Below are 72089 nucleotides of genomic sequence, written 5' to 3'. Positions count from 1 at the left end.
GATTTCAGTGAAAGGAGTTAGGAGTTTTCTGGGACATGCAGGTTTTTATCGCCGATTTATAAAGGATTTCTCAAAGATTTCCTCTCCTTTGTGCAGGTTGTTAGAGAAGGATGTGTCATTCAAGTTTGACGATGCTTGTTTGAAACATTCGAGGAGCTGAAAAAGAAGTTAGTGAGTGCACCAATCATAGTGGCTCCTGACTGGAACGAGCCATTTGAGCTGATGTGTGACGCCAGTGATGGTGCAATTGGGGACATATTGGGCCAGATGAGGAGCAAAATATTTCACTCTATTTACTACGCAAGAAAGACTCTCACTCCTTCTCAAATAAATTATACCGTGACAGAAAAAGAGTTGCTTGTTGTAATGTGGGCGTTCGATAAATTTTGGGCCTATTTGGATGGCACCAAAGTCATCGTCTACACAGACCATGCAGCCATTAGGTATTTGTTTGAAAATAAATATGCTAAACCAAGGCTAATCCATTGGGTTTTACTCTTGCAGGAATTTGACTCAGAGATCCGAGATCGTAAAGGAACAGAGAATCAAGTGGCTGATCACTTGTCCATGATAGAAACTCGAAATCATGTAGCTGAGGGAGATGTCATCAAGGAAACATTTTCGGATGAGCAATTGTTGGTCATTACTACTGAGGAGGTACCATGGTATGCAGATTTTGTGAACTATTTGGCAAGTAGAGAGATGTCACCTGATATTGAACCTTATGCTAAAAAGAAGTTCTTGCGAGATGTGAGGTCATATGTGTGGGATGAGTCATTCCTGTTCAAATCGTGCATTGATCGGCTAATGAGAAGATATGTGCCTGAATTTGAAATAAATGTTATCTTACATGAATGTCATGCATCGCCTTATGGTGGTCATCATGCGGGTGACAAAACATCAGCTAAGATATTACAATCGGGTTTCTATTGGCCTAGGGTGTTTAAAGACGCCCATGAGTTCGTGAGGAGATGTGATAGGTGCCAGAGAACAGGAACAATTACGAAAAGGCATGAGATGCCATTGCACGGTATTATGGAGGTTGAAATTTTTTATGTTTGGGGAATTGATTTTATGGGTCTATTTCCCTCGTCCAGTGGGTGTAAGTACATTTTGGTGGCCGTTGACTATGTGTCGAAGTGGGTGAAGGCCATAGCTCTTCCTACCAATGATGCCAAGGTTGTGGTTAAGTTTGTGAAAAAGCATATCTTTACAAGATTCGGCACTCCGAGAGTGATGATAAGTGATGGGGGCACCCATTTCTGTAACAAGCTCTTGGACAATGTCTTAGCGCAATATGGGGTCAAACATAAAGTTGCAACTACTTACCACCCTCGGACTAGTGGGCAAGTGGAAGTTTCAAATAGAGAGATAAAGCAGACCCTAGAGAAGACGATTGGTGCAAGTAGGAAAGATTGGGCTACAAAGCTTGATGATGCTCTATGGTCATACCGGATCGCCTACAAAAATCCAATCGGAACCTCCCCTTACAAGCTGGTTTATGGGAAAGCATGTCATTTACCAGTGGAACTTGAGCACAATGCCTATTGGGTAATAAAGAAGCTGAACTTTGATGTATACTTAGCGGGTAGAAAGCGGTTGATGCACCTGAACGAGATTGATGCATTTTTCTTACATGCATATGAGAATGCCAAGTTATATAATTTATATAAAAAAAGACCAAGCGCTGGCATGATAAGCATATTCAGTATCGGGCCAATTGGTTCTCTTGTTCAATTTGAGGTTGAGACTTTTTCCGGGGAAGCTCAAATCGAGATGGCCGGGCCCGTTTGAGGTAGTAAGAGTCACTCCACATGGTGCTAATGAGTTGCACGTCTTAGGTGGCGAGAGAACGTTCTTAGTGAACGGACAAAGAGTAAAGCACTATTATGGAGGTGACTTTGATTGTCAGAAGTCGAAGGTGTTACTTGCCAATGATTAGATGAGATTCTGTGTCATGCCGCGACGTTAAATTAGGCGCTTGTTGGGAGGCAACCCATCTTTACTTCTTTCTTTTATTTTTATTTTTATCTTATTATTGTTGTAGTTTTTGTTTTTATTTTGTAGGATTATGAGCATATGAAGCAAAGCCATTGAAAGAGTGCAAAAGCGAGTTAGATGATGAGAACTAAGTGTGGGGTACCACATAGAGGACCATGCCTGGGGAAGTCTGAGTACCCGTGAGCCGTGATTGCTTCGGCCTTTGGCCTTTCAGGGAGTTTCTTGTCCACCCTCATTATTTGTTGCTTTATTTGCGCATTGGGGACATTGCACTCTTTTAAGTATGGGGTGGGAGAATTCCTCTAGATACTTAGTAGTAGTATGTTAGAAAATGTTAACTTCTTATTTTGATTTTAGCTTCTTATTTTTGTTTTCGTAGTTGTGTAGTATTTTAGTAGCTATGAAAAAAAAAAGTAGAAAAATTAGACTTTTTCTGACGATGGATCTCATTCAACAAGTTTCTTGAGGGATTTAAGTTGAACGAAAAGACAAAAAGATTTTCTTTGTATGTAGTGTAGTAATTCCCCCTTGATTTTTCTTTGTGTCGCGGTTCTTTTTCAAGGGTTTTATTTGAACCGGGTGTAGTTAGTTTTATTTTTTTAGGAGTAGGAGCCACTGTGAGGTGAATTAAATTGGAGCAATATCTCTTGACTTTGTTATGCCTTGAGAATAGTGAGTACTTTGGTTGTGACGATTAGGCTCAATTTTTGAGTCTTGTATAAGTACCTTAAATCGTATGATCTTAACTTTGCTTAACTGCTTTGACTAGAGTGTCTTGATGAGTCCAATACTGAGTGAGTTATGTGCCATGTGTGTGTGAGGTTTGTATGTATTCTGTGCATTGCATTTGATGTCTAGAACTTGCCCCGTGTGTTTACAAAGCGAAATAGTAATTTTGTTTAGTCTTGGAAGTGATATAAGCGTTTGTTTGTTAAGCCATATATATATATATATATATATATATATATATATATATATATATATATATATATATATATATTTTTATTTTATTTTTAATTTTTGAGCTATATATATATTTTACCCGCCTAAATATTATGTATCATAGTTAACCCCTTTGAGCCTGTAATCCTGTTTCTTTGGCAACCACATTACAAGCCTTACCCATTTGTTTGAATTAACCATCTATTTGAACCTTTTCACCTCTCATGAGCACTTGAATTATTATGAACTTTGTAAAAGTTAAAGAGTGGGGTGGATGGTGGCTTTTGAGTGGAACTAATGAAATAAGGAGAAAGATACACTATTTTGAAAAATAAAAGCCACTTGAATTGAAAAAGAAAGAAAGGATAAAATAGTTGTATTGCTGTGAAAAATACTCCTTAAAAGTGGTGACTCTTGATGTAATTGTGCTTAAAAAAGTATGGAGTTAATATACATTGATGTGAAGGTGGAGTTATGGTTTGACATAAGTATGGGGTTCAAATGTAAAGTGTATGTATTAAAGTGTTTAGGGAGGTGTAGTCACTCTTATATCCAAATGTATCCTACCCGACCCGCAGCCTACATTACAACCAATTAAAGTCCTACTTGATCTTATACAGAATGAGCTCGATTAGTAGAGTAGTACACTACGGGCAAGCCTATGGTGCATCTTTTGTAGCATATGAATGTTATTTCTGAGAGTGAGTGAATTCTTTCTATCTTGAGATCCTAATTGTTCTTAAACTTTTATTGTGTGTGGAACTACTTTCTGTTGTTGTATGAGGGCACTTGATTCATGAAGGAAAGGTAATGTCATTGACCTCTATGTTAGAGTAAGTGAGTGAGTTGTGAATAATGCATGGTACTTGTGAGTCAAATCTTGAGGTAAAGATGTTACACTTTTGTGCTTAGTCTATTTTAAAGATTCTTGGTGTGATGAGTTAGGAGAATTGTTTAAAAAGGTCATGTCTATATAAAGTGTAGTTTGATTGCTCGAGGACAAGCAACATTTAAGTGTGGGGTAGTGATGTTTGGCTATAATTTCATATTTTTAGTGCTTTACTTACCTTATATTTTGGTGATTTAATGCTAAATTATACTATATTTGTGCTTAATTGAGTTTATTTTATGTGTAGGTGCTTTGGAGATAAAAGTTGAAGCAAATATGTTAAACATTGCAGTACAGAAGGCAAGAACACAAATACCTGTAAAGAAAAATAAAGGAAGAAGCAATTAATGAAGATGAAATCTTCCAAGTTATGAGAAAGCAATAAGATTATCACTAATGTAAGGATGAAAGATGACAAAGTAGCATGAAATGCTTGGAAAGGAAGAGTTAGGCAATTGGCACTATCAAGAATGAAGATTGATTAAATCAAAGAACACGGCAAGGAATATATAAGTGACGTGAACATCATTGGAAACAAAGTGAGGCGTCAGATTTCAGCCGCCATATGTCAGGTGACGCGACATTTTTATCCTCGCGTTTGAGCTTGCGAGGCGAGGAACTTAGCTCGCGACAGAGCTGGCGTCGCACAGTGTATAACGAGGTGAAGCTCGCGTTTTGCCTCGCGCCGCAAGACCTGTACCGAGGGTGTTTCGGGTTTTTAAAACCTATTTTGTCTCCTACTTGATTTTGGACTTGGTTATTTCGTTTGTATCTTTTTCCTACACATATAAATAGTCATTAAATATCATTTTAAGAGGAGTTTTGTGACCGGAGGTAAGAAAATCACGTGGAACCACTTTTGGAGAAGAAAATCATAGAGTTCTTCATCCCTTTATCTTTTCTTTGTAATTTGTTTATGTAAAATACTTGAAAAATTATTAATACAAACATGAGTGGCTAAGTACTCTACGTTCTAGGGTTGTAGTTGACATGATTATTAACGTTTATTAATTACATCTTCATTAATTCGGATTATCATCTTATGGTTGTTTCTTTAATTCTAGTTTTCACTTGTGAATTGTTGTAGCTACCAATTCACCCTACTATATGTGTTATTTTTGGGAAAGCCGTGTATCAATTAGAGTAGAATTAGATAGAGCTTGTTTCTGAACCCGTGGCTCGGGGGAAGAATTCGCGATTAGGATAGGAATATACCTAACATTCTTGCGTAATTAAATACCGTATTATATTCGTTCATGATAGACACAATACCATAGGAATATATGATTGATATATAGTGGGCAGGCGAGTAGTATCGTGGGAACATACTATTCATATAAACGATCCGGTAAATTAACAACCATAGATAATATGGATTAACGAGTGTAATTATTGAACTTAATAGGATTGATAAACCAACCACAACCCTGAAATTTTCATCTCCTCAGAAGTAAATCTCGCCATACGCATTTGCATTCTTGATAAATTAGTTGTTACTTGTTTAATTTCGGCAATAGTAAATTAATAGAAAAATGTGACTCTTAAATAGCTTGGACAATTAATTGATTTTAGTTTGCTTAGTTAACGATCAATCTAAGTCTTTGTGGGTTCGACATCCGACTTTCGATTCACTTTATTACTTGACAGCCAAGTATACTTGCGTGTACTTGGGGAACCAACATTGCACGGATAACTCACGTGCTATAGTATAATATAAGGATCCGCACGGATAACTCACGTGTTGCACGGACAACGCATGTGCTATAGTATAGTATCTCACAATCAGGCCCTCGGCCTCGCTCTGTCATAAATTTCTCCAGTCTCTCGGGCTCATGAAATCAGCCCAAACAACAATGATATGATGCATCAATAATGAACAATAGAGACTGAGATAAAATAATCAAGTAAACTGTGACTGAGTACAAATAACAATTAAGTAGATAGTTCAACATGTACACGATATCTGTGGGTCCCAACAGTATCAACATATAGCCTAAACATGGTTTCTAACATGACTTATAGTCAAATTTTCACAACACATAGAGAGCACATAGCTATCAACAAGTTATTCAACTTTCCAGTTTCCAGGGGACGGACCAAATCACAATCCCCTCGGTGCACGCCCACACGCCCGTCACCTAGCATGTGCATCACCTCCAAAATAATCACATGACACAAAAATCCGGGGTTTCATACCCTCGGGACCAGATTTAAAATTGTTACTTACCTCAAATCGTGAAATTCTTTACTCTGCAATATCTTTTCCTTGTGAATTGCCCTCCAAACGCCTCGAATCTAGCCACGAATAATTCTATTCAGACGATAAAATTAATTGGAATTAATTCCATAAAAAAATATTAATTTTCCATAAACATCCGAAATTTAGCCATAAACATCCGAAATTTAGCTCAAAAATCGCCTGTGGGCCCATGTCTCGGAACTTGACAAAAGTTACAAAATTCGGAAGCCCATTCAACCACGAGTCTAACCATACCAATTTTACCAAAATTCGACCTCAAGTCGACCCTCAAATCTTCAATTTAAACCAAGAGGGTTTTCTAGATTTTTCAACTTAATTCACCCATTATATGATGGATTCAAAGACATAATCATGGAAATTAATTAAAACTGGATAAGAATCACATACCCCAAATACCCACGCAAGAATCTCTCCAACAATCGCTTTCTACCGAGCTCCCAATTCGATTTTGTGTTATGAACTCAAAACCCCATTTTGGAACTTTTAATTCTGCCCAGAAATGCTTTCATCGCGTTCGCGACCATGGCTTCGCGTTCGCGAAGCACAAAAATGTGTTGCCAAGGTTCCTTCTTCACGTTCATGACCACTTCATCGCGTTCGCGATGCTTCCTACCTCTTCCATTCGCATTCGCGAGACACGAGCTGCGTTCGCGAAGGCTTAACGCCAGGCAGGCCCCAGCTCCCTTTCCTTTTCGCGTTCGCGTCAGCCCACTCGTGTTCGAGTAGGCTTCCCCAGTCTCTTCTTCGCGTTCGTGTCTCCTTGCTCGCGTTCGCGATGGGTAAATCCCAGCAGCCCAAAATGCCTTCTTCGCGAACGCCAAAGGCCCTTCGCGTTTGTGAAGAAAAATACCAGATATCAGTTCCACCAGTTGCAAAACAAGGAAAAATGATCTGAAACCATCCCGGAACTCACCCGAGCCCTTCAGGACCTCAACCAAATATACCAACAAGTCCTAAAACATCATACGAACTTAGTCGAACCCTCAAATCACCTCAAACAATGCTAAAATCATGAATTACACCCCAATTCAAGCCTAATGAACTTTGAAATTTCCAATTTCTACAAACGACTCCGGAACCTATCAAATCACGTCCGATTGACCTCAAATTTTGCACATAAGTCATAAATGATATAATGAAGGTATTCAAATTTTTAGAATCGGATTTTGACGTCGATATCAAAAAGTCAACCCCCACCCCGGTCAAACTTTCCAAGAATTTGACTTTCGCCATTTTAAGCCTAATTCCACTACGGACCTCCAAATAATTTCCGGACATGCTCCTAAGTCCAAAATTACCATATGGATATATTGGAATCATCAGAATTCAAATTTGAGGTCGTTTACACATAAGTCCACATCCGGTCAATTTTTCTAACTTAAATTTTCAATTATGAGACTAAGTGTCTCATTTCACTCTGAATTCCTTCCGGACCCGTACCAAATAACCCGGTAAGTCATAAAATAACTATAAAGCATACATTGAGAAGTAAATAGGGGGAACGAGGTTATAGTACTTAAAACGACCGGCCGGGTCGTTACATTCTCCCCTTCTTAAACAAACATTCGTTCTCGAACGGGTTTAGAATCATACATGGAGTCTCAAATAGGTGTGGATATTTGCTCTGCATCTCCTGCTCAACCTCCCAAGTAGCTTACCCGATTGGATGGCCTCTCCATTGTACCTTCATTGATGTTATGTTCTTTGACCTCAGCTTTCGAACTTGCTGGTCTAAAATAGTCACCGACTCCACATCATAAGTCAGATTACCGTCCAGTTGTACTGTACTGAAATCCAGAATATGAGACGGATCCCCAAAATACTTTCGGAGCATGGATACATGGAACACTGGATGAACACCTGATATACTTGGTGGAAAATCAAGTTCATAAGCCACCTCTCTAATTTTCTTATATCTCAAAAGGCCCAATATACGGAGGGCTCAACTTGCCCTTCTTCCCGAACACACCCTTCATGGGTGAAATCTTGAGCATAACCTTCTCCCTAACCATGTAAACAACATTATTACCCAATAGCCTAGCCTCACTCGGCTCAAACCAACCCACCGGAGACCGGCACCGTCTCCCATACAAAGCCTCATATGGAGCCATCTGAATACTCGACTGGTAGCTATTATTGTTATCAAACTCTGCGAGTGGCAGAAATTGATCCCAAGAAACCCCAAAATCAATGACACAAGCGCGTAACATATCCTCCAATATCTAAATAGTGCGCTCGGATCGTCCGACCGTCTGAGGGTGAAATGTTGTATTCAACTGAACCTGTGTACCCAATTCTTGCTGCACTGCTCTCCAAAAATGTGATGTAAACTACATACCCTGATCTAATATGATGGACACTGGTACACCGTGTAGGCGAACAATCTCACGAATATAAATCACAGCCAGCCGCTCCGAAGAATAATTAGTACCAACTAGAATAAAATGCGCAGATTTGGTCAACCTATCTATTATCACCTAAACAACATCAAACTTTCTCAAAGTCCGTGGGAGCCCAACTACGAAGTCCATGGTAATATGCTCCCACTTCCACTCCAGAATTTCAAGTCTCTGTAGTTATCCGCCGGTCTCTGATGCTCGTACTTTACCTGTTGACAATTTAGACACCGAGCTACAAACCCAACTATATCTTTCTTCATTCACCTCCACCAATAGTGCTGCCTCAAATCCTAATACATCTTCGCGGTGCCTGGATGAATAGAGTACCGTGAACTGTGAGCTTCCTAGAGAATCATCTCACGCAAACCATCTACATTAGGCACACATAGCATGTCGTACATCCATAATACACCGTCATTTCCAATAGTGACTTCCTTGACATCACCGTGCTGAACCGTGTCCTTAAGGACAAGCAGATGTGGATCATCATACTGGCGCTCTCTGATGCGATCATATAAAGAAGACCGAGAAACCACACAAGCCAAAACTCGATTCTGCTCAGAAACATCCAATCTAACAAACTGGTTGGCCAAGGCCTGAACATCCCATGCTAAAGGCCTCTCTGCTATCGGTAAGTATGATAAGTTACCCAAACTCTCCGCCTTACGATTCAAGGCATCGACCACTACTTTGGCCTTTCCGGGACTATGGAGAATGGTGATATCATAATCCTTAAACAACTCTAACCACCTTCGCTGCCGCAAATTAAGATCCTTCTATTTAAACAAATGTTGTAGACTCCGATGATCAGTATATACCTCATACTGGAAACCGTACAAGTAATGCCGCCAAATTTTTAAGGCATGACAAATAGTTGCTAACTCAAGATCGTGGACTGGATAATTCTTCACATGTACCTTTAACTGTCTGGACGCATAGGCAATCACCCTACCATCTTGCATCAGCACTGCGCCGAGACCAATATGCGACGCATCACAATACACAGTATAAGACTCTGAACCTGTAGGTAACACTAATACTGGAGCTGTAGTCAAAGCTGTCTTGAGCTTCTAAAAGCTCTCTTCACATTCATCCGACCACCTGAACGGAGCACCTTTTTGGGTCAATTTAGTCATAGGCGATGCAATAGACGAGAAACCCTCCACGAAGCGATGATAATAACCGGCCAAGCCGAGAAAACTCCGAATCTCAGTAACTGAAGATGGTTTGGGCCAATTCTGAACTACCTCTATTTTCTTCGGATCCACCTTAATTCCTTCACTGGACACTATATGTCCCAAGAATGCCACCGAACTAAGCCAGAACTCACACTTAGAAAATTTGGCATAAAGTCTCTCCTCTCTCAGCCTCTGTAATACAATACCCAAGTGTTGTGCATGCTCCTCCTGGCTACGTGAGTACATCAGAATATCATCATTAAATACTACGACAAATAATTCAAGATATGGCTGGAATAAACTATTTATCAAATGCAAAAATGCTTCTAGGGCATTGGTTAGCCCAAAAGACATCACAAGAAATTCGTAGTGGCCATAACGAGTTCTAAATGCCGTCTTTAGAATATCCGAATCCCGAATTTTCAACTAGTGAAGCCCAAATCTCAAATCAATTTTGGAGAACACCCTCGCTCCCCGAAGCTGGTCAAATAAGTCATCAATACGCGGCAAAAGATATTTATTCTTGATTGTAACTTTGTTCAACTACCTATAATCAATGCACATCCGTATAGTACCATCTTTCTTTTTCACAAACAGAACTCGTGCACCCCAAAGTGACACATTAGGCCTAATAAATCCCTTTTCAAGGAGTTCCTGAAGTTGCTTTTTCAATTCTTTTAACTCAGCTGGTGCCATATGATACGGGGGAATAGAAATGGGTCGAGTTCCTTGCACCAAGTCAATACCGAAATCAATATCCCTGTCGGATGGCATACCCGGCAGGTCTGCAAGAAATATATCCGGAAAGTCTCACGCGACCGATACTGAATCAATAATAGGAGTATCAGCATCAACATCTCTCACAAAGGCTAAATATGACAAACATCCCTTTCCAACCATACGTTGGGACTTCAAATAAGAAATTACCCTGCTAGGAACAAAATCTAGAGAACCTTTCAATTCAACCTTTGGCAACCTCGGCATCGTCAACGTCACGATTTTTGCGTGATAGTCCAGAATAGCATGACATGGAGACAACTAATCCATACCCAGGATTACATCGAAATCAACCATACCGAGTAATAAGAGATCAACTCTAGTCTCCAGTTCTCCAATGGTTACCACACACGACCGATACGCACGGTCAAAAGTAATAATATCGCCCACCGGTGTAGATACACAAACATGTAAAACTAAGGACTCACAGGGCATATCCAGATAATGAGCAAAATACTATGATACATATGAATAAGTGAAACTAGGGTCAAATAATATAGAAGCCTCCCTGTGGCACACTGAAGCAATACATGTGATCACTACATTTGAGGCAACAACATCTGGCCTGGCAGGAAAAGCATAGAATTGGGCATGACCGCCATCTGACTGGTCTCCCCCTCTTAGGCGACTCCTAGCTGACTAACATCCACTCCGAGCTGGTTGGGCGGGTGGTGGAACTGCTGGTGTTGGTGCCATCAGTCGAGAACTCTACTATGGATCCCCATTCAACAGCCTAGGACAATCTCTCTTGTAATGACCAAATTCTCCGCACTCGAAACAACCCCTCCTATGATGGAACTGCTGCTCCCGATAACCCGAAGAATTACCTGTAGAAGCCTGAGTGGACGAGGCATGATGAGAACTCTACGTTGGTAGTACACTGAATGAAGACTGGCCTGAGTGAGCATTGTAAGAACCGTGGCTAGCTGATGCACCACGATGAGCTGGATGACCCGTCTGAGCGTGTCTGTAAGAACGACCCCTACCGCGGTAAACCTGATCCCCTGAATGAACACCATTGTAATAACCTGGACCACGAGACATATTAGCCTCTCTCTCTCTATCAACGTTCCTGGCTACGAACCATCTCTATCTATCGAGCAATGTCAACTACCTTATCAAAAGTAGCACTAGATACCTTCTCCCTAGTCATAAGTAATCGTAGCTGATATATGAGGCCATCAATGAATCTCCTAATCCTCTCCCTATCAGTGGGAACCAACCAGACTACGTGACGAGCGAACTCAGAAAATCTCATCTCGTATTGCGTCACAGACATACCATCTTGACGTAACTACTCAAACTGTTTGTGCATCTCCTCTCTGCGAGACTGGGGCACAAACTTCTCCAAAAAGAGAACGGAGAACTCCTACCATATAAGTGGTACTACACCAACTGGAATGCGCCTCTCATAAGCCTTCCACCATCTGAAGGCAGCCCCAAAAAACTGAAAAGTAGTGAACAAGACCCCACTGGTCTCCAGAATACCTATTGTTTGAAGTATCCATTGACACTTATCCAGAAAACCCTGAGCATCTTATGACTCAGTACCGCTAAATGGTGGAGGTCGAAGCCTATCGAATCTCTCAAGTCTCATCTGCTCATCATCTGCCATAACAGGAACTACCGGGGCCTGAGAAGTTGCAACCAGCTGGGCTGGTAGTGCTCCCGGTATATGAAGTCCCTGTACTACCTGGTCTAGAGTACGGGCAACAGGGGTATGAGTACCTCCCCCGGCCTAAGAAGTGGCAGGTGCGGCCTAAGCCGAAACCACCTGAGCAAGACCAGTGCAAATTGTCAATATCTGGGCCAAAGTCTCCTGAAGACCTGGAATCTCAATAGGCACAGTTGGTGCCTGAGCTGGTCCTATCGGCTCAGCTATATCTGGAATCTGCTCCTGAGCTGGAGCAACTGGTGGTACTACAGGTGCTGGTCCAACTACGGTACGAGTTACACCTCGACCTCTATTTCGGCTCCGGCCTCTTGCAGCCCTAACTGGTGGCACTGGTGGCTGACCGTCCGATCCGGTAGTACGTGTCCTCACCATCTGTGAGAGAATAGAAAAATAGAATATTAGTTTCCAAAGTCAACAAATTCGCACAAAAGAATACAAAAAAGTAAAGTTTTCCTAAGGGTTCTGCAGCCCCTCAAAGATAAGTACAAGACTCTACTAAACCTGCTCATGACTCGTGAGACCTATGTAACCTAGGGCTCTGATACCAACTTATCACGGCCCAAAATATGATCTGCCGTGATGGCGCCTATCTCAATACTAGGCAAGCCGATAACATCAATAACCCCCGATTTCCTTTATGTTTGAAAAACATAATATTTAAATACAATACAAAATCCCACTGGTGTCACTGAGTACATGAGCATCTATTATGAATACAAGTCTGGAAGATAAGGTCTATAATATTCTGAGACAAAATACAGTAAACAAGGAGATAGGGAAAGAGAGGCAAGGTCTGCGAAACACAACAGATACCTCAAAATCTCCGGAGAAATCAACTGCGCGAAAGAATCAACCCCCGTGATTTTCGGGAACACCTGGATCTGCACATGAAGTGTAGGGTGTAGTATGAGTACAACCAACTCAGCAAGTAACAATAGTAAATAAGGAACTGAAGATAGTGACGAGCTACACAGTTATAGTTCACTTTCAGTAATTTCAGCAAAGAATAGACATGCTTCCAAATCCAGCAGTTTAAGTCAAACTTGTTTTGTACAGTTCAAGTTCATGCAATCCGGATATAAAATTTTTCGAAGAATTTTACAACAATGACAGATAGAAACTAAGTGCAACAACAAATAAAAAGCAAGTACAGCCTCTCAGGGCAACAGTCACTCAACTCGTAACCACAACTCAACCACTCGGCTCTCAGCCTTCAGCACTCACACTCAATGGGTACCCGCGCTCACTTGGGGTGTACAGACTCCGGAGGGGCTCCTACAGCCCAAGCGCTATAATCTGCACGGACAACTCACGTGCTGCACTGACAACTCACGTGCCATAGTATAAATATCCGGATCTGCACGAACAACTCACGTGTTGCACGGACAACTCACGTTCTATAGTATAATATAAGAATCTGCACGGATAACTCACGTGTTGCACGGACAACTCATGTGCTATAATATAATATCTCACAATCAGGCCCTCAGCCCGCTAAGTCATAAATCTCTCCAGTCTCTTGGGCTCAAAGAAATCATGAAATCAGCCCAAACAACAATGATATGATGCATCAATAATGAACAATAGACTCTGAGATAAAATAATCAAGTAAACTGTGACTGAGTACAAACAACAATTAAGCAGATAGTTCAACATGTACACAAGCTCTGTGGGTCCCAACAGTACCAATATATAGCCTAAACATGGTTTCTAACATGACTTGTAGTCAAATGTTCAAAACACATAGAGAACACATAGCTATCAACAAGTTATTCAACTTTACAGTTTACACGAGACGGACCAAGTCACAATCCCCTCGGTGCACGCCCACATGCCCATTACCTAGCATGTGCATCACCTCTAAAATAATCACATGACAAAAAAATTCGGGGTTTCATACCCTCAGGACCAGATTTAAAATTGTTACTTACCTCAAACCGTGAAATTCTTTACTCTGGAATGTCTTTTCCTCATGAATTGGCCTCCAAACGCCTCGAATCTAGCCACAAATAATTCGATTCAGTCAATAAAATTCATTGGAATTAATTCCATAAGAAAATGCTAATTTTCCATAAACATCCGAAATTTAGCTCAAAAATTATCTGTGGGGCCCACATCGCGGAACTCGATAAAAGTTACAAAATCCGGAAGCCCATTCAACCACGAGTCTAACCATACCAATTTTACCAAAATCCGACCTCAACTCGACCCTCAAATCTTCAATTTAAACTAAGAGGGTTTTCTAGATTTTTCAACTTAATTCACCCATTAAATGATGTATTCAAAGACATAATCATGAAAATTAATCAAAACTGGATAAGAATCACTTACCCTACACACCCACGCAAGAATCTCTCCAAAAATCGCCTTCTACCGAGCTCCCAATTCGATTTTGTGTTATGAACTCAAAACCCCCGTTTTGGAACTTTTAATTTTGCCCAGAAATGCCTTATCGCGTTCGCGACCATGGCTTCGCATTCGCGAAGCACAAAATTATGCTGCCAAGGTTCCTTCTTCACGTTTGCGACTCTTCATCGCGTTCGCGATGCCTTCCTACCTCTGCCCTTCGTGTTCGGGAAGGCTTAATGCCAGGCAGGCTCCAGCTCCCTTTCCTCTTCGTGTTCGCGTCAGTCCACTCACGTTCGCGTAGGCTTCCCCAGTCTCTTCTTCGCATTGGCGTCTCCTTGCTCGCGTTCGCAATGGGTAAATCCCAGCATCCCAAAATTCCTTCTTCGCGAACGCGTAAGACCCTTCTCGTTCGCGAAGAACAATACCAGATATCAGTTCCAGCAGTTGCAAAACAAGGAAAATGATCTGAAACCATCCCAAAACTCACCCGAGCCCTCCGGGACCTCAACCAAATATACCAACAAGTCCTAAAAATATCATACAAATTTAGTCGAACCCTCAAATCACCTCAAACTTTCGCCATTTTATGCATAATTCCACTACGGACCTCCAAATAATTTTTGGACACGCTCCTAAGTCCAAAATCACCATATGGAGCCATGAGAAAGTTTTCAAATGGAAGAAATAGAACTTTCATGTATGCAAGAAATGCTCTTTCACGTGCGACTTGGTGTATACATAATAGAAAGAGAAAATAGATATGCATGATAGTAATATGTGTTGCAATATAGAGTAACCGGTGTAAGAATGAGCGAGGTATATATATGCAACTGTTTAAAATAATAAAGAATTATTTGATGTAATTTTGGTATATGCGCTACCACGTGGGGCTTAGTTTGTTGTTGAACATTGAGCATATATGTGCGGCCGTGTGAGGCCTAGACATCATATTATGTAAAGATATTGGTTGTTGAATTATGTTGAAATTGGTTCCCATGTGGGGGCTTGTTCTGGACAGGTTGAAGTTTTGGTATAGTCTCAATTGCAGGGGATACTCTACATAAAATTTTAAGAATTTAGAGAGTTAGCCAAATTTTGGGGCCTTAAGGAAGTCGAAATTTTGGAAGAATATCTAAGACCCATATGAAGTCAGGAATGATTAAGAATGATGGTTAAGGTGAAAGCAGGATAATGATGTTCCTAATAAAGACATGCAAAACATTCGAGGACGAATGTTCTTAAGTGGGGGAGAATGTAATACCCCGGAAATGTTTGAAGAGTTTTAAGACCATTAAGAAGATTGATAATTTGAATGATATCAATTTATCATGATAATATATTTATGAGGTGTATTAAGAATGGTTTATGGTCTAAGAAGAGCTCTAAGGCTAATTCAAGTTGAAAATTATATGATGGGATAAAGTTTCAAGTGAGTTCGCACAAGACCTAACTTCAAATGCACATAAATCTCACGATATGAACCATTATGTATTTTATAACCTATCACACGCAAGGGCTATGTGTCTAGTCTCTACTGCTTCAAACCGTTCGTCAATTGGAGATTCCTACAAGAAGTTATGACCTTTTTACTAAAGGGTGACAGAACAGCTATGCGAGTCTTGCGTAGCCTACGCACCATAGCAACATAGCCTACGCACCATTGCGTAGGCAAATCCAGCAACTTCCAATTGAAGGGGAATGGAAGTCTACCCTGCTTAGCCTTTGTGCGTAGCCTACACAGGAGGCTACGCGGCTTCAAGGGTCATTTTAAGGAGCTGAAAAACGTGAGTTTAGAGAGAGAATGAGTTAGTTCTTCATCTTGGAATGGATTTCTAGAGAGGAGGAGGAGCTCTTCCATCATGGATACACTTCAAGGTAATATATTTTGGTACAAGGATGATTATATAACATTATTTAGTGATAACACTAACATTATTATGGATCAAATCCATAAAAAATGGGTTGAATCTTCAAGAACACCAAAAAGAGAAAAAGTTAGATTCTTCCACCAAGAGGTAATTCCTTCACTTGTGCTTCATATATATTTTATATTGGAGTATGGGTAGCATATTTATGAGTTTTATTTGAAGTTATAATGGGATATTGTATGAACCCTAAGGGAGGGTCTTGAAAATGATATTTGGGCAAAGAATAAGATGAATAGTGATGAATTGATATAAAAGGAATTGTTTTCAATTTCTAATGATTCCAATAGACTTGATAACTTAATTGATGAACGAATTGAATAGGGAATCACCATTTGGACAAGATACAACACTAGTTCTTGAAATGGGTGTTCTTGGACTGTTGAACATAGGGTTTTGTTGGAGAAGACAATGAATATGACTTAATGATGTTGGGTAATTAACATAGTATTATTAATGACTCCAAAAAAGTATTAAATGATAAGAATGGAATTTAATAGGCTAATGGATGATCCTATTGGATAATTTGGGATGGTTGAAGGCTTGTTGCGGAATTGTGGAGCCTAAATGAATATTTATGAATCTTTTCGTATTTATTTTGATGTAGTTGGATATCTAATGGTAGGTATTGAATTGTGGGTGATATTTGGATATTTTAATCAATTGGAGCATTGTAGTATTTTCGAAGCTTGAAGATCGAGGTAAGTAACTCTTCTAATCTTGGAGTTGAGGGTATGAACCCTGAATATATGTATTATGTGAATTGTTGGGAGGTGACGCACATACTAGGTGATGGGCGTGTGGGCGTGCACCATAGAAATTGTAACGTAATTGGTTACGTGGTATTTTGTAGTCAAATAATCTTAGCATTTTCCATGCAGTTTTATGTGTTAAAGAAATTGAGCTGAGAATCATATTATAAATCATGTTGAGGCTATGTGCCAATATTATTGGGACCCACAGAGGTCATATTGTTGTGAATTATTTATGTTACATTGAAAATTCATACTCAGTTATATTCATTTCATTACATATCATATCATATCCCAGTCTCTGTTGTTATTTATTGATGCATCATAGCATCATTTTTGGGATATTTTCTTGATATTGTGAGCCCATGAGAGAGAGACTGGAGAGATTGATGACTGAGGGAGGCCAAGGGCCTGACTGTGAGGATATTTTTGGGATCGGGTTGCATGCCTCAGCAGTCCATGTTGACTTTATATATATTATTATTATGTGGATCGAGGTTGCCCTTGCGGATACAGATATTAATACTATAGCACGTGAGTTGTCCGTGCAGCGCGTGAGTTGTCTGTGCAGATTATAGTGCTTGGGCTGAAGGAGCCCATCCGGAGTCTGTACACACCCCCAGTGAGCGCAGGTACCTACTGAGTGCGAGTGCCGAGTGCGAGTGCGAGTACCGAGCGATTGGGAGGATTGAGTGACTGTGAGGATTGAGTGACTGTGAGGACTGTGTGACTGTGAGGACTGAGTGATGGGGATGACTGAGTGAATTGATACTCTGAGAGTATGCATATGAGTTCATCTCTGAGATACATTGCATGTACATGCACACATGACATACAGGCATAGAGATGTATTTTTCCTCATGTTGTACGATATCACATCATTCAGGATTTCTCACATATGTTAGCAGATGGGCATAGTGATGCATTTGTTCTACACTGGTTATCTAGAAAGAAAATGAAATATCTTATTTATTTTTGAAAGGATATTGGGAAAATTATTGTTTTCAAACTTATTCATATTTTTTGCAACTCCGGTAAACGATTTGGGTTTTGATTGATGTACGTGAAAGGCAGAACTATTTTCAGAAATCATATTTTTATTGAGCATTTGATTGTTGAGTTACTTCTAGTATTACCTGTTTATGTTGTTATGAACTATTGTTGGTTATTGAAGTTGGGACCCATCCTTGGTACAAGTTGGGACCCCTATTAACTGCTTCTCCCATATCTATTTCTGCTATTGTGACTTGCCGGGAGGTTTCGTTTTGGTTTTTGGAGTATTTTGGGACACTTAGTCCCTAAATGGAGGTTTAAGCCTTAGGATTTAGACCGTAGTTGAAACTGTATGAAGACGACTCCGGAATGGAGTTACATCAATTCTGTTAGCTCCTTTAGGTGATTTTGGACTTAAGGGCATGTCCGGATAGTTTTTTGGAGGTCTGTAGCTCATTTAGGCTTGAAATGGCGAAAGTCGAAGTTTTGGAGATTTGGAGCGGTAGTGGACTTTTTGAGATCGGGGTCGGATTCCGATTTCGGAAGTTGGAATAGGTCTGTAAGGTTGATTATAACTTGTGTGCAAAATTTGGGGTCAATCGGACGTGGTTTGATAGGTTTCGACGTCGGTTGTCGAATTTGGAAGTTTCAAGTTCTTTAAGTTTTAATCCAAGGATGATTTGGGATTTTAGCATTGTTTTAAGTGGTTTGAGGGCACGACTAAGTTCGTATGGTATGTTAGGAATTGTTGGTATATTTGGTTGAGGTTCCGGGGGCCTCGGGTTGATTTCGGATGGTTAACGGACCTTTTGAACTTAAGAGAAGATAGCAGATTTCTGGTGTTTTTGTTGCAAGCATTTCTTCATCGCGTTCGCGAGAGAGGTATTGCGATCGCGTAGGGAATCTGGGAGGCCAGCTCAAGTTTGTTCTTCGCATTCATGCAAAGGATCCCGCATTCACGAAGGTATGGTCAGTGGAAGCATCGCGGACGCGAAGAGTGGAACGCATTCGCGTAGAGGAAGTGAGGCAGCTGGGGACCCCAGTCATTTGGTCTACGCGTTCGCGTAGTGTGTATCGCATTCGCGACGGACCAGGAAGTGAAAGGTACGCGTTCGCGAAAGGTCCCTCACGTTCGCGAAGGAGGAACTTTTTTACCAAAATGAATTTTTGTTATACGCGAACGCGAGATAATGGCCGCGTTCGCGAAGAAGGGAACACCTGGGCAGATTTAAAAGTTCAAAATCGAGGGTTTATGTCATTTTTCACCAGTTTGACTTGAGAGCTCGGAATTATGCAATTTTTGGAGGGATTTTCACGTGGGTGTTTGGGGTAAGTGATTCTTACCTAGTTTTAGTTAATTCCCATGATTATGTCTTTAATTTCATCATTAAATTTGTGATTTGGATTGGAAAATTAGGGAACTTTTGAGAAAAGTTCTTAGGCCGAATTTTGGGATTTTGATCGAGATTTTGGTATCGGGTTTGAGTAATTTTGGTACGAGTGAACTCATGAGTGAATGAGTGTTCAGATTTTGTGATTTTTACCCGATTCCGAGATGTGGGCCCGGGGAGACGTTTTGGGGTAATTTTCTAATTTCTTGCTTTAGCTTTGATTTCACTAATTAGAGTAATTCTTATAGTTGTATTTATGGTATGTAATTGATTTTGGCTAGATTTGGGCCATTCGGAGACGGATATTCATGGAAGGGGCATTGTTACGGATTGATTGAGCTTGGTTTGAGGTAAGTGGCTTGCCTAACCTTGTGTGGGAGAAATTCCCTTAGGATTTGGTGTTGTTATGATATGTGAGCACCGTGTACACGAGGTGACGAGTGCGTACACGGGCTATTTGTGTAAAAATCTTTTTTTTTACCGAGTAATAGCATGTTTTCATCTTATCTGAGTATACTAGCATGTGTAGTTATCCTGTTAGCCTAGAATAGCATGTCTATGTGTCCTAATTACTTATTTGAACTCTGTGCAACATGTTTAGAAGAATCCTGCTTCTTTCTTGACTTGTACTTAGTCTAAATTATAGGTTTTTTGTTGTAACTGTTATATTCATTTGTTTGTGCTGCGTATTTACTTTGGGACTAAGGGATGGTATCCCGGGAGATCCCCATGCATGTTTACTTTTGAGACTACGAGGTGGTTCCTCGGGAGTTCTCCCTGCACCTTTACTTTTGAGACTACGAGGCGGTTCTTCGGGAGTTCTCCCTCCATATTTACTTTTGAGACTACAAGGCGGTACCTCGAGAGATCTCCTTGTACTTTTATTTTTGGGACTACGATACGGTATCTCGGGAGATCTCCTGATGTTTATCCTTATGTTCTGTGTTGCTACTTTGCTATGTTTCTCTTTGTTTAAATTCCAGTTTCTTATTATATTGTTATACTACCCTGCTTATTTATTATATACCAGTAGGGCCTTGACCTGACCTCGTCACTACTCGGCCGAGGTTAGGCTTGGCACTTACTGGGTACCGCTGTGGTGTACTCACGCCCTTTCCTGCACATATTTTTCGTGTGCAGATCCAGATTTCTTTTACCAGCCTCGTCCTTAGTTGCAGTCGCTGCTATTTTTGGATAACTTCAAGGTACATCTACCCGCGCCGCAAATCCTTGGAGTCCCCTTATATCCCCTTATGTTGATTCTTCTCTTATTTCTATAGACACTGATTTATTGAACAGTTAGAACTTCGTAGAAGCTTGTGACTTACGGTGTTTCGGGTCTTGGGAGTGTTATGAATATTTTGAGAGTTGATTATTGTATATGTCTAGAGGCATCTCAATTGCTTATTAAAAATATCTGTTACTGTTAGTTTGTTAAATTTTCATGTTTTTCATTTTATTTTCACAAGTGTTAAGCTTACCTAGTCGTAGAGACTAGGTGCCGTCACGACAATTCATGGAGGGAGAATTTGGGTCGTGACACTTTCAGCCTAAGGTTAGGTTTGTTACTTATTGAGTACATGGGGTCGGTTGTACTCATACTACACTTCTGCACCTTGGGTGCAGATGTTGGTTCTTGTTATTGCTGTGTTCGTTAGGAGCTAGATCTGAAGATGTATATTCCGATTGTAGTTTCCTCTTGTTCATGGTAGCCTTAGATTCATAATACATTGTTTATGTACTTTTCAAATATATGATGTGTTTATTTCAACCATCTTTGTAAACTATACTTAGAAACTCATGATTTGTGCTACCAGTTCTTGAAAAATATATAGGATTAAGATAATTCTTTACTTAAATTGCTTTATTAATTGTTATTGTAATTGGTTAGTGGATAATTGGCTTACCTAGCGGGTGGGTTAGGTGCCATCACGACTAGTCGGATTTTGGGTCGTGAAAATCAATCTCTAGACCGAGACATGGATTCCATCAACTAACTATTACTTTGCCAATGTATATCATTATTGTCCAATTTACCAGGACCCGCGAAAGGATCTCGCCTTTTAATAAATTAAAACAATAATAATATACACAGCTAATAATAATTATATCAAGATTAAGAGTATAAGTACATTTAATGTTTAGAGAATTTATTTTATTAAGTCAGTATAAAATACTTATCTCTACTTGGTCCGTTCAATACATACAAAATATGCTAGCACAAGAAGTTGAAATTAAACCATTCCTATAATCAAGATAAATTATATTTAATCTTGTGCTACAATCATTCATGATGGTTTGTCCAATTCCATCATTAGATTGTGAATATGATCTTTATACTCATAAGAACCGATGATTTAATCCCCCGTGTATAAGCTAAAATCTATACACTAAATCATCTACTATATAAGTAAAGGACACAAACGGATATATGATCTAATTAAAACTTTATTAAAATTGAATAAGCAATTGTTCCATAATAAATATTATATCCAAACCAAAATCCATGGTTAATAGTATATATTCCAACAATCTCCCACTTAGACTTTTAATCATGATAATTGATAGAATATACTATATCTAAATGCATGGTTAACAGTATATACTCTAACAATCTCCCACTTAGACTCATAACCATGCATCTATAACTTTTATAGCTATTCTTTTGCACGACTATTAAAAGTCTCTGCCAATAAGCTTTTGCTAAAAGGAGCTTGCCAAGTTATTTTTAAATGCAATCTTTGTCTAATAGTGCTTTGTCTTAACTAACTAGTTTGGTATTAAACTCTTCAGGGATCTTGTTATGAAACTCTCCCAAGAGTACATACCAAATTATGATTTTCCTTACTATTCTCCCACTACGACGAAGTACTACTAATATTATCTTCATTACCTTACGGTATTGAAATATTAATGACTTCTTCCTGTAGTGTTCTCTGCTCAACATCACTCCCACTACTTGGAGGTAGTAAATTTTTTTTTGTCTATTAACGTTTCTCCCACTACTTAAATATAATGGAATGCCAATTGCGACATATAGAGTTGTATGTTATTGAGCGTTCGAATTTTCAAATGATTCTTTTGTTATTTCTTTGCTTAATTCCTATAAAACTAGTTTACTGTCACGACCCCAAATTTCCTCCGTAGGATGTCGTGATGGCACCTAGTCTCTAAGACTAGGTAAGCCTATCAATACAGAAATAACAATAAAAATCTAAAATAAATTAACTGCAATTCAAATAATTACAACTCCCAAAACCCGACAGAAATAAGTCACAAGCTTCTAAGAATTTATCCTCAATGTATCTATATATCAGAGTCTAAGGAAAAATAAGAAAATGACATAATAATGATAGAAGGGGACTCTGGAGTATGCGGACGCTGACAGATATACCTCGAAGTCTCTATACACCGGTAGTTCACTTATATATGGACTGGTAGGATGTACCTTGATCTGCACAAAAAGATGTGCAGAAGCAAGGTATGAGTACACCACAGCGGTACTCAGTAAGTGCCAAGCCTAACCTCGGTTGAGTAGTGACGAGGTCAGGTCAGGCCTTACTGGAAATAACAAAGGTATGAAAAAATATTTAACAATATAATAACAATAAAATGACAATGAAAATGAATCAAGTAGTATGTCACCATTTATTTACACAAAATAAGGGCAAATAAGAACGCGTTGAAACAAAACAGAATTAGTTTCAACTTTAAAGAAATCACAACAATAATCAAAGGCAACTGCGACCATAAATCAATATCAAAAAGGGCACTCCCGAGGTACCGCTTCGTAGTCCCAAATCATAAATAAATTCACAATATCTCATTTTCTTATATCACCGCGGGAGCCTTCACAATTTATTTTAAAGAAAATATTTTTCCTCAAATAGCAACCCGCGTTTTAGCCACCCTTATCACACCGCATGACTTCTAGTAGTTCCCCTACTAGCCACGCTTATCAAGCTACCCTTATCTCACCACATGCGTTTCAACACCCAGACCTTATACCATTGCATGCGTATCAATATCACAATATATTACAATTTGTATCTCAACTGCCCAAATATTTCAACTTGCCAAAATAAATTAAAATCAGAATATCTTTCCACAATAAGGAGCTCACGGCTCAATCACAGTAAATACAAGTCTTCACAAAATATTCAGCAAAATAATATCCATTATTTCCACAATACGGAGCTCGCAGCTCAATCACAATGAATACAAAAATCTTCACAAAATATTCAGCAGAAATAATATTTTTACAAATTAACCTCTTGACTTAACATCCAACTATTTAATGTAAAATACTTCATTTTTAATAATAAATTAATTGAAGAAAATTCAACAGAATAAAAGAAAGCAAAGTTCCAACTAAATAGCTAAAACTTTTAGTAGGAAAAATTTCAGGCAAATTTAGGAAGATAAAATAGATGTATTGCGTTTAGTTGCGGAGTAGTGGTATTCAACACCAATTTGTATATAAAGACTTAGGAAAAATCGAACAGGTTGGTTAATCGGGTTGGGCAACCCATTATAACCTTTCCATGTTTGATTTTGATAGAAAACCAAGAATAATGGGAACAATGTTAAGGTTTCTGGGTGGCGGCTGAATGATAAAATTGCCTAGTGGGTATCAACCTATTGTTTTCGGTAATTTCAAAAATGCCTTTTCTTGTGATTAAGATTTTTAAAATCAAAGAATGATTTTTTTTTACGAAACTCTAGGTTTCTGCTTTCGACAAGTGTTTAGCCAATCTAATCTTCTCTTTGTTGAATAATTATATGGGCATATCTTCTTTGTTCGTGTGTATATACTATTATAAATTAAGATTTTATGATTAATAAATAGGTACCGCTTAAGTGGTTTATTTATTTAGAATCATTGAAAATTCTTAATAGTTTTATACATGTGCAATTATGCCAAGAATTGAGAGTTATGATTAATAAATTGGATCCACTAAAGTGGTTAATTTATTCGATGTCATCGAATATTCTCAATGGTACCATGTATGAGTGTCACGACCCAAAATCTCACCACAGACGTCGTGATGACACTTAGTCTCTAAGACTAAGTAAGCCGATTATAATTACAATTCAAGCCAAAAAAAAATTTCAACACATAAACCAACAACGAAAATAATTACAAACAACCTCCTAAGACTGGTAATACTGAGTCACGAATTCTAACTGGATTTATGAAATGATCTCAAGGATCGAATATACAATACTGTTCGAATAATAATTAACAGTACAATAAAATGGAAAGACTCCAAGGGACTGCGACGACCAAGCAACTCTACCTTGAATCCTTGCGATCAATACACTAACTCTACCCGAGTCCGATATCTCTAATACCTGGCTCTGCACAAAAATATGCAGAAGTGTAGTATAAGTACACCACGATCGGTACCCAGTAAGTATCAAGACTAATCTCGGTGAAGTAATGACGAGGTACAGTCAAGACACTCACTAGTCAAATAACTTGTGCAATATAGCAGTATACAATAGTATTGAAAAATAACTAGCAATAATAACAACAAAATCAACCAGTGATATAAACAGCAAGGCAAAAAGAACACCATAATTATTACTCGAATGAATAAGGAATACAAGTACAACCAATTAAACATGTCCTTCAAATATAAATCTTTCACATATAATTCTTTCGAATAAATACCTTCCGAATATAATTCTTTGAAATAATATTTTGAATATAATTCTTTCAAATAAAAGTCACTTTGTGATACCTCATTTCAAAATCATAAACATACGGATTTCAGCCCACTTTCATATTTTCACTGCACCTCATGCCCATATTTCTATCACAACTGCACAGACAACTCATGTGCCAACAATATCAATATATAAAAGATCCACATGATCAATTTATTTCCACTAAAGTGAGTTTAAATTTTTTTTAAATCAAGTAAGAAATCAATAAATAAATGAATTTATTAGAAATTATTTGGATAAAGAAAATAACACTTCACTTAAATTAAAGTATCGGATAAACTACTAATTTGGATGTAAACCTATTTAATTTAAAATATAATAATAATTTTTTTTATTTAAATTAACTCAATCATCGAAAATCAGTAAGAAAAACCAGAAATATACTTCTTCAGAGTCTCGTGCTAAAAAGTCAAAGCCAACACAATACAACTAGGAGCACAAAACACATAATAATAAAGTCAACTAGTACATCACGGAAGAAGAAAATAATTACATATTAAATGAAACAAAATCACCCAAGACAAGAACATAAATAAATAAATATCAACAGGGCACTCCCGAGTTACCGCCTCGTAGTCCCAAATCATAAGTAAATTCACAATATCTCATTTTCTTATATCACCGCGGGAGCCTTCACATTTAATTTTTAAAGAATTCATTTTTTCGAAATAACATCCCGCGTTTTAGCCACCCATATCACACCGCATGACTTCTAGTAGTTACCCTACTAGCCACGCGTTTCAAGCCCCCCTTATCTCACCGCATGCGTTTCAACACCCAGAACTTATACCACCGCATGCGTATCAATATCACAATTCGCACCTTAAGTGCCCGATTATCACAGGTTATAAATTGCACATCAAGTGCTCAAATATCAAAACACATCACAAGTTGCACCTCAAGTGCTCAAATGTTACATCATATCACAAGTTGCACATCAAGTGCTCAAATATTACAGCATATCGCAAATTGCACATCAAGTACTCAAATATTACAACATATCAAAAATTGCACATCAAGTGCTCAAATATTACTGCTTGTCATAGAAATCAACAATACATTATTTTCCACAATAAGAAGCCGATGGATCGACCATAATATGCACACAAAATCTTAACAAAATGTTCGGGAGTGAAAAACTCAACTAAATAATATTTCACAATTTAACACTTTGCCTCAGTATGATTTACGACATTTATAACTCAATTCCAATTTCAACAACATGAACTGGAAAGTAATTCATCAAGGAACAACACCTTCTTTAATCCAAAATTTTGACAAATAGATTAATGCCTAATTTTAAAATTATTTAATAAATTATTTGCAATGAATAATTCATAATGAAATTATCTCCAGAAAATATCAACTCAACAAAAATACGGGATTCACATAAAAAAATCAAGGTGGCAATCACACCAAATCATCATATAAAAATAAATTCAACAAACAAGGATTTAGGCATAACAAATAGAGGATTTAATAAGTGCCAATAATTTCTAATTTAGTACATAAGGGCATCTAAGAATTTGCCAATATAATTTGCACATATAAACCAAGTACGTACTCGTCACCTCGTGTACATGGTTTTCGATTACACAGTTTTCCACATAAGACTCAATGCCTAAGGGGTAATTCCTCCACTCAAGGTTAGGTAAGATACTTACCTTTTTGAAGTTATGTCGATATTCCAAAATCACCTTCTTGCTTGAATTGACGTTCGGACGGCTCAAATCTAACAAAATTAATTGTATAACTTCATTAAAATTCATCGAAAAAAATTCTGGATAATAAAACACCAACTTAAAATTTTATTCTAAAAAGACAGCGCGGGGCTCGCCCCTTGGAACCCGACAAAATTTTTACGAAATTCGAACACCCATTCCGATACGAGTTCGACCATACCAAATTATCAAATTCCGATAACGGATCGCCCTTCAAATCTTAAATTAAAGTCTAGAGAATTTCTACCATTTTCGACCCAATTCACTAATTTAGTGATAAAAACAATAATAGATTCATGTAATTTAACCAAAATCAAGTTAGGAATTCTTACCCCAATGTTTTCCTTGAAAAACTCTCGAAAACTCGCCTCACCCGAGCTTCCTGTGATGAACCAAAATGTCATCTTTAAAGTTAATAATTAATTATGTATTCTAAGACCTCGAAAAGCACTATTCATTATTCATCGACTTGCGTGCGCAGTTAGTATAATTTTCCGTAAAGCTTTTATGTGAAAAATAGATTAAAATGTGAAATAGAGCCTTAAAACTTAATTAAGTTGACTTTGGTCAATATTTTTAGCAAACAGACCCGGATTAGAATTTTGACAGTTCCGGTAGATCCGTACAGTGATTTGGGACTTGTGCGTATGCCCGAAATCGAATTCCGAGGTCCCTAGCTCGAGATATGGAATTTTGATAAAACATTATAAGTTTGAAAGTTTAATGATTTTTCAGAATGGACTGATGTTTGGTCTTGTTGATACCGGGTCCGTATTTTGATTCTGGAGCCTGGTACAGGCTCACTATAATATTTATGACATGTATGTCAAATTTGGTGAGAAACGGAGTTGAATTTACGTGATTCGGACGTTCGATTGTGAAAGTAGAAGTTTTAAAGTTTTCTTGAAAATTTCCTTTGATTTGGTATCCGATTCGTAGTTCTAGGTGTTATTTTGGCAATTTGATCACGCGAGCAAGTTCGTATGATATTTTAGAACTTGGGTGCATGTTTGGTTTGGAGCCCCGAGGGCTCGAGTGAGTTTCGGATAGGCTATGCGATGATTTTGAACTTAGAAAATCTAGTTTTCTACAACTTAAGGCTTCTGGTTTCCTTCTTCGCGTTCGCGAAAGCTCTCACACGAATGCGAAATGTGAGTTGGGCTAGGGGATAGTTTATCCTATGCGAACGCGAGGCCAGCTCTTCGCGAACGCGATCGGCAACACCCGAACGCGTAGAGTTATTGGAAGGGGGCTAGGGATCAGTGGGTTGTTCTACGCGAACGCGATGGCCAGGGGGGATAGATCATCACGAATACGTGCAATCCTTCGCGAATGCGGAAGCCGCTCAGGCGCAGCTCTTCGCGAACGCGGAAGCCACTCAGGCGCATCTCTTCACGAACGCGACAGTGTTCACACGAACGCGATGAACACTGTCGCCCAGTTAATTAAAACAGAACCTAAAACAGGATTTTTCATATTTTTTATCACAAACCCTCAATTAGAACTCGGTTTAGCGGGGATTTCAAAGGAGTTTTTTACAATTTCGAAATGGGTAAGTGTTCTTTAATATATAATGGTTATATTTCATAAATCTAAGTCTGTATTCATCATTTATTTTGGATTTAGATGGGAAAAATTAGAATTTTTGTAAAACTTTCCAAAAACAAAAAATTAAGATTTGAAGGTCAATCCGATGTCGGAATTCAATAATTTTTGTATGGTTGAACTCGTATCGGAACGGATGTTCGGATTTCGTGAGTTTTTCTTGGATTCAATACGTGGGTCCTACTGATTTTTTTATATAGATTTCAAATTTTAATCCGGAAAATTAGTAAATTCATATAGAATTAATTTCTACGATTTATATTGAATATATTGAATTGTTTATGACTAGATTTGAGGATTTCGGACACTAAGTTGCGAGGCAAGAGTGTATTGGAAACTTGAATTTGGTTGCAAAGCGAGGTAAGTGTCATAATGATGATGATAAAATAATTTAATTAATGTGTGACAGAGATATACACATTTTTTAAAACCAGAGTTTTCCACATTTAGCTTGTATACACACTCGTCACCTCGTGTACAAGACTTTCAATAAATTACAATTATCACATCAATACCAATCCTAGGAGAAATTTTCCCCACACAAAGTTAGACAACTCACTTACCTCGACTTGCTCTAATTTAATCCACTAGTAGGCCTTTTCCTCGATTATCCAATTCTGAATGGCTGGAATCTAGCCAAAATAATTCGATACAGTCAATAAAAATTATAGGAATTAATTTCAAAAGCAAATACTACGTTTTTCAATAAAATTTAAATTTAACTCAAAAATAGCTCGTAGGGCCCACATCTCGGAATCCGACGAAACTCACAAAATCCGATAACCCATTTAATTATGAGTCCAACCATACCAGTTTCACTCAAATTCGACTTCGAATCGACACCGAAATCTCAAAATTTTGTTTCTATGATATTTCTAAAATTTTCTCAAATATCAATCACAAAACACTAATTAAATGGTGAAAATAATGATATATTCACGTATATTGACCAAATCTGAGTTAGAATCACTTACCCCAAAGTTTTTCCTTGAAAATCTATCAAAAATCGCCTTTGCTCAAGCTCCAATTAATCAAAAATGGCGAATGGGACGAAGTCCCCTGCTTTATAATTTACAGATCTGCCCAGGCTGGCTTCGATCCTGGGCCTCGATCCTGGCCCTCGATCCTGGGTCTTCGATCATGGCCTTCGATCATGGCTTCGATCATGGGCATTCGATCCTCGGCCTTCGATCTCGGCCTCGATCCTGGGCCTCGATCTTCGGACTTCGATCCTCGGCTCGATTTCTGGGCTCGATTTTTTTGCATTTCCAGTAGAAATATTGCAGCAGCTTTTGCAGCAACTGTTTAGGTCTAACTTATGATCCGTTAACCATCTGAAACTCACCTGAGGCTCTCGGTACCCCAATCAAATACACCAACAAGTCCTGAGACTTATTTGTCTATTTGCTACATGATTTAATGTGCGGGTACAACGTATATGTGAGGTGACGAGTACTTATGCATTGTGGGTGAGTCAAAGTATGCGGGTGAAATTTGTTTATTGTGAATAATTGTCTATTTAATTAAAGATATTCATGTTTAAGTTTATTATTGATTATTTGATCATTATTTGTGAAATTATTATTCATTTAATTATTGTTGATTATTTTGGAAGGTGAAGTCGGTATTTGTTTATTGAATTGATTGATAAGTTTATATCCCCGCATTTAAATACTCTTCTAAATTTATATTATTATTTTTATGGTAAGGAAGAGTGTAAAAGTACAAAAGGTGCTGTCGTGCCAATTGTGAGTGTAAAAGCACGAAAGGTGTTGCTGTGCCATTTGTGAGTGTAAAAGCACGAAGGGTGATGCCGTGTCCATTGAGAGTAAAAGAACGAAGGGTAGTGCCGTGCTATTTTTATATTTATCAATTGCTCATTTTATTGTTGATACATTAATTGGTTGCCAAGTGACACTTCTCCTGCTGAAATTATTATATCCTTCCCCTTCGCATGTTCCCGCCCAATTTATAAATTATTATTTATTGTATTATTGTTACTTCGTATTTGTATATACTTGTACAGGTTGTTTATGTACGTATCTTTTTATAGACTCGTCACTACTTCGTCAAGATTAAGCTCGGCACTTACCAGTACATGAGGTCGGTTGTATTGATACTGCACTCTGTACTTCTTGTGCAGATTTCAGAATTGGTTCCATCGACATACCGTAGATTTGCCTGGATACAACTACCAATGGAGACTTGAGATATAACTGCATAGAGTTCGCAGTTCTGAAGTCCCCTTATATATTGTCATGACCCAAAAATCTAACCTGTCGATATGGAGCCTATCGTGGAACTAGGCAAGCAGACTCATTCCAAAACAAACCGATATTTTCATTTCAAGGATAATTTCAAGGCTATTTAGCGTAAAAACCTTCGTAAAGGAGTTCAAATCAAAACAAAAATGCGGAAAAGAAAAGCCCGACATCGGGGTGTCACTAGTCATGAGCATCTACTACAATTTGTCTAACAATATCAAGACTAACTCAGCCTCGAAAATAGTTGAATACAACTAAAGGAAGATAAGAGGGAGAAGAGCAGGGTTGCGATCGCCAGGCAACTACCTTGCTATCCCCGGGAAAAGGAATCTACAACCGGAATAGTCAACAACCGCTACCGTGTCCAAATATGCCTGAATTTGCATACAAGGTGCAGGGAGTAATGTGAGTACGCCAACTCAGCAAGTAACAACAATAAATAAAGACTGAGCAGTAGTGACGAGCAATAAAGCATGTAAAGTTCATATCATGAAATCTCAGTAAAATACAACATGCAAAATCAGTGTTTGAATCAAATCATCTCGTTTAAACCCAGTTTCAGTAAAATCATTCAAAGATATTTTTCAACTGTTTTCAAATAGAGGATCAATGCAAAGGTGAGCAAAAATGATGAAATCATAAACAGCCCCTCGGGGAAAACATCACTCATATACATCCCCTTCGGACAAACCTCACAGTCACTCATGCCTCTCGGGCATACCTCACAGTCACTCATGCCACTCGCGAATACCTCACAATCACTCGTGCCACTCGGGCATACCTCACAATCACTCATGCCTCTCAGTCACTCAGCACTCGGCACTCGCACTCAGTAGGTACCTGCGCTCACTGGGGGTGTGTACAGACTCCGGAGGGGCTCCTTCATCCCAAGCGCTATATCAAGCCAAATCATGGCATAAATCACTCAGTCCCTTGGCCTATATCAAACATACTGCGGCGTGCAGCCCGATCCTATAAATATTCTCACAAATCTAGCCCTCGGCCTCACTCAGTTATAAACCTCTCAAGCCACTCGGGCATTTCAGTAAAAATTGGGTACTCAGCCCAAAACAACATATGCATCAAAATAGAGTAAGAAAAACTGAGTTATACAGTGAACAGGTATAACCATGACTGAGTATAGATTTTAAATCGAAAATAGCGATAGGATAGCAAGAAAATGCCACTAAGGGTCCAGACAACACTGGCACAAGGCCCAAAACATGGCATTCAACCCAATTTACAGAAACTCTTTCTAAAACATATAAGTATCATATAGTTTCAACAAAATATGCAACTTTACAGTTGCTACAGGACGGACCAAGTCACAATCCCCAACAGTGCACGCCCACACGCCTGTCACCTAGCTCGTGCGTCACCTCAAAATAGTAGAATTATACGAAATCCGGGGTTTCATATCCTCAGGACTAGATTTACAATCGTTACTTATCTCAAACCGGTCAAATCTCTACCTTGCAATGCTCTTGCCTCTCGACTCGGCCTCCAAATGCTCCGAATCTATTCACAATCAGTACAATATCATCAATATATGCTAATGGAATGAATTCCATAAGAAAATCTATCAAATTAGCCCAAAACCCAAAATTGGCTCAAACACGGTCCTCGGGCCCACATCTCGGAATTGGGTAAAAGTCACAAATTACAAACACCCATTCACTCACGAGTCCAACCACACTAGTTTCATCCAAATCCGACTTCGGATCGACATTCAAATCCCAAAACTTCATTTTATGAAGTTTCTAAAATTTTCCCCAAATTTCCACCTCAAAATACTAATCAGATGATGAAATTATTGATATATTCATGTGTATTAACCAAATTCGAGTTAGAATCACTTACCTCGATGAATTTCTTGAAAAACCTTCGAAACATCGTCGCAACCAGAGCTCTTTAGGTCAAAATATGAAATAAAACACTGAACCTCGTATTTATAGCCTCGGATTCTCAATACGTGGTCCGAGAACTTTCGCCGCCCCCGCGCATGCCTCACTGCGGTCCGCAAATTTTCCACCACGACTATGAAGTTTCCCATTACTACAGCAACTGTTTTCAACATATAAACTCATCCGATAACCATTCGAAACACACCCGAGGCCCTTGGTACCTCAACCAACCTCACTAACATGTTCCATAACATCATTCAAACTTGTCGAACCTATGAATTACTCAAAACAAGACCAAAACATCAAATCAAACTCGGATTCATGCCTAAGAACTTATAACTTATGAATTCCACAACCGATGTCGAAACCTATCAAACCACGTCCGAATGACCTCAAATTTTGCACACACGTCACAAATGACACTACGAACCTACTCCAACTTCCGGAATTCCATTACGACCCCGATATCAAATTTTTCACTACCGACCGAAATCGCCGAATTTTCAACTTTCGCCAATTCAAGCTTAATTCCACTACGAACCTCCAAATTACATTCTGGACGCGCTCCTAATGGAACCATCAGAATTCTAATCCGAGGTCAAATGCTAAAAAGTCAAACTTGGTCAACTCTCCCAATTTAAAGCTTCAACAATAAAATTCTTTCTTCCAATTCGATTCTGAAATACCTGCAAAACCAAAAACGACGATTCACACAAGTCAAAGTACATCATACGGAGCTACTCATGCCCTCAAATAACCAAGTGAAGTGAAAATGTTCAAAACGACAGGTCGGGTCGTTACCTATATTTTCTCAGTTGTGTATTATATTTCAAACATCTTGTATTTTATTCAGACCTTTATTTGTATTATTCTAGAAGCTCGTGCACTTGTGACTTTAGTTATGGGATGGTATTTAGACATTGCTATTATTATGGATTATTCACTACATTTTAGACTTTACTTCCGCATTTGTTCCTTTATTATTAATTAATTTAAAATTGTTTTAAAATGGCTAATATTATTCTAACATTGGCTTGCCTAGCAAGTGAAATGTTAGGCGTCATCATGGTCCCGAAGGTGGGAATTTTGGGTCGTGACACTTCCTTAGTCCAAAAATGGAAGAATGAGATGAATTTGGACTTTATTCTACTGCCCAGGGATTTGTTCTTCGCGTTCGCGATAGTCCCCTCGCGTTCGCGATGAACAAATTCTTCAATATATATTTTTAAATTCTTCTCAGATAGCCTCTAGTATAATTATCATAACTTCATGTACAAAACTCCAAATGATGAATGGTTTCACTTTCTGAAAACTAGACTCCAAGAGCTATAACTTTCATTTGTTGCTCATCTCTCGATGCCTTATAGATTGCGAGATATAAGCTTCCAAAGTCAGCCATGTGCAACAGAGATTTTTAAACTCTTCCCATACAGCCTATAATGTATCTACCATAACTTTTTGCACACAACTCCAAATGACAAATGATTTACTTTTATGAAAACTAGACACAAAGGCTACAACTTTTAATTTAAGATAATTTTCAAATTCCTTATAGATTGCGAGATATGTATCTCCAAAGTCAGACGACGGATAACAAAATTTCCTTCTTCGCGAATGTGAGAACCTCTTCACGAACGTGAAGAACAAAGTCCCAACAACAAAATCATTCTTCGCGAATGCGAGAGGGTCCTCGCGAACGCGAAGAACAACACCAGAACCAGCAACCAGCAGCATCAAAATACCCAAACTTAGTCCGGAACCACCCCGAATCAAACCCGAGGCCCCCTGAGACCCCGTCCAATCGTACCAACCAGTCCCAATACATAACACAAACCTGTTTCGAGGCCTCAAATCACATTAATCAACATCAAAATCACAAATCACACTCCAATTCAATCTTTATGATCTTTAGAACTTCAAAGTTCTACATTCAATGCTGAACCCTATCAAATCAAATCCGGTTGACCTCGAATTTTGCATACAAGTTATAATTGACATTACGTACCTACTCCCACTTCCGGAATCGAAATCCGACCATGATATCAAAAAGTTCACTCCCGGTTAAACTTTTCATAAACCTTCAAGTTTCCAACTTTCGCCAAATGACCCTGAAATGACCTACATATTCCAATTCTACATCTGGACACTCCTCTAAGACCAGAATTACTATGCAGAGCTATTCCCAGGCTCGGAATCCCAAACGGACACCGATAACATCAAAATCTACTTCTACCCAAACTTAGAAAATTCTTAAACTTTAAAAATACCAACCTTCAGTAATAGGCACCGAAATACACCTGTGTCACCTGATACTCGACCAGAACATACACCCAAATCCGAAATCATCATACAGATCTATTGAAATTATCAAAATTGCATTCCGGAGTCGTTTTCTCAAAAGTCAAACTCCGATCAACTCTTTTTATTTAAGCTTAAAAATTAGAATTGTTCTTTTAATTAAATTTTGAATCTTTCGAAAATCAAACTCGACCACACCCGCGGGTCATAATACATATTACGAAGCTGCTCGAGTCCTTAAATCACTGAACGAGGTGTTAATTCTTAAAACGACAAGTCGGGTCGTTACAATGAGTTGTCTCGGATAAGTGTGTCTTAGTAGTGGAGTTTTTATCAACTAAAAGGGGGATTTACCATTAAGTACTGGTAAATAAAATTTATTCATGAGAAGAGATATTAAGGATTTTACCCAAAAGGATAAAAAGTAATATCTTGCATTCTCATGTGTATAAAAAGGGAGAAAAATTTGATGTAAGAGGCAATTTTATGTACCTTACACAAAAGGAAGGACATAATGTATACCTTATGCTCATGGAATAATTATAAGGAGAAATAAAGTATGATCATATTTATTTTAATTTATGAAAATGCCTAAAACAGTTATTCTCCGAACTTGGTCATAGATTTGGTGGTCATGATTTTGACAAACTCCAATTGACCTTAAATTTGGTAGGTCCATCAAAAATGACTTGGTGAGAAACACTCACTGCTATGCAGTGAATCACGTTATCTTATGGTGTTTCGAGGTCTTTTGGATGAGGTTTAAAGTAGTTTATTAGATTAAATAAGCTTTAAATATGAAAAATTATTCTTTATATATCAGGTTTTATTTGTGTTAAATATAGAACATGATTACACATGATGATTAACTTAATATGATATATGGAAAGAATGTAAATCATATTGGTTGAATCTTAAATTCGCCTAAAATGACTTGTTCAAATTTTGTCTAGTTTTGGTGATCATCATCTCTAATTGACTTTAATTGGTGGGTTCATCGAAAATGACCTGATAAGAAATACTCACTGCTATGCATAGAATTATGTCGTATTTCGACAGTTCAGGGTCATTTAGATGGGTTTTTGGCAGTTTGCAGGATTAAAATGTCATTTAGATATGAAAGTCATTCTTTTTATGTCAGTCTTATTTTTGTTAAATTTGGAACATGATGACGCATGTTTATTTAACTGATATGGTTGGAATGTATGCCATATTTTAAATTCCTAAAAATTCTTAAATGATAGTTTTTCAAATTTGGTTGTTGTTTTGAAGATCATGACTTTTATGATCTCCAATTGATCTGAAATTTGGTAGGTCTATCGGAAAATCCCGATAAATATTACTTATTGTATGCAGTGAATAACATTAATTTAGTGTTTCATGACTGTCTAGATAGGTTTTTGAGCATTTTGTGAATTTTGAAACTTAATCCTTAGAGAAGATTTCGTAGTTGTGATCAAGTGGTGATAGGAATTAACCCCTATGGTCTCCACTATCTATTTATAGTGAGTTAATAAATGTGTGTGTCGACTTTTGGTCTTCCTCCATATCGGATAAATTTATTATGAACTCATATAGTATAATTACTAGTAGTTGATAACATGTATTGACTCTCCATCTGAGTTTACACGTTGAATCAATTTTTTAATTATAATACAACCATGATTAAGTGATCTCACACTTTTAATTTCAAGTGAGTATAAATTTACGTGTCGACTTTAGGTCTTCCTCCATATCGAATATATTTATTGTAAGCTCACTAGGTAAATACTAGTTATTGATATCATGTACTTACTCTCCATCTGAGTATACATGTTGGATCAATGGAACTAGAGCTATTAATTATGATGTTTACTTGACTTAAATTAACAGTATACTCTCCATCTGAGTTGGGGTCTGTTTTAATTTATTGGAGTGAATGATCTAGCATTACATATATATGTTGCATGAGTAGTTCTTTTCCCATCGAATTTTTCTATTCAAGGTGCATGAATATATGTGTATAGTACGTTTGAAATTTTTATATTAAAGTATATACAATTGACTGAAAATAACAGTTTACTCTCCATCCGAGTTGGTTCTGTTTCCTTTTGGATTGTATATTTCTTGCATTATATTACATACTTTGCATGAATGACACTTTTTCCATCGAAATTTGCTATTCGAGATGTATGTATGTATATATATTGAATGCAGTCTGAATTTTATTATTCAGTATTTTAACTTATTATGATCTATTTAATGTTATATCTCAACTCCACAACAAATTCATGCAATTTACCGTATTACTTGTTAAAATTTTTTTTGATAGCGATAAAACATTAATTTAAAGGATGCAAAATATATACCTTTTGCTAGAAGGAATTGATTCCTGTTTCTAGGCAAAATAGGAGATGGATATTTGGTTTATTTTCGAATAAATCTTGTGTTATTGAGCTTGGTAAATATTTTATCTCTTGTGATACATGGATGCATGACCTTGTTATTGTTAATTAATGTATCTCCTGAACAAAACGATATTAGTCTACCTCATAAGAGAAAATATTCTTCAAAATTGAGTAAAACTTATCAGTGCACTTCTGTTTAAGTCATATTAATATGGATAGGATGTCAAGTTGGTCAAGGATGAACCTAAGAATCATTGAAAGTAAAGGCACTACCAACTTGTGGATCATGTTTAGAAGAAAATATGACTAAGAGACATCTCTGCTCCAAAGGAAAGAGAGCCAGTGATAAGTTAGAAGTAATCCATTTTGATTGTGTTGTCTAATGAACAAATAGGCAAGCGGTTATTTTGAGTCATTTTATGATGTTCATAAATGATTATTCAAAATATGAATATATATTTGATGCACCGTAAGTCTGAATGCTTTGAATAATTTTAGGATTTTAAGGCTTGATACGGGAAAGCATCATGAAAATATATTAAATTACTACGATCTCATCGTAGGTGGCTAGCACTTCTCTACAAAGTTCATTAGTTACTCATCAAAATAGAAGAATATATCTCAATTGTCTACACCAGATACTCCATAATATAGCGATGTAGTAGAGAGAAGAAATAGGACTCTTATGGAGATGTTTAGATTAATGGTGAGTTATTCTAATTTGTTTCTTTTTTCATTATGGATATGTCTTTGAAACTGCAGTTACATTCTAATTTTAGTTCTTTCTAAGTCAGTATCTTGGACCCTATATAACTATGGACTTAATGTAAATTCGGTCTGCGGCATCGGATACGAAATTGTCCAATATATACACTGAAAGGGAAAACGGATAAGATAAAATCAAGGATGAATGTTTGCGCATTTATTGGATATTCAAAGGAACGAAAGGAGGTTTATTTTATTTTTCTAAAGAAAAGAAGGTAATTGTTAGCACAAATATCAGTTCTCTATAATAGGATTATTTAATAAACTATGTTTTTAGAAGTTGTAACAACCCAGCCAATTATTTTAAAAGTTGTAGCCCCATTTTCCTATTTACTACTCATTTTGTACTTAATAACTGATATATGACCTGCCAGAGTAATTGGTTTAGGTCCGATGAGGTTTTTAAAATGAATTGGAACACTTAGTTTCAAAGTTTAAAACTTAAGTTAAAAAGGTTGGCTGGATATCGACCTATGTGTAAATGACCCCGGAATAGAATTTTGATGATTTCAACAACTTTGTATGGTAATTTTGGACTTAGGAGCGTGATCGAAATTTTATTTGGAAGTCCGTAGTGAAATTAGGCTTGAAATGGCTAAAATAGGAATTTAAGTTTGGAAGTTTGACCGGGGAGTTGACTTTTTGATATGGGGGTCGGAATCCAGTTTTGAAAATTTTCATAGCTCCGTTATGTCATTTATGACTTGTGTGCAAAATTTGAGGTCAATCGGGCGTGATTTGATAGGTTTCGGCATCGAATGTAGAAGTTGAAAATTCTTATGTTTCATTAAGCTTGAATTGGGATGTGATTATGATTTTAGCGTTATTTGATGTGATTTGAGGTTTCGACTAAGTCCGTATGATGTTTTAGACTATTGTCCCGCTATTGACAACAACTCAACAAATAATAAAACAAATTTGATAAAACCGAACTTATGTTAAAAACAACATATTCATGTATATAATCGAACACATATACAAATATACATCATGTTATCTAGTTAGATGCAAGCAAACTCTGATACCAGATTACTAATTGATGGAAAATAGATATAAACAGCGGAAACAAATAGTCAGGATCACTTGCATGTAATATAGACAACACATAGTCACAGATTTTAATCGAACATAAAATCGGTACTTATCTCTTGAAACGTGACTGCGATCGCGAAAAGACCTTCAAGCATAAGCAAAAACCATCTAGGAGATCATCCTCCAGCTCCACGGTCTTCTGCTGTATAATCCGAATAATGCCCGAAATTAGCGAAACTCGTGTGAGCGAGTTTCTCCTAGGAAAATCGTGTAGTAAAAACCATAGCCTCTTTATGGAATAAGACCCCTTTATATAGCCATAAGTTTTAGGGTTTAAAACTTTTTCCTAAACATGTTCGATCTTCCTTTTCCACCAAGAAATAGAATTCCATTTAATTCTTAATTATTCGGGCACAACTAGGACCGCAGTATTTAATTAAAGAGGCTTCCTATTATGGACTTAATTCGAAATATCCGAATTAATACTACCATAATAAATTACGAATTATTTCACTAAAAATTCGTAACTGCACTCCTCAGTTCAATTTTGAAATTCTTCCATTAAATCTTATTTAACTCCCCATGTTAAGATTCAGATACTAATCAAATAAATTAAATTACTAACAATTTAATTCATTGATTATTTTCTTTAGATTATCGCTTAACTTATTTCATGTGACGGATACAAAATCCACCTGCAGGGCTTACACATGAAAACTTATAAGTTTTCATAAAAGTATATTATCAATCTCTAGACCGAGACTAGATTCCATCAACTAACTATTGCTTTGCCAATGTATATCATTATTGTCCAATTTACCAGGCATATTGACCCACGAAAGGATCTTGTATTTTAATAAATCAAAACAGTAATAATATACACAGCTAATAATAATTATATCAAGATTAAAAGTATAAGTACATTTAATGGCTAGAGAATTTATTTTATTAAGTCAATATAAAATACTTATCTCTACTTGGTCCGTTCAATGCATACAAAATATACTAGCACAAGAAGTTGGAATTAAACCATTCCAATAATCAAGATAAATTATATTTAATCTTGTGCTACAATCATTCCTTATGGTTTGTCCAATTCTATCATTAGATTGTGAACATGATCTTTATACTCATAAGAACCGATTATTTAATCTTTCGTGTATAAGCTAAACTCTATACACTAAATCATCTACTATATAAGTAAAGGACACAAACGGATATATGACCTATTTAAAACTTTATTAAAATTGAATAAGTAATTATTTCATAATAAATACTATATCCAAACCAAAATCTATGGTTAATAGTATATATTTCAACAATCTCCCACTTAGACTTTTAACCATGAAAATTATTAGAATATATTATGTCTAAATGCATGGTTAACAATATATACCCTAACAATATCGCCTTTGTTGGGAGCACTTTACCCCAAAGTAAGATTATTGAACGCGAATCAGAATTAGTCAGATCTCAAAGCGAATACAAGTCATCGGATGGGAAAAAAAAAGGAGTTCAGTCAGAGTTGTCTAATTTTCGTACTCTTATTTTGGTTTTTCAGTTTCACTAGGCATAAAACCAAAAAACTAAACTAGTTTGACTCTAAAGTCTCTGTCTTGACAAAAGGTTACTATTTGCAATGTAATACTAGTAACAATTTAGTTTTAAGGTGAGTGTGTGGACCAACGGTAAAATTGTAAAAGCAATCACTAATATTTGTATTAAGATAGACTTTTTACATCAAACCCTTTGGGGTGCGATCCTTCCTGCTTGGACGTGAGATGCCTGGTTAGAGGCGTATCCAAGTTTAGCAATATGAATTCACGTGAACCCATACTCCTATCCAAAATCATGTATAACTATGTTATATTTCTTCAAAATTATTTAAATATATGTGCGTGAACCCATGTTCAAAGACTATTATAATGCAATTATTTTGGGTGCACCTCTACAAGTGAAACTGGCAGTCAAATTCCCCTCTCAACAATCTATTTTTCAGCACTGAATATAGATATATTTGTGAAAATTACTAAAATTTTAAAAAGAATATAATTTTGAACCTATAATTTTAAAAGTGTAGTGGGTCATTGGTAAAAGACTAAAGTTAAATCAGTCAAATATAAATTCTAGATCCACCTCTTCACAATAGAGTGCATCCATTCTCTTGATATACTGGACTCTGGTGCATTAGACTCCCCATTTTTTTCGGCAAAAAAAATGATATGAATGTAGTATAAATTCTCAAGAAACTGGAGAAAGTAATTACAATTATCTATTCTAATAATAAAAACTTTTCTTATCAGTCCTTGATCTCTTTTCTCAGTTTATGTATTTATTTCAGATTCAAATCAAGAGCAAGATTTTGCAACCTCATCAACGTCTCTTTTAGCAGCAGCCATGGCTGAAACTTAACGCGACGGCTATCTCTGTTCGACAGTATATTAAACAAATTCTTCCCTAATTCAAACGACACAAAAACATCAATAGCACCATATTCAATTTGTTCACAGCTCAAATTCTCAGCATCCCACTTACTCAAAGTAACATCCTCTGGCTTTTCCATTACTTTTCCAAGTACTGCTTTTGCCATTCTTTTCAAACCCATCTTTCCATACACTTCTTCTTCGTAAGTCAACAATGCCAGTTTGTTCAAATCAACAGTATTCGCTACGTACAACCCGTGATCACATAACAACTTCTCAACATCTCCCTCAACTCCAATACCAACGAACGTGTTATTTGGGTCAATGAGAAAGTCTATGAAACTTTGAGGAATGAAATCTCTGTGAAGGAGTTGAAATATTAGGCAACGATCGCCAACGCAGAGCTGGAGAAGAGCAACTGAGTGCTCGTCCTCGTCCTCGGGTTTAGAACACGGGAGCCATTTGATATTCAGACCGATAAGGAGTTTGTGGAGTCTACGACGAGGCGTGTGCACAGTTTGCAGAATCCAATGATCAACAATTGTTGCTTCTTTGGTGACAGTAATTTCAATTTGGGATTCATAGAAAGGCACAAGGTAATTAGCCATCAGGCAGAACGGTGCATAAGTTATTCCGCGTTTACGTGTGGTTCAGAAAAGAATCGCACCCGAGGAGTGATATGTAGACAGAATGAATGATAAGAGAATGAACAATAATGTTACGTAATATTGTTAAAAACAGAGAATTTCATGCTGTACATATAAGAGCTTGAAATAACCTGAATAGAGTGGGATTGGGATTGGACTTCCCTATTTGAGCATTTCCTAGTTGGTTTTGGTTTTAGTTTCGGAAAACCAACTTTCCTATTACCTTTCGGTTCTCTCGGGTCAAATAAACAAGTAAAATCAATTTCCTATTTCTCCGACTAAATTGCTTATAATAGCAGCCCTTTGTTAAAATTTTTTTTTTAATACGCTCACAAAAATTAGACAACTCGAATAAAGAAAATCACTTCAAAATTTTGAAACTATCCATATATTATGTACCAATCAAAATTTCCTATAATATCAAGTCCCTTTACAATGTTTCTTTCACTTTTAGTACGTAATGTAATTAACATGTCTAGTTGATGGATGAAATTTGATATGAAGTTTAAGATATTAATTTTACACACAGATGAGAGATATTAATTAATAGCTAAAAAATTAATTTGATAGGAAAACATCACAATTAAGTTTCGAAGCTAAATATTTTAATACTTCGAATTTTTAAAAGTTACATAAACATTTTTTAAGACTTAAAATGACTTCCAGAAAGTAAAAAAGTGTCAACAAAAGAGAATATATTAACAATTAAAATAGGAGTAAATATATAAATACTAAAGCCATATTAACACTGCAAATATCAATTTACCGCGTGATGCACAATGGACCAGAGTAACGGAGAACGCCGTGGAAACCAGCCGGAATATCACCGTAACCCTCATTCTCCGCCGCCGAATTGGCCTTCCGACGAGACTATCTCTCGTAACGACGACAATCATAGAAGAAACTTTTTCGGCGACGGCAACCACTACAATCGCCGCCAACATCACCACCACCAAAACCCTAATTCCGAGCAGAATTTCGGTGGTTCTCCACCTCTTTCAGCTCGTAAGAGACCTTACGATCAATCAGCATCTGGTACGAAGCATTATTCTTCCGCTCCTAATTAACAATTCCGAAAAAGAAATCACCTGGTTCTAATTTGTCTGACATTTTTGCTTAACAAGAATAAATTTGACTAACTTTTTAGAGACTTGATTATTTCATTTTTTTTAAAATTAAAATGAGTTTGAGTTAAAAATAAAAAGAGTTTAAGTTATATATATATATTGACAGGGAGATTTAAGCTGATATATTAGGTTACGTACCATTTACTATAATTTACCGATTAATGCTTATTAAATGGAGTTACCTGCAATTACCTTTTAAGCTTCATGGTTGTGTACAAAATCTTTACACGGTGAGTTCATAGAACTTTCAACTCAATTAGTTTTTTTTGGGAAACTATAGAAAAGAGTATTCTAAGTTAAGTGGTAGAAAGATGCATTTTAAAATATTGGTAAAAGTTATATACATTGAGGTGTAAAGTTTTTTTACACTATCCATGCAATTTTAACCTGTTATAGTAGGTTATGATGATTTAGTAACCTTTTTTTTTTTTGATGATTTAGTATAGGTTATCAACTAATGCTTATTAGATGGAGTTACCTGCAATAAGTGACCTGATTGCATAGAAATTTTTTATGCTGTCAGTGCATAAAACTTAAACTCAACTAAAATTTGGATATTTTGGAAACTATAGAAAAGAGTATTGTAAGTCAAAATTCTCCCTGTGTAATATTGGTGGAAAGATACATTCCAAAATGTTGGTAAAAGTTCATTTAGTTGAATCCTGGAAGCGAAAGAGCCAAATGTTGAGCATGTTGTATTTTACTCGGTGTTTGTAAGCTGTAGCTGTATTTCACAAGCATGACTTTCTAAATTTTGGAAAACCTTTTAGACTCTCAGGTTCGTTTTGGATTTGTGAAACTCTATGTTGTAGGAGTACCAAGACCAGCCGAAGAAGAAGACGTAAGTCTCTGTCATTAAGTATTTTGAATAATGATATCTTTTTTCCTTGTTATGTTGTGTGTTGTTTTTTATGATGGTGGTGTCTGGGTCAGCTTGCACACACTTCGAGTATTCCACTGAATTACCTCCCACTAGCACAGATACCGCTAAATTTTGCCCACCAAAGCTTAGGCAGATGAGAAGAAATCTCCCAGTGTTTTGCCTCCTATGTTTTGCCTCCTATGTTTTGCCTCCTATGACATTTGAACCTGAGATCTCATGCTTTTCCTCCCACTTTATTGACCACTGAGCCATAAAAACCTAGTGTTCTGTTGGCACTTAGTTGTATCGACAAAGTGGACTTCTGCACACTATGAGTTATGCTTAAGAGTGGGACTTGAGGCTTTTAAGAGCTTAGATATAATAACCAACAAGAACTACTACTATTAGCGTCAACCCCAAAGTAGTTGAGGTCGGCCATATAAAGCCTCTATATCTATATCCATCTTCATCTAAAAAGAAAGCCTCTACATCCATTCTGCTTCAATTAGCTAGGCACTCGTTCCAGTTCTAATAATTGATTTTTTGAGGCCTTCTTAAATGTCTTATAAATCTAGAGATTCTAGAAACCTCACAGGTAACCTACAATGACATGCAAATCTCTGACCAAATGCAAAAAATGCCAGGAGAATATCATAGTTAATGTAAGTTTACTAATGTGATATTTATTGAGACAATGGATGACTCTACGGCTCTACCTGAGGCATATACACACCTTGCCCGTACTTTTTTTACAGTAACTTGGTGTTTATTAATGAAAGTTTTTGTTACTGAAGAAAAATTGTACCAACAAAGATTAAATGTTAATCAATCTAGTTGGTATCACCTATATTAATACTTCTCCATTTGCATCTATGTATGGTGAAAATATTGTTGGTGGGTAGTTACATATGAAAAGCGACTCATGGTTTACGATCTAACAACCAACCGGCAGAGTACATAGGTGATGTATATTCCAGTCATTTTAGCAACATACTGTGGTCATTGCATCTACTAAGACTAGGCTACTACTTTGAATTAAGTTCATGCTGTCTTCCCTTTTGTCAAAGGTCCATTTTTAAAATATTTGTTCTGGATATCAATTAGCTATTTTCTTTTTTGCCTCAAAACTTATTAAATTGTACATAAGTTGCAATATCACAAAACAACTTGTGTAAAGTAGAGTATACTCCTCTATCTTTGGAATTTCTAGGTGTCCTATATTTTACGTAGATACTTCTTTTGTCTTGAATTAAATGGATATGTTATGGACCATATGGTATCCATGGTATTCAATTAAAATCAATCAACTACACCTCAGTCCCAAACTACGTGCAGAAAACCAACAGATAGTCTCATCCCTGTTGGAAGAATGGGTTAACCACGTGCTTTCGTCCAACTTCAATGAGGGTCTTTTCCCTGTCCAATGATCCAGTAACTTCCCATTTTTCTGGGATGTTTAACTATTTGAAATTTCATCACTCAAGTCCTTGCAGATTCCATGTTTGACTATGTTCATCATCTGGGCATTTCGAAAGTATTCCTACATATTAACACATGCCTCTTTCAATTCAGGTTCGTTCTGTTTTTGCTGAACATGGGAATATTATTGAGGTTGTTCGGCTCAAGGATAAATCCACTGGTTTGAGGAAAGGTAGAGGAATGTGGTAATTGTTGCCGTTGCCAGGCCATCTGGTAGTGTACTTGTTATAGTTTACAGTGATGGTGTTGCTTTATCAAATGTCATGCCATCTGCACTGGGTTATTTATTCGTAAAGCAATTCAAAGAATTTAAATTGCAATTTAAATTACTCTGGATCATTTAAAATACCAGGATTTAATCTTATTCCTCCTCCTTGCTATTTTCTGCTGTTGACATTCACTATATTCTCGGCACATGTATCATCCTAGAAGTATAATATGATCTTTTTGACAAGTATAGACGTCAGATAAAGGTGAATATTTTTCCCTAAACAGAATAAAAATGAATAATGTATTTACACTTCAGAATGCTGTTTTGTGAAGTATAGCACGCTAGATGAAGCTGATAGGGCGATTGGAGCATTCCATGGTCGATATACTTTCCCTGGGGTGAGTTTCCTTCTCAGTTTTGAAGTTAAAATCATTACCCTCTCAAGAAATTATTGATCTCCTCTTACTCGGTTTGTATATATTTCTTGCTTGCAGGGTGAGGTTCCCTTAATAATTAGGTACGCTGATGGGGAGCGAGAACGTCTTGGTAATTGTTTTGTTGTCTCACTGTTCAAGTTTTAGATAATATAGATCTAATGCCGAACACAAGGATCATGAATAAAGCTCCCACCCTTGCGAAGTCCTTATCCTTAAATAGCCAACTTGAGTTATCATAAGCTTAACTAAAGCAAATTCGCTCCCTTCTACTATCTATGTTGTCCACCACTCACTCCCCACCAAGGCAGTATGTAAAAGTTGACAAGCTTCTCTGTAAAGATCCATGTACGATTGAAGTTATATTTTCCAGGAAAACACATTAGTCAGGATAAGGCTAGAGTAAACAATTTTAAGAATAATACTCACAAGGCCAAGGGACCTAGGGTATTTTGACCAGCTACCTAAACTTTTGAAATCTAAGGTAATGAAAATGGAATTCAAGAACTACATCTTTCTGGTCACAGAAACATTTAAGTATTACATGACAAAGAGGTAAGTGTTTTGATAATTTGTTACGTTTGATAGATGAAACGAATGATTATTTGCAAGTGGCTCCATCTGTTCATAGATCTGTTGGTACTGCTGGGGGAAACTGCATTTTGTAAGGGTTTGAATTCTGAACAGAATCCAGGGAATGAGTATTTCAAAATAATATTTTTGATGAATTGACATGGAGTATTTTCTCAAGTGTATACAGTCTGAATTTTCAGTTATCTCTTTGCCCCTCTAGAATTCTAGGTGTTTATTTGCATTATGTTGTTATTTCTATCCGCTTTTACCTCTTTTCTCTCTCATTGTAGGAAGCTTGGGTGAACACAATCACAAACTTTATGTTGGTGGTCTGAGGAAACAAGTTTCCAAAAGAGAAATTGAGCATGTAAGCCAAGACATGCAGATTCTATCTTCCCTTTTTTACTCCTTCCTTTTTCACTGTTACTCTTTGTCCAATTTGTGCATTCTGTATACATATGCAAAGAATCTGCATGTTGACGTTCTAATATTTTCATGCTATATATTTTACGTAATGGGCACAAATTCTAGCTTTTTTGTTCTTAGTGCTATTGGATAGAAAGAAATATGTAGCAAATAATTCTATAGTGATGTCATGGTTATAGGTTTATCAATTATAATTTTCATTTAATGGATATAAGTGATAAAGATTAATCCTTGCTCCATTCCACTTTACCTGACACATTTTTCGATCTAGGATGTAGTAACGCTTCATGAACTTTGTCAAATAATAAGCTTTATTCAGTTCCCATGTTTGAAAGACGAATTCATATCACGAATTCAAAGCTAGAATTAGTTAATGATTATTTCTTTATCTCTATATTATATGAAATCCAACTAAATCCTCAATCTATATACACGGTCAAATTAAGTAACAGATAAGAGACCGAGGGACAATTTGTTTCACTTTTGAGCCAATGGAAAAGTTCTGAGTTTGGATGCACGCCTTTGGTGGCAGGTATTTTCTCCATATGGAGTTGTTGAAGAAGTTTTTTTCTTGCTTGATGAACAAAAACAACGCCGTGGTATGTAACAGCAACTCTCTTCTTTCTCTTTCTCTCTCTGTTCTCTCTCATTATTATTTTTACATTTAGCATGCAGGAGCGTTTGCATTTGGTAACAGTTTGCAAAGATGCTCTCTCTCTGAACCTAGTTTAAGACATATATCCCTGTCGCTATGGCTTCTTCTCTAGTTACTGCCAACAGTTCAGCTGGTTGCATGTTCTCAATTTTACCTAGGGTGTTAAGTGGGCGAGTTGGTTGAATTTAGGCAGGTCAAAATGGGTTAAATCAAAATAATGGATGGGTCATTAGCCCGCCTAAATGTTAATTGGGCTGAGATGAGTTAGGTCAAGATGTGGCTAAACAATAGGTTATAGCCCCACCCACCCAACTCTAACAAAGTTTCAATTACTTTGTTTATTTTCTTATAATTTGTTGTGTTACCAAATAAAAATTTATTATTGTTATTGTTATTATTATGGCTATATTTTATGTTATTTTCAAATTTATTATTATGGCTATATCAAACAAAAGTTTCTAACATATTTTGACAAGTTCTCTTATAGGTCTATTTAGGCTACATATTTAGGCTTTAGCCCAAATCAGCCAAGCTTATGAGCCGACTTGGGTTGTGCCCAAATTGGCCCGCAATGAAGATATGCCCAGCCCATCCTGCCCAGACTTGCGTGGGTCATATTTTCATGCGCTAATTTTGCCACCCAATTTTACCAATCAAGTGCACCGCTTCTGGACATGTTTGAATAGTATTGCATTTGCCATATTTGGTGCTCATGCTTATTGTTCTGCTACCTGTACGTAAAATTGATATGTGCTGACCTACTTCTGGATTGTCTATACATGCTCTGTTTTTTAACTTTTTCTTCTTGGCGTTGATATTATTCCTGCCTTGAAGGAAGTGCTTTTGTCAGTTTTGCTTGTAAAGACATGGCGGTTGCGGCAATGAATGCGCTACATGGTACCTATGTAACGACGAAAGTAAGCCCCTGTATTAATGTATATATATGGTCTAATCTGAAACCAATCTCCTTTCTCCCATTCTCTTGTGGTTCAGGTCTGAAACCAAATATCCCTTCTCCCATTCCCTTGTGGTTCAGGTCTGTCATCAGCCGTTGATTGTTCGATTTGCGGATCCTAAGAAGCCCAAGGTGGGCGAGTCGAGGTGTGTATCCGTCCATGAAATTTTACTCTTCCCTTTATCTTTGTATGGATCAACCATTGCTAGTTTTGGAGTACCACTTTTTGTTGGATGAGTCAAATACTCTTTCCGAATAAACAAATAGTTATTTTGGATGAAAAAGCTGAACACAAATTGAAGAAACTAGAATGGAGCTGATATTCTTCTCTCCTGAGTGTGATATCTCAGATTCTCTTGATCGAGAAAGTTAAGCACTTCTAACCAGTGTTTCGGAAAGCATTCTTTGGGCTAGTCCCGGGACGCGCCTAAGGCAGGGTGTGTGAAAGCGCACTGGGGCGATTCTGGGGGGTGGGGGTGAAGATATCAGTGGGTGCACACCCCAAAGATGAGGCGTAAGTCCAGGGCAAAAAAGGCATCTCAAGACCACACACACGTCCGTAGCTTTTAGTAAATTGGGGGCAAAAATTTGCAATTCCCTATTATCTTTGTCAAATTCTCTCTTCGTTGGGCCCCAAATAGGCAAAAAATACTTCGGCGCCAGCAGCACAATAGGGAAGAAATTGGCAGGCTCTTTTATCTTTTTGCTTTACTAGATCTTTCTTCTTTTACAAGATTGTCTAGCCGTCATGCTTCCTATTTGGGTTGTGTTCCTGTATTATCGAACCCAAATCTCCGCTGTTCCCTTTATTTAACTTTCTGGCTTTCTTTTTTGGCTCCTTCTTCTGAAGTTGGGACAAAAATCAAAGCACGAAAGAACATGGTTTTCTTGCGAGGTTTGCTTTTGTTTATTTTATTTATTTCTTGTTTTTATGACATGTTATTAGCAAACAACAGTAAGCTTCATGATTTCTGAGATATTAGTTGTTCATTGACCCTTTTCATTGGAGACCAAAAAATGAGTCGTGGATAGTTGTTCAAAGGGATCGACGAAAATACCCATTTTACTAATATGTGGATAATGTATCTCTAAGGTTATTTTTGAGAACATAAAAATGGGTAGGGTGCTAACATACTACCTTCATGTAGTATGCTAGCAAGACCCTATATGTGTGTGTATGCATATACACACAAAACAACTTTGATTTTTTGACATTTTTCCTTGCAAAGTTTTTTTTTTTGGCTTTCTTGTTTGAGTTGTTAGATGCCACTTAGAACACTGTTAATTTATATCTCTGTTACTATTATATTTTTTTATTGTTGTGTGCTTAATTGCTTATATACTTATATTAATTTCTTATTTCTTTATTGGATTTTTGATGAATTTCATACATTAGTGTCTAAGTATTGGTGTACAGAGTTACTCGATACCTGTGCTGGTGGAAGGTATAGGTACCCAGTGGGATTAGTGGAGGTGCGTGCAAGCTGGCCCGAACATCAACTCTATAAAAAAAAAAAAAAAAGAATTTCATTTCCTATTTCCTTATTGGAATTTTATGAATTTCATACAATTGTTTATGTAATTTATATAGGAATAGTTTTTCCATATGTTTATGTTTATTTTATTTTTATATAAACAACAACAACCCAGTATAATCTCACTAGTGGGGTATGGGGAGGGTAGTGTGTACACAGACCTTACCCCTACCCTGGGTAGAGAGGCTGTTTCCGATAGACCCTCGGCTCCCTCCCTCCAAGAACTCTCCACCTTGCTCTTGGGGTGACTCGAACTCACAACCTCTTGGTTGGAAGTGGAGGGTGCTCACCACTGGAGCAATCTACTCTTGTCTTTGTAAAAAATTAAATATGCATGGGACTTACGTCCTGTACCTCAGGACTCCCTCACTCCATCTGAGATAAAGTGCCTAGTCTCACACTTCCGCCTTTTAAAACAATGCATCTACTTCCCAGAGTCATCATGTCCAGCATCTAGTATCTTCTGTAACAAGTTGCTATAGATGCTTGTTCCTATACCACATTCTCTTTATTCCTTCAGTTCTTTCCCGGTGCATTCTTATTCAAGTCCTACTCTGGTCCAATGCATTAGACTAGCTTTTAGTTTATCTTGCCTCTTGTATTTTTACTTGCTCTGGTTTCCTTATCTGAAACTTTTAACTTGCAGGGCGCCATCCCATATGAATGAGCAATTTAATGGGAATATAGCAGCTAACCAGTCTAATCACCAGAGTCCAAATAAGGTTATTGTTCAATATTCTCCATTAAGTAGATGGCAGCATGTCGTAATACAAGTTTTACTATTAGAATAGCCTAACTTTTCTATTAAGAGCTGTATGCTTTTTCGAGAGTACATCTAATTTTGTGCTATAAGAGCTTAATCTTTCTGCCTTTTTGACAAAGGAGCTCGATCTTTTTATTACAATGCAAATGGTGAAAAATGCAACTTCTTTATTTAAAGAAAATGCAATCCCCAGTACATAATTACCTACAAAAGATAATTAGAAAAAAAAGTATGTTTCAAGGATCTGTTGCTTTTTGCAGACTCCAAATAACAGAAGCAATCCTCAGACAGTTTTCAGCACTTATGTCGGATCAGATAATATTTTGCCATCAGCTGCATCTTCTGTCAATGCAAGATCTTTAAATGGTGAGATGGTGGAATCTATAGATTGTGAATGGAGTGAACATATCTGTCCTGATGGATTCGTATATTATTATAACTGCATGACGTGTGAAAGCAGGGTAAGTTTCATTTGTCCAATTTCTTTTTTAACACTGGATCCCATGCCCCTCATAATACGTGGATGCCTGAAAACATGCAAACAGTGGGAGAAGCCTGAGGAATTTGCACTTTATGAAAAGAAATTGGAAAAGTTAGATCTGCAGCAACAGGATCAGCGCAATTTAAGACTTCCAGTCCGTAATATTTCAGAAGTCTCTCAAATGTGCCAGGTACAGCTTTCCTCAGGGCAACCTTCCTTTCATGCAGCAGTTAGTGATTTTCAACTTGTTTTCTTACTTTTGTGGTTTAGGTTTTTTATTGAATGTTTCTGATTTGCTTTTCTGCATAAAACTTTGATGGTTTTCATCCATTTACTAATGAAATCTTGTTATACTAGATTTGCAAATCTTATGATTCATTTGATTGAATTAAGTCAATAACCACCATTGTATGGGAGGTTTTTAAGTATAGTACTCCCATAAAGATGCTCTGAACGGCATAAAAATATAGTTTGAGAGATATAGCTGGAAATTTTGTGCATGATATGACGCAAATTTGAAGCCGTAGAAACTATATGTTTTGGTGCATAATGATGCATTGAAAAACTACAAGTTATCTTGATATGAGATCTAGAAATGTTAGAGGTAGTCAATGCATACTTTTAACATCTTAATAATTACCTTTAGAACAAAGGAGTTTTTCATTCTGATGACATTATACGTGTTTTCTGATTTTTCAGGAACTCGAAATTCATTCTGCTGACATTATACATGTTTTCTGAATTTTCAGGAACTCGAAACAGGAAGCTCAACGGTTCCTCTGGCTTGTGTCTAAACAGCACTGGTTTTCATTTTCGAAGTGGCTAGAACCGAAGCGAATGGTATTGGATTTTCAAATACAAGTGAGACTGACAGTGGGAGGCAATATTTCTGAAGACTGGATTTCTTGGAATTCAGGTCTGGTTATTCTGAGTATGCAAATTTGTACCACATTTCAATTGCTTGAGATTTACTGTGAGCTTCAGTAATTCTGTTAGGTGCCTCTTCCCAATTAGTTGCAAATATGACTGTATAGTTGTATATTTGGTCTAAGATTTAGGTTTCTTTGCTTATTCTCTGTGTTAGTGGAATATTAAATTATTACTAGTACAGATGTTGTTGCCAATGGTAAAGGATGCGTACATCTTACCCTCCCAGACCCACACTTGTTTAATTACTGGCTTCTTGTTGTTGTTGTTGTTGTTGTTGTTGTTGTTGTTGTTGTTGTTGTTGTTGTTACGTACAGATGTTCGGATACCTTTCTCAGCCTTTTGGCTAAGATCAAACGCCCTAGTACGAATGTTCGGCTGAGTAGAGAACGTCTAGTTTTAAAAAGTAGACTCGACTTCGTCTTTAATTAAACAAACGCCCTAGTACGAATGTTCGGCTGAGTAGAGAACGTCTAGTTTTAAAAAGTAGACTCGACTTCGTCTTTAATTAAAAGTTCATTACATGAACCCATTCGTTAGTCACCATAACTATGACCATTACTAAAGTAAAATTAGACAACGATAAATACTTAAAGCTACTTTATCTTTTCTGACATTCATTTTTTATATTAAACAGAAAGTATGTCAAAACAAAACGAGCAAAAGAAGTATCACTTGAAGATAATTCAAAAGTAATTTATATAAAATAAAGAATCCACGTTGAATTTAAAAGATAATTGTCCCGATATAAGACCACGAGTAGTCAAAAGTCATCAAACCACGTCTCTTTAAATTGACAGTAAGTGTGTGATTTATTTATCTTAAATGCGAATAGTTTTTTTCTTAATCAATTAACTATATCATGAAAAAGGGACAAAAGTCAAGAATTGAAAGTGAGGTTCACGATTATTTAATATTCTGTTAGAGAAAATTATATTAAATTGGTACGGACTGATCAAGTAAAGGGAAATATACAATTCCATCCAAAAGTGAAATATAATTGTAATTAGAGGGTAAATGCTTTCTTAACCACGTTCATTTATTTTCATAGCACACCTCCACCGGAATCTTTAAATTATTACGTCGTGTCATGCATGTGCTGTAATTAAGGGTGTTTAACGGGTGGGCCGGGCGGGCAGGGTTGGGAAAAAAGGTGACCGGACGGTTTTCAATTCGGGCCGGTTACGGGTTTTTCAATACCGGGTTTAACGGGTCCGGGTTCGTCCGGGTAAAAAATAAACCGGAAGGGTTACGGGTCAAAGGGGCCGGGCGGGCCGGGTTAGTGTTATTTTTTTTTATTTTTTTTTGTATTTTGTATAACTATCGTAATTTATATTAATATAAAGTAAAAATAGAAAACAAAAAAATAATCTTATAAAAAGAGTGTTTGAATAAAAGGATGTAAAGGCTTTAAAATCTTTATATTTGAAATTTTGAATATTTCATTAAGAATTTAAGATAATAGAATACAATAAAGATGGAAAAAAAATTGCACTTATAATTTGCAAGTGCTTTTTTTTATTTCAAACTTACAAATTGAGGTTTACATTTAACAACAAGTAAATTAACGAAAAAAGAATAAATTCAAAGGTTTTGCATTGCCTTAGTAAGTTCTTCATAATCAATATGAACTTCTTGGCCATCTTCTGGAGTGTTAAATTCAGATGGGTTACCATGTGTTAATATATCTCCAAGTTCCTCATCTTCTGGTCTATCAACATCTTCACTCCCCTGATTTCTTCGTTCTGATCTAATACAATCTCTGAAACATACTAGAACTTTCAAAGCATTGCTTCCCAATGAGTGACGGGTGTCTCCAAGTTGTTGTCTTGCTTGACTAAATGCACTCTCTGATGCAACAGTTGAAATTGGCACATTCAGCATGTCCCGAGCCATAGCGGAAAGAACAGCAAATTGCTTTTCATTCTCATGCCACCATCCCAACGGTGAAAATTCCTTTATGCGGGGCTCTTTTTGCTTTTGCAAGTAGAATTGAAGTTCATCAATGTTCCTGCTGCTCGTTTGAGTGGTAGGAAATGTAGACCAAATTTTAAAGCCATCAAGGCCTTCATCATCATCATCCATAGTAGTAGAAGCGGTACAATACATAGTGGGATTAATATTGCCTACATTAAGAGCATCATCATCAACTATATTTGCATAATAATTATATAATTGTTGTAAATAATTATTTAGCTTGTTCATACAATAATATATATCCGGAGTTTCAGTTGGTCCAATCTCCATATAAGTATATAAAGCATTGATTAATTGGTGACAATCAGACATCTTAATAGAATGATTTAAAACAACACCAATTAAGTAAATCGGAGGAATTGGAAAGAAATATTTTTTGAATTTTGCTTGCATTTTTTCAACAGCATCCTTATATTTTTCTTTCTTCTTAAATTCAGATAGTAGAAAAGAAATTTCAGCTATATGTACTAAAGTCATAGTAACATTAGGGTAATATGCTCCAGATAACTCAACAATAGCTGTATAAAATTTATGTAAAAATTTAACAACATCATTAATGGCCTCCCAAGTAGTAGTTGTTAACATACGGCTTGGATCAGTACAATGCGCATTAGCAACTTCAGTTATTGGCAATCTATATTTGTAGCAACATTTTAAAAATAAGTATGTATAATTCCATCTAGTAACAATTTCGTCTGGTATGAATCTGAGGTTAAGGTTATGCTCGGTACACTTATTCTTAAATTCCCTAATTCTAGATTGTCTATTATTTCCTTGAATAACACCAACTGCTCTTCTAGCATGAGTAATCTCAGTTGAAAATAAATCAAGGTCACTTTTAACAATTAAATTATAAACATGACATGCATACCTAACATGAAAAATTTCGTCAAGTGGTGGTTGCAAATGCAGTCTTAATATTAAAATTGCGGCATTATTGTTAGAAGCATTATCAAAAGACATACACAATACTTTTTTCTTAAGATTATAAAATTCAACAACTTCGCAAATAGTAGTACTTATAAACATAGCAGTATGACTCTAATCTTCATCATATTTAAAAACAATAATACGTTTTTGCATACAATAATTATCATCTATCCAATGACATGTAATTGTCAAGTAATCATTTTCATTAACAGCATAGCCAATATCAGAAGTTAGAGAAACTCTACAAGGAAGGTGGTCAAACAAATAACGTATGTATGTTTGATATTGTCCATGAAGTATAAAGATATCATATCTACAAGTACTTCTAGGGATACCTTTAAATAAATGATTATAAATCCTTTGAATATACATAATAAGATATGATGAAGAAGCAAAAGAAAAAGATAGACAACCCAAAGCAATCATTTTTGCTAACTCCCCACGATCCTTCATTTTATCATATTTCATAAGTCCTCCAGTACTAGGGTTTGGAGTTCCTTGATTTTGATCTAAATCAGAGCCCCATTCTATAGGATGCTCTATTCTTATATGTCTACTAAGTGTCCCAGTCCTCCTTAATTATTCTCCAATTTTATGTTTAAAATCATCTTTACAAAGTTTGCATCTAACTCTATCAGTATTCTCTATTTCGTCAAAAAAATTTCAAACCTTACTTCTTTTTCTCCGATTAGTAGTCGGGGCCACAAGTGGTCTACTACTAGCACCACGACCACCACCCATGCTACCAACTCCAATACTACTAGGTGTAAGTGGTGTCTCATCTTTAATTTTTAATTTATTATCTCCTATACCGAAATCTTCATTTAATTGTTCATAATCTATATTATTATTAGATAATATTTCAGAAACATGTGTAGATTCATTTAAATTACTACCAGATGTTGAAGTAGTACCTCTTTTTCTATTTCTCCGATTACCCCGATTAGCAACCTTATTACAAACTCTTTTTGCAGCATTAAACATATTGTAAAAATTTAACTACTAGCAAAAATTAAATATGCAAATAAAATAGTAAACAAGAGAAAGAGTTGGAGGGAGTGTACCGAATTCGGCAATAAATTAAACACTTGATGATTTTGCAACTCCAATGTTACCACGAAGAAACGTCAATTGTTCAAAGTTTGAATTTCAATTGTTCAAACTTCAAATAATAAATAATACGATAAATTAGATTCTAAAAAAAATGAGAGCCAACTAGTTGATTGAACTTTAGGTGAAGAATGAAAGAATGATAATTGAGAATATGAGTTTGAGAAATGAGAGATGAGTGAAGAAATGAAGAGGGAGGGGGGAGTGTATTTATAGTTTTTCAAAGGGATAAATTAGTAATTACTAGAAGTGCTATTTTTTTAATAAAATTGCCCCAAAAAGGGCTATTTTTGCAATCCAACCGCTGGGCAACGACCAAATTGAAGCAGACCGTTGCCAACGGTCATTTCAATTTAAAAAAAATAGAATTATAGCCGTTGAATCGGTCCGGTCCGGGCCGGTTAACCGGTTCAACAGTAATTTTCGTTGACCGGGTTTGACTGGTCTGGTTAACCGAATTTTATTTTATAAATGGAACAATCCACTAACCCCCCAGACCCAGCCCCCTAACTACCGGTCCGGGTTTCAACCGATCCGGAGCGGTCCGAAAATGGGTCAACCCGACCTGTTTGACATGCATAGCTATAATGCAATCTCGTACGGAGAATTCTCATATCGAGGCAAAGAGGTTTAATTGAATTCCCTTGAAAATTTGGACTGTACAAATAGGATAAAAATAAATTCTTATTGGCGAAATTCGACCCCGTACACGAATTTCGCCTGAGATCGTGGCTACTGATTGTTATGCTGAAGCAGTCCCACCAGCAGAAATCTCGTTCTCCCTCGCTAAGCTTGCCTGGATGGTTGTTTATCTATTGTATTGTATCATATCGTTACTTTATAATACAATGTTTGTTTTGATTTTTTTACTTAAATTTTATTGTATCGTATCGTTATAATTCGTCGTTATGTAACAACGAAATATGTCACTTTATGTAACGACGAATTTGGTGTGGTGGCATCGTTACCTTATTTTTTTCCCTCTCATTTTGCCTTTCTTTATTGTTAAATAATCATATTTTATCCTTTACCCTTTTTTTTATATAATAATTCTACTTGGTATCCTATTTTTTTTTACTAATGTTGCAAGTTTATTCTTCATATTTTTATAGTGTGACATCATGAAACGACGGTAAACGATATAATTTATCCATACACTGTATTCAACAAACAATATAATACAGTACAATACAATATGAAACGACATGTAACAACCATCCAAACAAGTTGTAACCGTACCCGAGTCCATTACTTGATCACTCAACATTCAAACTTATGGACTAAAGTCACTTTTATTTCGTTTATAAAATAAAAGTCAATGAATTATTATGATTGCATACAAATAGTCATTCAACTGAAATTATCAGACTTTTTCGGTGAAACAATGTGAAGTGGGGTCCATGTGAACTTTTTATGTCATTGGACTAAATAAAATAATTAACATTCAAATAAAACATGCAAATTCTCCCATACACCCAACTTAAGCCTCTAAAAATAAAAGTCCACTCGCTAAATGAAAACCAAATGCAAAAAGGCGTGCAACCCTATTACAAATGCATCTCTTTCTTATAAAAAGCAGCTCTCTCCTCCGCCTCTTCTTTTTCTTTTCTTTTTATTTTATGATTTAACTCAATTTCTTAATCTCGTTCCCATTATTATTTTGTTAAAAGTAGAAAGAAAATTGTGAAAAGAAGAATACAGATTATAGAAAAAAAAAGAAAAGAATACAAGTCACTCTAGTTCTTAGTCCATAACCTCGTATCCATTATTTTATAAAATTAGAGTAAAACCATAAAAAAAAATATCATATACTTTTTTATAAGAAGAAGAAAGATGCATTTAAATGCGTTTTAGCATTTTGTTTTATTTAGTGGTGGATTTTTATTTTTAGCGGATTGGTTGGGTGTATGAGTGGACTTTTTATGTTTTGTTTAGATGTTAATTATTTTATTTAGACCAAATTAAAAATATAAAAATTTTATGTGGATTGTCACGTCATATTTTTCCACCAAAAAGTTGGATAATTCCGGTTGAATAATCATTTATGTACAATAAGAATAGTCGAGTAATTTTTCCGTTACAAACGAAAGAAAAGTAACTTTAGTCAAAAATTTAGATAATTGGGTGATCATCTGAGTAACGGACTCAACCGTAACCCTAATATGCTGGCTTGGGGCTCGGAACAATCACGCCCCACCTCAACTATAAATACCCTATCAATATTATTTGAAAAGATCATCTAAAAGCAATTAACACTTTCTTGTAATTTCATTTAGTTTATTTTTTGTTCGTGAGCAAATCATCGAGATTGCACCTCGTTCCATCACTATAACCCCTTGAGGCCAACATTCAATAAGATTTCTTTTATCTTAATTGCCATCTTATCTTGTCATATTCATTAACATTTATTTCATTGTATACGCTTACAAATTCAATTTTTTTTTATTCTAAAACTAGTTTTTGGGTTAAATATTTTTGTTATATATAAACTATTAAATCTCCTTGCATTTTTTGGTTTTTCCATAATTAGAATTACAATAAACAATTACCTATTATTATATATCATCTTAATAATATGATGGTGGAAAAAAAAACTTTGAACTATTAATGCACAGAAATTAAACTCTTCTCTATTATCATTACCCAGCTTCCCAAAAGCCCCAACATCTCACCTCATGGACTCCAAATGAAGTATTAGTACTTGTATAATAAGATTTGATCCAACATTAGATTACAATTTCACTGAGAAAACTGTTTAATAATCTTTTTTTTTGGTCAAAAGAATGATAAGTTAGTATTATTAAGAGGGTTACTAAAATTAGATATGTTTTATTTCTCATGCGATGTCCAATACCCTTATTGAGAGCTGATTAGTCGAGATTCATGTCGGAAATCCCACGATAGTGGTAAAGCATTCCCTACTAAAGACGATTTCATTGATAGAGCTCGAACGACACATCTAATTAAAGATGAAGGGGTAGTTACCTCTCCACCGTAACATTTAGTAGTAAAATCTTTAGCTTGGTTCTTACGTTGCACAAATTTATTCTTACTTTAAAAACCTCCACAGAGCTTGATATCATATATGCCAAATTAAAATCAGTATAATTAATTCTCTCTCACACACACACGCTAGATCAATGGTAGCTATGGCTTTAAAGAACAAGTTCTACAAATAGTTTTTTGTCGAACAAATTGTTCAGACAAATTTTCTCCTCATTGTTTTTCTAGGATAGACTGAATTATTTGACATTATATTTAAGCGCATGGACTATACAAAAATGTAATAAATAAAGCAGGAAAAAAATGCATATATAATAGGAACTAATTAACAGATCTCCATTTCCACAAAAAGACCTTGTTGATCACTTCGCACTCTCTAGAGAAAAGGTAAAATTTAATATTCTATATAGTAATAAGGCTTTATCACATTATTAATGGAAAAACTTTAACATGCCTATAAAAAGATTAGAACATGTTTATGAGATTCTCTTTTTCATTTTCTAACCATAAAAAAAGCATCTGATTCAAAGGAAGCACATTCTTGTCCACTTGATAAAGAAAAGAATCAATCTTGTAGCAAGAAAAAGCAAACTATGCAAATTAATGACTAATTAAAAGAGAAAAATAGTAGTGCTTGTTTGCATCGTTTTAGATACAGCGCTAAAGGACACGATTAAAAACAAAAATTCAATAGGTATTCAAAAATTACAAACACCATTTCAATTAATAGAACCAATTGACATTAATAATTTGCATGTGGACAAACCATATCCGATTAGACTAATGACTTAATCCTTTTAAATTTATGATCGAATCGAACATCTCCAAATGTTAGATGAACATAAAAGATCATAATCGAGCATTTTATTGGACACCTGACATATTTCGTTGTGTTCAACAATGTTTCAATTCCAAGCAAGTAATCAAGATTGACTATGTAAATTCTCACTTTGCATATCACTTCATTTAATCATGTCTCAGTTCAAAGGACAAGTAGAAATACTTAAAAAAGAAAATTTAATAGGTCTCAAGACTTACAAACACCATAAATGGTGATGATAAGAACTCTTACCTGAAAAAAAAGAAGCAAATGGCATAATTTGTTTGTTGACAAATCATATCCAATTAGACTAATGACTCAATCCTTTTAGATTTACGATTCAACAAGCTCCAACATTTACATGAACATAGGGAATCTATACTCGAGCGTTTCACTAAACGCTTGACACGTTCAGTTGTGTTCAATGAGCAACAATAACAACATTTCAACTTCAGTTTGAATATATAAGAATCCTTACTGTCCATGTTGCTCCATTTAAGTCCGTCTAATCAGTTCAAAGAGCGATCATGGAAAGTTCACGAAAACTTTCCTCGTCTGTCTCTGAGAACTGAGAATGTCTAGCAAGAGTAATCCTCTCACAAATAAGCCGGACTGCTCTCTCCCACCGCGTACTGCTACCACCACCACCACCACCACCGCCATCCGAGCCACCAGTAGACTGATCAGTAGTAGTGTTAAAAGTTATTTGACTCATTTGAAAAGAAAAAAGCCTCAAAGAATAAGCTAAATCTGAGTAAACTTGACCAATTGGTCTACAACTGAAAGCTGCTAGTTTCAATACAAATGGCCATAGTAAACTAACAAGTAGTGGAGTACTTAAACTCTGAGAAGATGTGGCCATAAGATTAATTTTTCCAATTATCAGAAGATGTAAACCCATAATTTCTGATGAGTGAAGAGTATACTATATTCTTGAGAGGAAAATATGGGTGCAAGTGGAAATCAAGAACTGAAATGGCTTTGGAGAATATTTTGAGATATATAAAAAAGAATATATTGAAGAAGAAAGAATAGAGGGAAAAAGAGTTGGTGTAAACAAGAATCTTTATGCCAACATCGTTATATATAGTTTCTGAAACGGGAATTCTCCGTTATAAATGTTGATACAAGGTAAAAACAGCAAGAGTTTAAATTATAATACACTCTCGTTGTGCAGAGACGAATCCAAAATCTAAATTTAATGAGTTTAACTTTGCATCCGCCTCCATCGATGGGACATTATACTATTTTACACTATTAGTACAACTCACGATTTATAATATATTATTAATCTATTCTCCAATTTTTGAGAATTTGCATTTATGAAGAACTATAGTGTAAAATTTAAGCTAAATTCTAAAATCATTCTAAAGGTCATTAAAAAACTTTGGTCTTTGGAGTTGTTGGAGTTTCTAAATGATCTAACTTGGACTTGCATGCAAATTAATACGTAAAATGATTGTGTTCGAAACTTTGATCATTTCATATGATGGCAATTTGCCGTTAAGGAAGGGGAATCTTGGAGCATCGAAAAATTATCACCGTAAAATTTATATGTCACGAATTCGAGGCGTGAAAACAATAACAATATTTGTATTAGGGTAGACTATCTACATTACACCTCTTGAGGTGCGGTTCTTTCTCGGATGTTGTATAAATACCGAATATTTTATGCACTAGCAAATGAAATATCAAATGTACAACTTAATTCAAGCCATTATTACAGTAGTTGAATATTTCATGATTTTAAATTTCACTTGGAAGTCAATTTTGGATCTCAAATAATCGGTAATATCATATGACAGGCCTTTGGATATCACATCATGTGAAATGGGACAAATTTTTGGGGGCCTAGTCGAAATTTCCAACGAAGTTTCCTTTTTAAACTTCATTATAAATTTTGCTTTGGAATTTTGTGGCAATAGAGAGATGGGGACACGTGGCTATATGTCAGATTGCATCTGACAAAGTGAACCAATATGTGATGGCTATATATATTATATTATACACTAAATCCTTAATACTGTTCCATCTCATCCTTATTTTGAAATTGTATTTTTTGGATTAGAGTTCAGAATTCTAGCACGACTGATTTAATTTTTATTGGGTTCGTAATCTATCTTTTTATATTAGTTTAGTGATATTTAATGTATATATAAGATCTGAATTAAAGTTATTGGTTCCGAAAGAACCCAAACTAATATACTAGGTTTGCCCCTGAACTGAGGGTATCACCTAGAGTAGGGGCTGACGGAGTGTTGTTACGCTAGGTTTATTTAAACTCAGTACTTTAGAGGTGGAGCATAAATCATATATAAAAATATATTAAAATTGTAACAAATAATAGGTCTAAATTCATAATTATAAAAATACAATGAATTAAATGCTAAAAATCTTAAAATTTGAACCCATAAAATTTAAATTCTGAATCCGCCTCTGACCTAAACAAATGTCGTCACTTGTCGATGATATAAAGGAAACAAGTCAATACCTTTGACTCTTCAACTGAATTTTGTTTGCGCTCAACTTAATTATTATACTTACTGAATATTTATTACCTCTCATTAATTAGCATAAGTATTAGATAATTCTGTACATTAGACTTAAATACATTACCTAGCATATTTTTTGTATGTACTGAAATTTTAATTATAGTCTTTCATGATTATCACTCACATCATTAATTGCGAGATCACAGCCTTAAGTGCACTCTCTTCAAGTGAACTTTGTGTATTTTTGCAGAGAAAGCAATTCTAAGGCCATTTTGAATTTTGACAAGTCGAACATCCCATATATTAGAGTTAAAGAGATAAATGCTGGTATTTTTTTTGCATGAAAAACTGTTTTCCCAAGCTTTAATCTTGGAAAAAGAAATAGCGAAAATGGTGATTTTATGTCTGGCTACTTCTTGTAAAATTCATATATGTTGTCAATAAAATAATGCACTTAGTAGGCTGAGTTTTATTTATTTGATAAAAAAAGGTAGTTCATCCAAAGCAACGAGATGATGAGAAAGTGTGAAACTTGCAAGTCTCAATTATCTAAAAATGATAAAATTAGTTGAGTGCAAAAAAAGGATTAAATCTGTAAAAGTTTCCATTATAAATTGCTTTATATGATGTAATGATCTCTTTTTTCATTATAGAAAATCACCTCTTTAAGTTTGTTGGACCAAAAAGGTATAAATGTACTTTATGATTTGGATGTTTTAGTAGTCTTCTATGATCTTATAGCCTAACCAATCTACGTAATTAAAGTGATACATAACTTAGAAGGCTTACTCTTTTCTTTTTTTTTTTGGTAGGAGGGGAAACCCGCAACCGCTACAATCTCTGCCACAGTCTTTACCTTTCGGGTAAGGCTCAACTCAGAAGGCACTGATGGAGGATTCGATCCCACATCATTCATATGGATGACCACCCTCCAAACCAATTGGGCAACCCCGAAGGGTTTAGAATGCTTAGTTTTTGATTGCCTACTCTTGTTCGTTTGTTTGTTTTATTTTTTTTATTTTTTATTTCTTTATGAAAAAATGATACTGTATAATCACTCTTAAAATAATAGTCGAAAAAATATAAAATAATATATATATATATATATATATATATATATATATATATATATATATATTTCTGTATGTTATATACAAAAAATATACAAATTTTATATACTTTTTTGGCTATCAGATGTAAATAGTTTTTAACGCAGATTAAAAATAATATTTGCGGCCTATTCTTTATTACTTTTTCCTTCGTATGTATTAGTTATATATATTACTATACCTCTTGTGCTTCAATGTTGTGGTTATGCTTGTTTGAATCTGGTCTATCAGAAACAACCTCTTTATCTATATAAGTTGGGGATAATGTTGCGTGCACACTATTCTCCTCAAACTCCACTTGTGGGATTTTACTGGATTTATTCTTGTTCTTGTTGTATGTAGTAATTATATATATTAAAGACTGCATTATTTTCAGAATTTCCAAAAGAAGATGATCTTGAATAAGCCAATGACTGAAAATAACATTTAAATATTATGTTTCTTAATTAATTAGTGGAATTGTCGCACTTGACAAATATTCTATTGCGGGGAGGACAAGGCAATTAGGCAAAGTTTCAATGAAAAAAATAATAGTACCAATTGGAGCATATCACTAATTCTAAAAAGAGTTATTGTCTTCTTCCACACTCGAAATTGAAATAATCAATAAAATTAATCAAAAATATGATGCAAAGCATAAGTTTACTTTCTATACACAAACAATATAGAAGGATTTTCACACTATTAAATTAGCTAAAAGATAATTACATAAAATGACTGATAACAAATTAAGCTAATCAACCCCAATACCAGGAGGACAATATGCAGCAGATCAACTATCTTGTTTTATGTAACAAATGAAAATAAAGGTATCTTTACACAAATAGTCGGTCATATTCATTGTTTCTATTTTCTAGTCATATACATAGATTATACATTGATTATACATAGTTATATATATATAATACATATATTATGCATATATTATACCTCTACTGACTATTTTTAGTTTAAGCGGTTGGATGACCGACAAGTTGAGTTAATTCTTCAAAAAATAAAAAAAAAATTCTTTACCTAAAGAACAAATTATTGACCAAGAGTTATTGGGGTAAAATTCACAAATAGTCACTTTTTAGTTCCACGAGGATTCAAATTTCATAGGCGCCACTTCATCTTGTTTAAATGGAACTACATGACAATGGTTATGTTTTGTAATTATAAGACGGAAAAGTGGTTGGTGGGCTATTTTTATGGCATTGGGTAACCGGCGATACTATTTATATTTGTTAGCCAAAAAGTATATAAAATATATATATTATATATATATATATATATATATATATATATATATATATATATATATATATATATATATATATATATATATATATTGTCTCGATTATTATTTTTGGGAACGGCTAAAAATATATATTTCTCATTATTATTTATTTAGATACAACATAGTTATATGAGCCGACATAGATGGGCCGGCTCTATCCCGAAATATGGGCCAGGCCCAGTTTATAGAGATGGGCTGATCTACTCTTCGTCGGATTGGTGGACGAATTCAGCCCAATTACCAAAGTTTAGTACTTACTTCGCACGCTAATGGCTGCTCCTCCTCCTCAAGAAGTAAAGAACAAATTCAACAATGGTGATATGATCCGTAAATTGACAGAGGGCGGAAGAATGACAAGGGGAGCAGCTTTATCGGAATGTATATTTTGCCAAATTGCTACCTCTTCCACTTCCACCACTCTCCTTCACTCCGTAAGATCACAATTTCACACACACACACAGAGTCGCTGTAATTATTTTTTTTAGCTTTAATTGATTTTTTCAGGATGATAAAGTTGTTGAATTTCACGCGCGCGCACACACATACACAGTAATTTGAGATTTTGTAGCTTTAATTTGATTTTTAGGGATGATAAAGTCGTTGCATTTCACTCACACAGAGTAATTTAATTCTTTTGTAGCATTAATTATTTGATTTTTGGGGATGATAAAGTCGTTGCATTTCTCTCTCTCTCTCTCTCTCTCTCTCTCTCTCTCTCACACACACACACACACACACACAGAGTAATTTAACTTTTTGTAGTTTTAATTTGATTTTGTAGGATGATAAAGTTGTTGCATTTCGAGATATTAATCCCTCTGCCTTCAGGTTCTTCAAATTTCATTAATTCTTTTTCCTTTGTCTTTCACCTGAATTTTTATTTCAATCAATTACTAACACGAACTAGTTGAACTCGGCTTTAAAAATCTTCTGAATCTTTATCATAATTTGAGCACTTCTCTCCTTCATGCCGGTTTGGGCCAGAGTATGCTCTGTGTGAAGCTCACAAATAGGAGTTTTGAATTCAGTATTTAATTTATTGGAGAAAATTATGATCATTTTCTGATGCTTCTTAGTTAATTGATGAGAATAAACCTTTCTTGTGAATAATTTTTTGTACGTTCAAATTTAGTTGTTCACAGTGTTTTTGAAAGCGCAAAGCCAAAAAAGCACAAGGTCCATGAGGCTTGAAGCAAAAAACAGAAGTAAAGCAAGAGGTGAAGTGGACAATGTACGAAAAATTAACAAATATCAAACATACATGAATATAGTACTATATCAATTAAATTGCGATTAAAAGAATTAATTTCAGCATCCAAGGTATAATGATGCCGGCATTTATCCAATCTCCTGAACATTGAGATTCTAAGAACTGACCACTTCTCATTTGGATCACTGTGCACGTCATTGTTTGAGGCACACATTTCTTTGAATCGCATGGCGTCACCCATGCAATGAAAAACGATGGGTGTTCATAGATGCTGTGAATCCTGTTTGCTGAGTTCCTTTTTTTAATTGCATTTTTAGCAATAACTTATCCAATTCATCATACTGAATGATATTGGCTGAGGGATAGAGGGATACTTATTTCCTGGGTTTGTAGTTAATTAGTACTCCACCAAATAATTTTCTAGGAGGTGTGACAGAGGGCTATGCAAGGATTGTAAGGTTATTCCGGGTGAGATACTCACGACGCAGCATAGGCTCTTGGTGATGGATGTTGGTATTATGTTAAAGAGAAGGAAAAGGTTCGACCGAGGGCGACCGAGAATCAGGTGGGGTGCCTTGACTAAGGATAAAGCCCAGGAGCTGGAGGGGCGGTTGTCGGCTATGGGAGCCTGGAGGAACAGTGGTGACGCGAGCATTATGTGGTCGACGACAACAAACTGTATAAGGGAGGCTGCGAGAGAGGTGTTAGGGACCTCGACGGGCGTCTCTGGCAGGCACAAAGGAGACTGGTGGTGGAATGAAGTGGTCCAAGTTAAACTGGAAGCGAAAAAGATAGCATACCTAAAATTAGTAGGGAGCACAAGTGAGGAGGAGAGGAGAGCGTACATGGAGTGGTATAAGGTAGCTAGGAAGGAAGCCAAGCTGGCAGTCACGGAGGCTAAAACTGCAGCCTATGGCCGTATGTACGAGGAACTGGGGGAAAAAGGCGGAGAGAAGAAGTTATGCCGGCTGGCGAAGACGAGAGAGAGGAAGGCCCGGGATTTGGACCACGTGAGATGCATCAAGGACGACGATGGTAGAGTATTGATGGAAGATGCTCAGATTAAGAGGACATAGCGGACTTACTTTCATGAACTTCTGAATGAAAAAGGGGATCGGGATATTGTGCTAGGTGAACTGGAGCATTCCGAGAGTCACCGTGACTTTAGGGACTGCAGGCGCATCGAGGTTGAGGAGGTCGTGGGAGTTATGCGTAAGATGAGTAGGGGCAGAGCGACCGGGCCAGACGAAATTCCGATTGAATTTTGGAAGTGTGTGGGTAGAGCAAGCTTGGAGTGGCTGACTGGGCTGTTTAATGTTATTTTTAGGACGAAGAGGATGCCGGCAGAGTGGAGGTGGAGTACAGTGGTTCCGTTGTATAAGAACAAAGGTGATATCTAGAGTTGTAACAATTATAGGGGTATCAAATTATTGAGTCATACCATGAAAGTTTGGGAGAGGGTGGTTGAAGCGAGGGTGAGGATGAAAGTGTCTATATCCGACAACCAGTTCGGGCTCATGCCGGGTCGTTCTACTACGGAAGCTATACACCTTATTAGGAGGTTGGTGGAACGGTACAGGGAGAGGAAGAAGGATCTGCACATGGTGTTTATTGATTTAGAGAAAGCGTACGACAAAGTTCCTAGAGAAGTTCTCTGGAGATGCTTAGAGGCAAAAGGCGTGCCGACTGCCTACATTTGGGCAATTAAGGACATGTATGATGGGGCTAAGACTCGGGTTAGGACTGTAGGAGGCGACTCTGAGTAGTTTCCAGTTGTTATGGGGTTACACCAAGGTTCTGCGCTCAGCCCGTTCTTATTTGCCCTGGTGATGGGCGTGTTAACATACCATATTCAAGGGGAGGTGCCATGGTGTATGTTATTCGCCGATGACATAGTTCTGATTGATGAGTCGCGAACCAGTGTTAACGAGAGTTTGGAGGTCTGGAGACAGGCCCTTGAGTCTAAGGGTTTCAAGCTGAGCAAGACGAAGACGGAATACCTGGAGTGTAAGTTCAGCACTGAGCCGAGGGAAGTGGGCGTGGAAGTGAGGCTTGAATCACAGGTCATACCAAGTAGTGGCAAATTCAAGTACCTTGGGTCGGTTATCCAGAGGGAAGGGGAGATTGACGAGGATGTTACAAGGATTTCACACACCGTATTGGGGTGGGGTGGATGAAGTGGATGTTAGCATCTGGAGTCTTGTGTGATAAGAGAGTGCCACCGATACTCAAAGGTAAGTTTTACAAAGCGGTAGTTAGACCAGCCATGATGTATGGAGTTGAGTGTTGCCCTGTTAAGAACTCACATATCCAGAAGATGAAAGTAGCAGAAATGAGGATGTTGAGGTGGATGTGCGAACACACTAGGATGGATAAGATTAGGAATGAAGATATTCGAGAGAAGGTGGGCGTGGCTCCCATTGATGACAAGATGCGGGAAGCGAGACTCAGATGGTTCGGACACGTACAAAGGAGAAGCCCAGATGCTCCGGTAAGGATGTGTGAGCGGATGGCTTTGGAGGGCGCGAGAAGAGGTAGAAGACGACCTAAGAAGTATTGGGGAGAAGTGATCAGGCAGGACATGGCGAGACTTTAGATTTCCGAGGACATGGCTCTTGATAGGAAATTGTGGAGGTCGAGTATTAGTGTTGTAGGTTAGGAGATAGTTGAGTCTCCCTTACTTCGTACTTTTGTGAGGTTAGTCTGGTAGGGTTTTTGTCGATGTCAACTAGTGGCAATGTTGTGTCTTACTACTCTTTTGTTTTCCATAGTGCCGGGTCTATGTATTGTCTATCGCGTTTGTTTTGCATCTATTTTCTCATTTCTATGATGTTATTTTTCTTATGGTTTCTATTGGTGATACTGATATTGTCTCTTTTTGTCTTCTTGAGCCGAGGGTCTTTCGGAAACAGCCTCTCTACTCTCTCGGGGTAGGGGTAAGGTCTGCGTACACACCACCCTCCCCAGACTCCACTAGTGGGATTTCACTGGGACGTTGTTGTTGTTGTTGTTGTGTGTTGTGCGTAGATGCCCATGTTATTCCCTTTTTTTCTTTATGTCAAACATGGGATATATAAATGTTAGCTAGGGCAGCGTGTGACATTTAGACACATCATTTAGCTATACTAGAGTACAATTTAGCAGATTCAACTTCCGATTCTCAAGTTGGTATGACAATTTTTTTGGAGTAAAAGATTTATTCTTTTCTTGAGACTCGTATGAAATCAAACTAAGTCATTAAAATGGGAGGGAGGACTATGAATCTTGAATGTTAAGCATAGTCATTAGAAGTGGAGGAGGGCTATGAATCTCATACTTATTTTTCAATGCTAGTACTGCTTGCCTTTTGATTGGCATATTATTTTGGTCTATCAAATATATTTACCATGAGGTTAAACAAAATTTAGGGATACTTTTGTACAGTTGTATTCGTTCTCCATAAGTTTTGAAAACTTTCAATCGGTATAGTCAGTGCAATGTTGGAATATGTCTTAACTAACATATTACATTGATATGTGATGTCAGTCATCTATATGCACTTCTGTCATTAGCATAGAATGTAAACTTGCAAAACCCTTTGCAGTTATCTCCTGTTAATAAGTTGTTTGAACGCAAAATCTTGATAGGCATTACTTGGTAATTCCAAAACTGCACATTCCAACTGTCAAAAACCTTCAGAGAAGCCCAGAAGATTTCTCCTTGGGTAAATTAAACTTTCGGAAGCATACTTACCACTTCATTTTCTTTTTAAATCCTTAAGCTACTTTATTTCTTTGTATTCACACTTCTAACTTGCAGCTTCTATTTCTTACAGTGAGTCACATGTTAGATGTCGGGAAGAGTCTGTTACATAGGGATGCACCTCAGTCCAAGCATTACAGGTAAAGGACTTACATCTTCAGTTGCTCTACTGAAAACTTTCTTCAATGACTTTGCAGAATAAATGCTGGGATCTAAACCAGTGCTTAATCCAATGATTTAAGGACTTTGTTTGTGATTCTAGCTTTTTTCTTTATTTCTTGTTCCTTATTGTATGACACTTGTATTGAACTTTTGGGGCCAATCAACATAACCTTCTGTGGATGAAGAAATACATTTACAATCTTAAGCTGCTAGTTGTAAGTACTGACTTGTGACTACAAATAGAGAAGACTGCCGCAACAATCTAGTCGATTCTCTCTAACATACAAGTCATAACCAATATATATTTCTAAGTATCCTCACATGTTTTTGATATTTTAAGAATCTTACTGTTACTTTATATTTTGGCATGCTTAACATAAAAAAGGCTTGTACCTGGAGAGGAATCTTTTTCACTCATATTTTTCCATTTTCTCAGATTTGGTTTTCATCAGCCCCCATTCAACAGTGTTGATCACCTCCACCTCCACTGCTTTGCACTTCCTTATACTCCAAGGTACCCTTTTCTCTACATGCTTAAACTGCCTTGGATACTCAAGATATTACCTTGTCCAAAATTTTGAATTTCTTGGAAGTATTGTATATTCCTTTTTCTGATTTTAAAACATTGAACAGCTGGAGGTGTATAAAATACTTGTCATTGGGGCCACTCGGTGGATTTATTGAAGCTGAAAAGCTTTTGGAGAGAATAAAGCCACAAATTCCTCATCACTCATCTATGTAACTGTCTGTAAATTTGTGGTTTCTAATTAAAATTGGCAAAAGTGTTAGTAATCTGCTAACTATTCTTCATCAATATATACATGTGTAAAATTCAGTCATTAACCTTGAGAATGATCTTGTTACAGAACCTAATTATTCAATTATATCTTTTGATTGAAAAATCAAAGTTGGATGCAAGAACTTCTTTAAGTTCCACACTTTCCTTTCATGCCTCGGGTATTTCATGCTTCATACCAGAATCGCTATAAGAATAATAATCTCCTGTGGAATTGAAAATGGCTTGTCTGCATAGTTAATTCTGTCTTTTAAATGAGTATATTAAAGGGATTTCTGTTTCCGTGTTTGTTGCTTACTTGCTTTTGGTAGCAGGTCAGTCCTTGACCTTATTATAATATTGACTACTGTTTTTTCTTCTTTTTGCGAGAAAACCCTGCTTGCAATTATTCAGAATCTCTTACATTTCACAAGTAAACGATGAGATGTGTATATGGATTTGGGTTCATTAGCATTGGTCAAAATAAATTGCAAATACTGTGTCATGTCAAACCTATGCTGCTTGCCCTTTAATGTCCAGAGAAACCAAAAAACTGGAAAATCTTGTTCACATCCTAGCTTTATCTATTTTTATTTGTGTTTTGCTTTGTACTCTAGGATGGTAAATGTGTCTTCCTGAGAGCAAGTGTAGATCTATTATAACCTAAATTGTTTTAAGTTGTTACTTTAGTAAGAGCAGGTTCAGCTCGGTCTGTGTGTATCAGGGGAAGTCTCATTGATAGA

General features: G+C 36.4%; 3 protein-coding genes and 1 long non-coding RNA gene across 5 annotated transcripts; 2 read left to right on the top strand and 2 right to left on the bottom strand.

Moving 5' to 3' along the window:
- Positions 1 to 41511: 41511 nt before the first annotated feature.
- On the bottom strand, positions 41512 to 42745 carry LOC107815930 (3'-5' exonuclease-like). Its single transcript, XM_016641582.2, has one exon. It carries the CDS (start codon positions 42269 to 42271, stop codon positions 41573 to 41575), a length of 699 nt encoding a protein of 232 aa, XP_016497068.1. The 5' UTR covers positions 42272 to 42745; the 3' UTR covers positions 41512 to 41572.
- Positions 42746 to 43052: 307 nt separating this feature from the next.
- On the top strand, positions 43053 to 52958 carry LOC107815931 (uncharacterized). Of its 2 annotated transcripts, none has more exons than XM_016641583.2 (13): positions 43053 to 43345; positions 44208 to 44278; positions 45872 to 45950; positions 46305 to 46387; positions 46484 to 46535; positions 47287 to 47363; positions 47955 to 48021; positions 48912 to 48994; positions 49114 to 49178; positions 51214 to 51289; positions 51591 to 51791; positions 51876 to 52001; positions 52561 to 52958. In XM_016641583.2, the coding sequence occupies exons 1-13, from the start codon at positions 43090 to 43092 to the stop codon at positions 52603 to 52605; spliced, it is 1281 nt and encodes a 426-aa protein (XP_016497069.1). In that variant the 5' UTR covers positions 43053 to 43089; the 3' UTR covers positions 52606 to 52958. The 2 variants fall into 2 exon arrangements, with proteins under 2 accessions (XP_016497069.1, XP_075086583.1); XM_075230482.1 differs by having other exon boundaries at positions 45872 to 45963; positions 46327 to 46387.
- Positions 52959 to 58031: 5073 nt separating this feature from the next.
- On the bottom strand, positions 58032 to 61632 carry LOC142169404 (uncharacterized). Its single transcript, XR_012699109.1, has 2 exons — positions 58713 to 61632; positions 58032 to 58179 (listed from the first exon to the last, which is right to left on the bottom strand). It is a non-coding gene; the product is annotated as an uncharacterized LOC142169404 (long non-coding RNA).
- A 4080-nt stretch (positions 61633 to 65712) lies between these two features.
- Positions 65713 to 71478, top strand: LOC107815932 (bifunctional adenosine 5'-phosphosulfate phosphorylase/adenylylsulfatase HINT4-like). The gene is made up of 6 exons (XM_016641584.2): positions 65713 to 65889; positions 66240 to 66286; positions 70295 to 70371; positions 70483 to 70549; positions 71008 to 71085; positions 71205 to 71478. Exons 1-6 carry the CDS (start codon positions 65728 to 65730, stop codon positions 71311 to 71313), a joined length of 540 nt encoding a protein of 179 aa, XP_016497070.1. The 5' UTR covers positions 65713 to 65727; the 3' UTR covers positions 71314 to 71478.
- Positions 71479 to 72089: the final 611 nt, after the last annotated feature.

The sequence above is a fragment of the Nicotiana tabacum genome, chromosome 15 (assembly GCF_000715075.1).
Source record: "Nicotiana tabacum cultivar K326 chromosome 15, ASM71507v2, whole genome shotgun sequence".
NCBI classification, from domain to species: Eukaryota; Viridiplantae; Streptophyta; class Magnoliopsida; order Solanales; family Solanaceae; genus Nicotiana; species Nicotiana tabacum.
This window is presented reverse-complemented; position numbering and strand designations above follow the sequence as displayed.

Coding starts and splice junctions, on each gene's coding strand:
- LOC107815931 (XM_016641583.2), top strand. CDS start 43,090: ATGGACCAGAGTAACGGAGAACGCCGTGGAAACCAGCCGGAATATCAC. Junction 46,388..46,483: donor GTCGATATACTTTCCCTGGG/GTGAGTTTCCTT, acceptor TCTTGCTTGCAG/GGTGAGGTTCCCTTAATAAT. Junction 46,536..47,286: donor TGGGGAGCGAGAACGTCTTG/GTAATTGTTTTG, acceptor CTCTCATTGTAG/GAAGCTTGGGTGAACACAAT.
- LOC107815932 (XM_016641584.2), top strand. CDS start 65,728: ATGGCTGCTCCTCCTCCTCAAGAAGTAAAGAACAAATTCAACAATGGT. Junction 66,287..70,294: donor ATTAATCCCTCTGCCTTCAG/GTTCTTCAAATT, acceptor AAATCTTGATAG/GCATTACTTGGTAATTCCAA. Junction 70,550..71,007: donor CCTCAGTCCAAGCATTACAG/GTAAAGGACTTA, acceptor CCATTTTCTCAG/ATTTGGTTTTCATCAGCCCC.
- LOC107815930 (XM_016641582.2), bottom strand. CDS start 42,271: ATGGCTAATTACCTTGTGCCTTTCTATGAATCCCAAATTGAAATTACT.